The 72089-nt window shown below is 32.9% G+C and overlaps 5 protein-coding genes and 1 non-coding gene across 9 annotated transcripts in view; 1 reads left to right on the top strand and 5 right to left on the bottom strand.

Annotated features, from left to right (window-relative positions):
- The window catches only part of LOC130799473 (uncharacterized), an 11522-nt gene extending 8117 nt beyond the window's left edge, over positions 1–3405 (bottom strand). The window contains exon 1 of the mRNA XM_057662577.1: positions 2978–3405. Within this exon, the coding sequence (XP_057518560.1) occupies positions 2978–3287 (310 nt within the window). The 5' untranslated portion in view covers positions 3288–3405. The remainder of the gene's footprint in view (positions 1–2977) is intronic.
- A 20869-nt stretch (positions 3406–24274) lies between these two features.
- Positions 24275–26131, bottom strand: LOC130799770 (xyloglucan 6-xylosyltransferase 2-like). Its single transcript, XM_057663002.1, has one exon. It carries the CDS (start codon positions 25875–25877, stop codon positions 24525–24527), a length of 1353 nt encoding a protein of 450 aa, XP_057518985.1. The 5' UTR covers positions 25878–26131; the 3' UTR covers positions 24275–24524.
- Positions 26132–30803: 4672 nt separating this feature from the next.
- On the bottom strand, positions 30804–30876 carry TRNAA-AGC (transfer RNA alanine (anticodon AGC)). Its single transcript has one exon. It is a non-coding gene; the product is annotated as a tRNA-Ala (tRNA).
- A 2530-nt stretch (positions 30877–33406) lies between these two features.
- LOC130799825 (2-alkenal reductase (NADP(+)-dependent)-like) lies at positions 33407–37796 on the bottom strand. The gene is made up of 6 exons (XM_057663072.1): positions 37287–37796; positions 36405–36588; positions 35755–35921; positions 34899–34981; positions 34306–34432; positions 33407–33811 (listed from the first exon to the last, which is right to left on the bottom strand). Exons 1-6 carry the CDS (start codon positions 37527–37529, stop codon positions 33563–33565), a joined length of 1053 nt encoding a protein of 350 aa, XP_057519055.1. The 5' UTR covers positions 37530–37796; the 3' UTR covers positions 33407–33562.
- Positions 37797–45185: 7389 nt separating this feature from the next.
- Positions 45186–56486, bottom strand: LOC130799671 (hsp70 nucleotide exchange factor FES1-like). Of its 4 annotated transcripts, none has more exons than XM_057662850.1 (9): positions 56202–56486; positions 55146–55392; positions 52848–52939; positions 48120–48270; positions 46937–47064; positions 46543–46701; positions 46141–46326; positions 45799–46005; positions 45186–45701 (listed from the first exon to the last, which is right to left on the bottom strand). In XM_057662850.1, the coding sequence occupies exons 2-9, from the start codon at positions 55378–55380 to the stop codon at positions 45693–45695; spliced, it is 1167 nt and encodes a 388-aa protein (XP_057518833.1). In that variant the 5' UTR covers positions 55381–55392; positions 56202–56486; the 3' UTR covers positions 45186–45692. The 4 variants fall into 4 exon arrangements, with proteins under 4 accessions (XP_057518833.1, XP_057518832.1, XP_057518829.1 ...); XM_057662849.1 differs by having other exon boundaries at positions 56250–56486; XM_057662846.1 differs by having other exon boundaries at positions 45186–46005; positions 56250–56486.
- Positions 56487–64244: 7758 nt separating this feature from the next.
- Positions 64245–72089, top strand: part of LOC130800108 (uncharacterized) — an 8854-nt gene continuing 1009 nt past the window's right edge. The window contains exons 1-4 of the mRNA XM_057663459.1: positions 64245–65714; positions 69693–69729; positions 70230–70466; positions 70710–70757. Coding sequence (XP_057519442.1) covers positions 65389–65714; positions 69693–69729; positions 70230–70466; positions 70710–70757 — 648 coding nt within the window. The 5' untranslated portion in view covers positions 64245–65388. The remainder of the gene's footprint in view (positions 65715–69692; positions 69730–70229; positions 70467–70709; positions 70758–72089) is intronic.

Raw genomic sequence — 72089 nt, 5'->3', positions numbered from 1 at the left:
TCCCTAGGCCTCATGTAATGAAAAAATTCATTAGTGATTAATCGGATTTCATTTCATTTCATTCAATTTCTAGTGCATAGCTGAGATTATCTCCTCTTTCATCCTTGTTTGTTTGTGTGTGTTCATTATTCAATCAACTGGAACAAAAGAGCATGGAACGCTCCTGAGCAATAGATTGTGGAACAACTATTGTGTAACCTTCAATCTTAGGGAGTGAAACTCCAAGGTGAAGGCGTGGGAACATCCTAAAGGTGAGTGAAGCCGGAGAAGGGAGACCCACAGGTTGGCCTCAGAACCAAGAATTGGTTTCTTGGGTTGTTTTTGGTGATTGTGAGTGTGTTGAAGAGTCAAGCAATCTGTCTCCAAGTGAAGGGGCTGATTGTATGCAAGGTTGGGAATCCGAAAGACACAAACTTGGTGCAAATTGGTATCAGAGCGTAAGTGACGAGAGGGCACAAGACACCATAGTTGAAGAAGAACGAGAAAAAATCTCAAAGGAGTTTCAGAGAAGACTGAGTTCTCAGCGCACACGAAAATTGGTAAAATCGTTCCAAACTTTGTATTCAGATTACATGCAATTGTTAATCTGAATAAAGGTGATTTCTAATTAGTCATTGTGATAGTTTTCATCATTCAATTCAATTTCTAATTGATACAATCGAAGTTTTTAAAATCTAGGAAAAACATATTCTGACGTTTTTGATTTCTGATTTTCAATTTTCTGATTAAATTGGTTTACATTGGTTTGTTTGTTTGTTGTTTACATTTTGTTTTGCATCATTCAATTACATTACTATACATTTGCATTGTTAATAAAGCATTACACGATTTTGATTTCAGAAATAGAAGTTCGTATTCTTGCGTTCTCTGGGATAACATTGATTGGCTTTTGTCTGCGAATCTTGAATCAATACAATTTGTTGTTCATTTGTAAATCTTTATTCCTTCTATGCTATAATCTTTGTGTTGATCTTGCATTTGACTATTTGTTTATTATATTTGCTAATGTGCACTGTTTGTTATCTCTGTCATAATCTGCTGTGATATTTCTTGATTTGATTGTGCTTTGTGAGCTGGTACCTAGTTGTTGAGACTTAGAGCCTTTGAGTCTTATTTGTGTGTGCTTGTGTGCTGGTACATAGCTGTGAGTTGTACATTGATATTGTCACGCAGTCGAAAAAAGCAATTTAAATATTTTTAAGTTTTGGGTGTCTTGAGTCAACTTTAAGTCTTTTCGGGCATGCTATCATATTAAGGATGAGTTGTACATTGATAGGATCTTGAGTCAACTTTGACTCGGCTTTAAGTGATAAATCAAAGGGTTCTTGACTGCATTTAACGCCAACATGGCTATTCAGATGGCCACAAGAATCTCGGCTTCTACAAGTTGTTTTTCGTGCAGGGTTTTTTCTTGATGGTTTATTGTAAGCGTATTAAGATAAATGTTATAAATATAGCTTAACTAGTATAAAACCCCGTGTAATATACGAAATTCTTAATATAAAGATATAAATAATTTTCAGAAACATGTAATAATAAATATATTATATACTAAAGATGAAGTAATAAATAATAATTGTTAAAATAGGGTGATATGACATTTTTATATGTGTAATAAATTTAAATAGTTTGTTGATAAGTAAAATAAATAACAGGTTGATTAATTTTATGTCACTTAAGCCAATATCAACCAAAAAAATTCTTTCGTCTAGCGTGGCTCCAAAAGAATGACATGTGTGATTTTTTGGTTTTTTATTAAATTGTATAATGATTAGTTGAAATAATTTTTATAACTAAATCAGTCTAAATCTTAATAAATTATTTAATATCATCTAAATATTTCTTTATTTTGTTTTTAAATTTCTTTAACAGTAATTTATTAAAAGCTATATGACTAATACTTTGTTCCCTAATTTATAATTTTAAATTTGTTAATATTGATTGATTGTCAAATCTTTTATTGATGTAAACTGATCAGCTGTTTAATTTAGTTAGTTTAAATACTTCAATAGAAAAATTACAAATAGCAAGTGCTCTAGAAATTTGACACTTGGCTTTTTACAGCTTTTTAATAGATGTCATGATGATTATAATGATATTTAATTTAGTTAGTTTAAATACTCCAATAGAAAACTTTCACATGGCAAGTGTTCTAGAAATTTGACACTTGGCTTTTTACAGCTTTTTTAATAGATGTTATAATAATTATGATGATATTTAATTTAGTTAGTTTAAATACTTCAATAGAAAAATTTCACATGGCAAGTGTTCTAGAAATTTGACATTTGGCTTTTCATAGCTTTTTTAATAAATGTTATGATTATGATGATTATGATACGATTACACATTAGATTAGTTATATACTTATGTTATTACTTCCTAAAATCTCTACTCCTCTCGAATTGTAATCCCGAAATACTCTAACCCTCTCTTCTTGTCCAAAGCACAAACCACCAGCGGCTGAACCACATTGATTCCTTTGTGTTACTTTATTGTTAATTAGTTTTGCACTATTGATTCCTTAGTTATACACAATGGTTAGTTCTTGAACTAGGGTTTCTGATTTGCAATTTTCTCCAACTCTATTGAAGACTCTAATTATTGATCCTACATCTAAATTAGATGATCTAAACCACTAAAATCATCTTGCAAACAACAAAAAACTTTGAACTTCTGAGTACGTATAACAAGTAACCCAGCAATGAAATTTCTCCTGCAATGTAATGACCAAAGTTTCATTAATTTCATCAATATGTTTCGATTTTAAATCTTAATTTTTCTCAATTCGGAACCAAAACCCAGAACAGTTAACAATCAAAAAACCCTAAAGAATCACAGACTAAAAGCTTCAAAGTCAACACTAAAATCAAAACCGTTATGGAATCATCCGTGCTTTAAAACGATCAACAAGTACCTAATATTATAAATCCTTCATAAAATAAGTAACATTTCACAAAAGTACAAAAACGAATGATACCTGATTCTGAAGCAGGGGAGGCATAAATGGAATCATTATGAACCATGCGAAGTAAATATGGAGTATCCATATGCCTTAATCTTGAGCCATTAAACTCAAATCTAGTGCTTTCATAATCCACTTTCTTAATGTCGCAGTATTTAACCATCACCCATTGAAGAGGAAGATGGATCCCAATCTTAAAAAAGGTATCATTTTCGCCTTCTAAACCGATGACCTTCACTGTAATTTTCATTTTGTCTTCATTACTCATGAGATAATCTTCATCTTCATCGTCAATCGCAATTGGTGTTCTCGAAGCCCGATCCATTGTTCTTCAATAACTTTCCTTTTTCTTCAAAGTAAGGTGACGGGCTTTTGCTTTTGTGAGTGCAATAATATATGACGATTGACGAATCTATCGTCAAGAGTCTTGACATTCCTACAATTTGGCTTTTGGTTTTGTGTGTCGGTAATACTTCTTCTTATTCGGTCTAAGTGTCCCGTTTTCATTTAGGGTCAAGTCATCCTAAATATTTAATTTTTATTTTTTATTATGTAAGTTTATCATTATGCCTTTACTTGACTTATCATATTTACATTTATCCTCTAATTAAACTCAACTAATTTACCCCTCTTTTATCCTAAATAATCAATTAAACCAACCTAATCTAAACACTCCTTAATCATTCCCTCCAATTTTAATCCTAATCCTACCTACCTCTTGCCATCCCCTCCCATTATTTCTTCGTGTTCTTCTTTGTCCATTTGTTTCCTCCATTGCTAACTGCTCCTTAGAACTCTAGATTTGGGTTTGTGTTCTTCTCTGTTCTCTGATTTCCTTCTTCGTGTTCCTCTGGTTTCTTATTCTTCTCCTTCTTCTCTCTGTTGCGTTTGTCTTTGTTTTACCTTGCTCCATCTTCGTGGAAAACCCTAAATGTGTCATTAACTCACCTCTGAAGAGTCTTAACTCCCCTGATTTTTCCCCTTTCAAAATCCCCAAATCGCCTCTATCAAACCCTAAGTATTATGATGATGAGTCTTTTGACTCATATGACGATGAATGCTCATCAGTTGAGACAGATCCAAAGTGGGCCAGAGAACTAGACTCTGAGGTGAACCCATTTACACCCCTGAGTCTCAACTTTATCATGATCGTGATTGATGTTGTTCTCTCTAACACTGATTGTGAGGATGAAGATTGGCTTGACAAACTTTGGCCATTTTCGAGTATGTTTCTGTTCCAGTGGTTGTGTTCTAGCAGATTATGATTTTTGTGTTTTAGGGTTTTTCGATGCATTTGTTTCAGTTGCTCAATGATCTTCAAGTGAGAGCAACTTTTTTTGCCACTAAAAAAAACGAACAAAAATTAGGGGTTTGGATTGTTTTCCTTAACTTCAAGCGCAAACATATTCATTTTTTGCTCAATTAGATTCTTGAAATACGTCTTTACACTTCACTACTCATGTCAAAATTTTAAATTTTTTTTATTGTCATTGCTAATCTTGAACAAAAATCTGCATTATAAAATTTTCTCCAAGACTAAAAATGTTCTTACTCTAAATATAAAATGTAAATCTAATACCTTATCAACAAGGGTAAATATTTGAATGAAAACAAAATAAAATTACATTCGTGATGCAATAACTTATCTATAAAGTGCACTGTGCATCATTCATCTAATTTCCCATGGTTAATAGAAGTACAAGTTACCACTGGTCAAAACTCAAACAAAAGATAGCCACCCTATGAAGTAAAGGTTTGGGCAAGAATCTGACCTAGTGATTTACTATAAAAACCAACGTAAAATCCTATGAAGATACACCTTCAATATGAAATATGATTAGACCCATTATAATTATTGTCTACCTATGCATGAAATTATGTTAAAAAAAAGGTAAACAATGAAAATGAGGGTGAATGTTGAAGGATATGGAATCGATCTATAAACATGTAACGGCCCGTTTGGTTGATGGTAATAAAGTAATGAGAATGAAATGTTGTGATGGTAATAGTAATGAAGGAATGGATATGAGAATTGGTAATGAAGATTTTTTTTGTTTGGTGTGCATGACTAAAGAATGATAATGGAAGATAATATTCCATTGATTGCATTTGGTTGTTAGTAATAAAAAATGGTAATGACTCTTAATTCAATTATTGTATATTTGTATCTAAAACCATTATTGTATCTAAATTATTTTATGGTTTGAGAGAGTGAGGGGAAAACAGGGAAAATCTATGCTTAAGAGAGAAAGGAAGAAATGACTGAGAAAAAATTTTCAGCTCGAAACAACATTACCTTATTTTATTACCACAGTAATATTTCATTACCATTACAGCCTAATACCAGGTTGTTTGATAGTAATAAAAATAGCTCTTTTTGGTAATTTCATTACCTTATTTTATTATAATCCATTACCATTGAAGGCATTCAAACAACCAAATTTTTTATTACTTAATTTTATTACCATTACCGCCCTCTAATACCATGTACCAAACGGACCGACTTTTTTTTTAATTATTTAGAATTAATTTAAGTTATTGATTTTGTGCCTCAAGGCTACAATTTGGACCATCGGTTTGCCTTAATATACTAATGTTTACTTAATAAATTAAAAAAATTCTTGGAAATTCTACGTAGTAATCCTAATGTTTTAGGTTTTCTACGTGGCAACCAAAATTTTTAAAAAATTCACGCGTTAACCCTGAGGTTTATCAATTTCTTCCACCGTGACCTTCTTGCACAGAATACGTTAGCGAACGTTAAATTCGAAATTTAAAAGCTGTTGTACGCATATTTATACGACTTACAAATTCAAATTCCATCAGTTTCAAACTTTTTTCCCCAAAACATAAATTTTACTATCTTTCATCCAAATCACATAACCTTAATTTGGGGAAAGATGTGATTTGGATTAAAGATGGTAGAGTTAGGATTTATGTTTTGGGAAAAAAGGTTGAAAATAATGAAATATGAAATGGTGAGTCGTATAAATAGATGTACAACAATATTTTTAGCTTCAAAATTAACGTTTGCGATCTAGGTCATTTTTTTCATTGGTGCTTTGATTCGTGACCTGAGATCTTGAACAAGAAGTTAACTATTTTTGTTAAATTTTGATGAAATTATACACAACTAAATTTTGATAAAATTAGTTTTTTGAAAAAAATTAGTTTACATCCCTTCGCCAAACCCCCATCCCAGTTCCTTTTTCTTCTCTGCCCAAAACCCTAAAACAAATTAAAGCTGATTTAAAGTTTCTTCTTCTTTTCATTTTCTCCTCCCAACCACATTTTCTTCCATGGATGACTCTGCATAAACTAAAAATTTTCGAAGATGTTGAAATCAAATAAAAGAAGAATGAAACTTTGTACTTCCTCGAATAGAGATCAATGAGGAAGAACATCTTTGAAGTTCAAAACTCAACCAAAAAATCCACTTTAAATTGTAGAAGAAAGAGTAAATTGTTCAAAAGAAACAAAAGTTTAATCAATTCGATCTGAAGTTCGAAAATGGAGATGAATAAGGGAGAGTGGTTGTCAATAATGGAGAAAAATAAGGAAGATCAATTGATTAACTAGATCCATCTTCTTATTCATATCGTCTCATACAATGACTAATTTTATGATTCATGATATGCGACTACTCGTCGCGAGTTTCTAAAATGCTGAGTTTCATGAATCATGAATACACCCCAACGTACATGACCCTTTCCACTCGTTGCCACAACGAGATTTCACGAATACAACCCAAAACACACCATCCATTTCACCCTCACATCTTTAATCATTTTAAACATTTCTCACATCTTTAATCATTTTAAACGCCACCATACAACCCCAAGCATTAGGGTATAATTCGGGCACAGAAACATTCAAAGAATCTAACACTTCCCTGAAAAAGGGATGAAGAGGAAACCTAAGTCCTAACTCGAAAGAGGGAAAATATACATCTATACAATGTGGAGGGGGAAACCTAACGGTGTCATAGTTTCCCGGAGTAATAATGTTGATATCATCCTTCAAACCCCATTTCAGAGAGATGGCGTCTTGTTGTTTTTCCAAGTCCCTCTTAGTTTGAAGGTCAATGAAATAATTGAGGGGCTCGCCGTCCGGAATATAAAATGGAAGAGGCACCGGCACCGCGCTTTCCCTTCCAGAAGACTCAGTCGCTTCCTTGATCTTTTTCATATCTACATACAATAACCCTTCTAGGTCAGGATTTATTCGCGGCAAGTAATTTGGGAAGAAAGCGATGCTCACTTCTCATGGAGCCGATTTCATTATCTCCGGAGTATATATAGCGGATACAGATGACTCGTCCCCGGTCTTTATTGATTCGCAATGAGGGGTGATTCTCACTGAACTGCTATAATCCGAGTCATTTATTAGCAATCCCTCCTTATTAAAACGTCTATGTACTACCAAAGAGAATTCCGTCGGGTTAGCAGAGTTAATGTCCAAGTTAGCTATTGTCTCATGAGTAGCCGGGACATCCATGTTAACGATAGTCATAAAGTAGTAGGCGAAACTTGTAAAAATAAAGACTAGATTCATGAACTAATTCAAAACCCTAAGCTAACATTCAAGAACACGAAGAACAATTTGAAGAACAGTTTGAAGAAATTCAACAATTTGAGGGAAAAATTGAATACCTTGTTGAATAAATTTGAAGATTTGTCAGAAACTCGATGAAGTTCTGTCAGAACCCTGGAAGATCTTCGAGAATTTTGTCAAAAGTTTGAAGGGTGGTTGATGATTGTCAGAGTTTATCTCTCTACCTTCTCTCACTAATAACTTAAGAAATGAAGGAAATATTAAAGGTTAGGTGAGAGGGAACAGTTCCAAAATCCCTTTTTATTGCAGCAATAAATCCTCAACTTCACACCTAAACACTCTTACAACGAGAAGTGTAATCCAAAACTAAAACCGGGAAGTCGACAAGTCGGACTCCCAGCTAGAGGGGAGATGGAAAATCTTTCTAAGTACCTAGCCATGTGGAAGCACCCGCAGAGTCGATAAGTCGGACCCTATATGTGACGAACTTTCTTGCAATTTTTCTAAGTTATGAAAATTTCACAACTAGTCCATGCAGATATTATTTATTCCGCGACACTGTTCTATATAGCTGAGTTCACTTGCCTTGGTGTTGCCTACAATTCTTATAAGGCATGAAACAATTATTGTGGAAGATGTCCGTGTCATCAATAAGTCGGACCCTCAATGAGAAGAGGAATATCAATAATTTTTCTAAGTACCTAGACACTTGAATGTGTCCAGGGAGTCGATAAGTCGGAACCCCAAGGAGTGTGAAGATTGATAAATTTTTTCTAAGTTATCAAACTTCCTCGCAAAGCCGTAGGGTCGATAAGTCCGACCCTAATTTAGATCCCAAAAGTTAAAAATGTTGGGAAAAATCTAAGTATAAGGACTGCTCAATATACCGTCCGACTTATGAATGTGGTGGATCATCTGCCGCCTCATCCATGATAGCCGCGAAAAACCATGAGGCCGCATTATCCTCCTTATCGATACAAACCGTCGTATGACCAACTTCCAATTTTTCAAAGTATGGAAGGTGTCCGCATGGTCGATAAGTCGGACTCCCAAGGGCCCCCAATAATCTTGTAAACATTCTAAATATGGAAGGATTTTCGTATTGTCCGTATGGTTGAAGACGCGGACCCTTACATTCGTTCCGCGGCATAAAAAATATGAGACTCGTTAAAGGAGAAATTTTTCAAAGTATTTGCTCATTCCGCGTCATAGAAAGATAAGGGGCTTGTTGAGACGAGTAAAATTATTCTTATTTTTATCATTTCGTGATATCGATGAGTCGGACCCCTTAGGTCCCCCAGGGAAGATTAAAAATCTAAATATAAATCCAAGCCGCGTCATCAACCGCTCATGTGATTTACTATTCAAACTTCAAGGCTTAGGTGGGTCAAATAATTCGTGCCGCGGCATATTATCCTCCTACGACTCCACGGTAAGTAGTACTGTTAAAAAAATAATAATAATGAAATAAAATAATAAAAAATAAAATAAAATAAAATCAAAATTATTGTGATTTTATCCACATAGTAGACAAGTCGGACCCCCCTTGGGGGCGATCTTGTTCCAAAAAATTCTAAGTATTGGAACTTCCGCGGCATTAGAGTATCGTAGACTAGGCTGGAAGTGCCAAAATATAACAAGCACACGCGAGATGATATATGTTGGTGACGCTGTCTCAGTTGGTTAGAGTGCCATTGCCATGTTTCGTTGGTCGCGGGATCAAACCTTCACACCTACATTTTTTGCTGTCGGGTGATATAGACAGCTGAGTGTCACGCATGGCTCATAACCCCCACACAAGACAGAGGCACGAAACTTGGTATCCGGGTGTCTTACATCAAAAGGAGGTTATAGAGACTTCCGGAATCATCAAGAAGGTTCCGGAGAACTCTAGAAGGTTCCAGAGAACTCTTGAAGGAGCCTTGTAAATATCTAGTGTCTAGAATTCTCTAGGCAACTCTTGTACATACTTTAGAGTATCTTAACACTTGTAATTATGTAGAATTCTCTAGAAAAATGTAATCTAGATCCCTCCATTTGAGGAGGTTAGAATGTTCTAGAAGTAGGACAAGTAGTAAGGGGTGTTGCCTATAAATACCCCAAGGCATTCATTTGTACACAACAACTTGAGAGTTCACTTGAAAAGCTTTCCTTGTGCAATACATAAACCTCACTTACATTTCCCAACTCTTGTGTTCCTACTTACTTCACATCTTCTCAAAGTCTTAGCCAAATCCACACAAACACACCAACTACATCATTTAGCAATACACCTTTGGGGTTTGCCTGACTTGTCTTACGACGGGAGTGTAAGCAAGTGGCACACGTAAGACTAGGGAAAGAGTCGACACGTGACATGAGGCTACCTCACAGCACGCTACAAGCTGTGGCCCAAAATACTTGCAAAATGTCATGGTAACATCCTAGTACCTTAAAATTTCCGCAGCCTTAGATATAATATGATCCGAAATGGAAGGGAGGAAACCATCATGTTGTCCGCGAGGTAGACAAGTCGGACCCCCTTATGTGGGTCAAATTCTAAAAATATTCTAAGTCATTGAGTATTCTCGGCATAGGAGTAGTTTAGCTGAAGCCATCAAAATATAATAAATCTGCGGGAAATATTGCATGAGTAAACAGCTGTCTCAGCTGGTCCCAAGTGCCACACACAGCATTGGAAGTCGCGAGATTGAACCTTCTTGCTAACATTTTTGCTGCTGCACGATATAGATGGCTGGGGCTATCCCACGACATGCTACAAGCCGCGGCTCTATTCACTTTGCTCGCTTTCTTCTTGGACTTTGTGCGTTTCATACGGTTATTTTGAAAATGTCACAACTTTTTCGTTACAACTCGGAATTTGACATGTGAACAGTCGATTCGAAGCTTACGAGCCCAATTTTCAAAATCCCTCAAAAGGTCTGTCAGATTGTGGATATAATTGTCTCCTTGGGGATTCTAGTGTCTTCCATATCTGTATTTCTTCGTAAATTCGGTTTTGATGGACAATTATTTTTTCCGCATAAAGGAAGATGTTTCCAATCGTTGGGGCTATTTTCTCACATCATCCTTCATGCGTGGGGCTACATGTCATGGTAACATTTATTTAATTTATTTATTTATTTAAATTATTTATGTCATATTACCTTAATACCCTTTGACCTTTTGTGTTGACCTTGACTTTCGGTCAATGGGCTTTTTCTGGATTCCCCAGCCTCCTCGTTTGGCCCATGAGCTTATAACCTCCAAATACCTTAACTTCCCTCTAGTAAATAACTTCCAAATGACCTAAATTTCTTCAGATAACTACCCCTCACTCCTCACTATCATGCTTCCCCTTCTTGAATGCTGGTAACCGCCCACCACTATCCATGATAACCAACCTCCTCCAAGAATTAACTTTCTTTTTCACCATCATAAATAGAGTCAACCCGCAGTAGGGAAAGCATCATCTGATAATAGTCTTTCAAAAATCCTTACGACCCTCTAGACTAGAATTACAAAGCAACTTCCATCCTTACACTTATATTCCTATATCTCATCACTCGTTCATTAATCTATAATCTCCGTTTTGACTTGAGCGTCAGAGGGGTTTTCCGGAAGATCACCCCGGACAAGGCTAACGTGTTGTGTTGCAGGAGTTCAAGTCACTTCCATTCCAAAAATTGTTGCTCCCCGATAACATTTCTTTCTCAGGTATTCAAAGTGTCTCGCACTTCCACGTTTCATAACCGAAACAAGCATAAATGCATTTTATGTAACACTAATAAAGCTAGCCAATTAAATATAGGGGGAACACAAATAAAACATAACTAATATTTAAAATATTGTATCTACATTAAAAAAAAAAACCCAAATTTGAATCTAAAAAGTTCAAATAGCATTTAATCTAAAGCGGAATTTTTTTTTAATAATCTACGAAAATGATATAAATACACAAATTTAACAAATTTGATCCAAATAAATCAATGACTCTTTCTTTTGTTTAGATTGTCTAAGATTTGAGTTTCTTGTTGTTTGGTGCAGCAATGGAGATTAGGGATAGTCATGGGTCTAGGACCCTTTCTTTATGTGCATTTATTGTGGTTTCAGAAATTCTCTCGGCTTTCCAAATCGGTCTTGCGGCTTTTGGAAACACCTATCCCGGTATGAAGAACTGGCTATGTTTAATCGTGATTAGCTTGTGCTTTCTTTATTTTTAAGGTCATTATCAGTTGGTTAATCTTTTCAGGGGGTGACTGATCCTATGCTATACATAGGAATGCTTTTCAGTATGTTTGCTTGGCATGTTGAAGATCATTATCTATATAGGTAGAGATCTATCATATATGATCTGTGCTATTTCCCCCCTTTTGAAGATTTCAGTATTGTTGCCAAATATTTATAATTCCTAGGTTTCAGATTATTATGAACTTAAAGTAAAATGGCTGTCATTTGCACAAGTAACACGTGATGTTTGCTACCAAGGACCATTCGAAAATAACCTCTTTGTTAGTTTTATCATTAACAAGAATAATGTTGCATATATTCGATCCTTTCAAACCCCACCCTAGGTGGTAGCCACTTAATGCTATTGGGATAATGGGGTAATGGAATGTTTTAATGAAATGTTGTTTACCTACCAGAGCTTTCTTATTATAGTTTCGGCTTTATTTGTAGATGTAATTTAGTTTATTACTTTGCAATGATGTTCTATTGGAGTATTTTTTATTTATTTAATGGAAAATTGTCAAAACTACCTAATAATATCTTATTTGTCAAAAGCTATCAATTGTTTATTTTTCCAAATACTACTCAATGAAATATCGTCTTTATCAAAGACTACTACACAACGGTTTTCATCCATTGACCAAACTGTGTCTTTGACCGTTAATTTTTTTTGTCAAAGACTATCTTTAAAGTTGATATTTGACACAGAAAATTTTATAGAGGTAGTTTGTGACAAAATTTTGATGGGAAATGGATGAAAACTGTTATCTTGTAGTTTTTCACAAAGAAAACTTGACAATTTTTCTATTAGTTAGTTTTTGACTATTTTTAAGTAAGTAGTTTTTGATAATTTTCACTTTATTTTTTAATTATTTGTTTGTTTCGAATGATTGGAGACATTTCATTTAAAGTTTAACCTTAATTTTTACAAGTATTTCTTTTCCCTAAAGGGATAAACTGTTGTTTGTATACGTGCGCGGTGTACTTGCACTTGGTATTTTTTTCTAGTGTAGTAGTTTGTATGTGTCCATTCTCTATCGAACCCAAGTTTTACAATATTTTTGTGGATCATGTTAGACTTGGAAGCATAATGTGGTAATGGCTGTGATTGCAGTAATGGAACAGTGATGCGATAATAAGTGATGTAATTATCATAATGCCAAGTATCAACCGATAGCATGACATATCACAAAATGGCCCAAAACAGGGTTTTTTTGCACCTTTACAACGCATTAAATGCGATGAGATATGATGCGGCGTTGTTTTGACACTATGCTTGGTAGAATGATTTGTTAATCACGTGCGCTTATTATAATGTGATGTTGCGCTTGATGTTTTAATTGGAAACTTCTTTAATTTTACAAAAATTAGGTTGCTTGCACCCAATTATGTCTAGGTAGGAGTCTAGATGTGAACCACTTTATTGCATTGGGGTAATGGTAAGTTGTTTGTGACTTGTAAGCTATTGTGTTTGATGTTAATTTGATGTATTTTCGCCTGCTATCGAATTTTCACTTCTGGATTTCTTTGCTGTTTTGTGTCAACTCTAGGTTATTCTATGTTTTTTCTCAATATCAATTTTCCTTGGTGAATTTATTGTGGGTTGTTGTAATATACTCCCTCCTATTCAGGATAGGTGTCCCATTTGACTTTTCACGGATTTTAAAAAAAGTCAAAATGGGACCCTAAGGGTAGGAGAGAGAGTAGTATTATGGGTTTTTAATTGTAAGGATTAAGGAATTAATGATTCCCACCAATTTCAAGCACTTTCTAGCCCAATTTAAAAGCTGATTTTTTTGGCACCAAAAGTTTGAAATTTTTTTTCAGTACAACGCCAAAATTACATCGATCATCTAATTAAGTCCCGAATTACATAATTAAGTCCTACGTTTACAATAATTTTTGGAAATTACATAAATTTCTCAAGAGTACTAAAAATTAAATACATCAGTTACGGTATCTCAGAGAGCCTTCTCAATTCTTCAACAGCTTCGGTGTAGTTGCAGTCGTTAGTGATCATGTGAGTGCGAATTTTTTTGCGATCATTGACTTCAGATTTTTCAAATTACCAAAAAAATGCATTAATAATTTCTTAAATAGCCTCCAAATTATAAACAACCAAATTTTCAAAAAGAAAAAATTCATCACATTACCCAAATTAATTTGAAACCCCAAATTAAAATGTCCAAAAATAAGAAATTCAGAAGGAAATCAGAAACTGCCGCCAAGGCAAGATTTAATATTGATGTCTGCCGCCAGTAATTCAACCAAAATTTCAAAGCACATAACACAAATTGAGAAAACAGAAATAAAATGGGTATAAGGCGCCAAAATTGAAATGTGAAACAGAAATATGAACTCAATCATTACATGAAAAAACAGAAAGTATAAATAGACAATGACAATGGTCATTTATTACACATTCATCTAAAACAATGGAATGCAGAAGTTGCTGTCTGCATTAAATAAGAAGGGCAAACCAGTGCTAGGCACAATCAATGCACTTGCGATTGAGTTTCAAGTGTGTAGGAAAACAATCACACGTTTGTGGAATGATGTCAAGAAGCAGATGACAAACAACACCACAGTGATTAACCTCAACAGTAAGAGAGGGGGTAGAGAAGCAGCAAACAAAATAAAATTCGATGAAGAAAAATTTAAGGCCATTAAAGATGAACTCAAGGGTACTCAGCATTCAGTAGCAAAGCAGATGGACGTGTCACAATCAACGGTGTGTAGGTGGAAGAGGAACAAAGTCATAAGAAGGCACACAAACACAATCATTGGCTATGCAGGGGGGGATTGATCAAGGGGATTTGAATGTAGAATTATCAGAAAACAGCAACAACCAATCTCAACGAATTTCAGCAGGAGCAACAGAAATCATCATATGAGCAACAGAACAGCAACCAACAAAATTTTTGGGGACACATAGGAAAGCAACAACAGCACAGAAGATCAGCCAACACAACCTTAACCAACACAGCAACATATTTCAAATGTAAATTCCTTTTGACTTTGGACATATTTTTGGGATCTTTAACATGGGATGTTTCAGATGCAAACAACAAAAATTTTATGTTGTTTTCAATGAAACATTTTTATTCAAATATACATTAATGAAAAAATTGGTTGTTTTAGTACTCTCGTGTAAACTTATTTTTTTTTTTTGAAATCATTGAGTAGAAAATCGAACATCTTTGTGAATTAAACGTTGGAAAACAATACAAACCCCCGTTGTTCGATTTTATGGTGGCTAAAAATGCTCTCACTTTCAGATCACAGAGCAATGAAATAAAATGCATACAAAAACGTTTAAATTAAAAATCATCATCAGTCAAAATGAACATGCACCAACACGAACAGAAACTCACTTGAGAAAGGACTTAGCTTATCAAGCCAATCTTCTTCTTCACAATCAGTATTCGAAAAAACAGCATCAATGGAAGAATATTCACGATCAGGATACATATCAGGCTCAGGTGTGTAAATGGGTTCACCTTCAGAGTCAAGTTCTCTTCCCCACTTAGGATCAGTCTCAACAGAAGTTGAGTCATCATAGTAATCAAAAGACTCTTCCTCAAACGACTTCAGTCTAGATCTAGGGTTTCCATCATCGAACCCCTCAAAGTCTATCTTAGAAGGCGATTTGTAAGGAGATTTGGGGATTCTCAGAAGTAAAGAAGTACGCAAGTTAGGGTTTTTCATGGATGAGTTGATTGTCGAGTTGGAATTCTTCATGGGGGATTGCCATGAGAACAACACGAAAGAAATTAAGGAATAAGGTGAAGCTTCAACCCAGATCTAGGGTTATCAAAGAACAACACAAAAGAAATTAAGGAAGATGGTGAAGCTTCAATCCAGATTTAGGGTTTTCAGAGAACAACAAGAAAGAAGATAAGTAAGAAGGTGAAGCTTCAACCCAGGGTTATCAGAAAACGACAAGAAGAATGAGGATGAGTAGGGTTTTAGGTTTAAAAAGGGAGAGAGTGTTTAACTGGGTGGGTATTAATTAGGATTTAAGTATGTTGATTAATTATAAGGGAGGGAAAATTAGTATGGGTAATGGAGGGTATAATTGAAAATAGAATAAACTACTAAGGGCATAATAGTCAAAAATGCATACCAAAAATAGAAATGGGACAATTAAGGTGACTTGACCATAAAAGGAAATGGGACACCTAAGCTGAATAGGCTGGAGTATTACTTTTCTGAGATTTACGTACATCATGATCACCATACTTAAAGCGTAGTTGGTATCCATTTGCAGGGTTTAACTGTGGGGAAGCTGTTAATTTTGCGTTTGGGGATTGGTTTCCTTTTTGAGCAATGGCTAGTCGGCGTTACGCATTTCTTGATAGGGTCCCTCTACTGCTCCATGAGGAGCTTCTTTGTAAGGAAGCAATGATTCTTTACGAAAGTCCTGAACCCCAAGATCTGAATGTTGCAAGTAACTATTTGAGTTCCCATCTTTTGATCATGGCGTCTTTTGTACAACTTACGAGATTCCAGCATCGTTCTCGATGGTGTTTATTGAGATCAAGGTTGCGTTTAGCTGTTTCTATGGATGCTTATGGCACCATTTTATGCAGTGAGTGCAAACATGACTGTTATATTGTTTTTGTCAGTTGCAACTGTTCATTATCCCGTCTGCCTTCGTCAAGGTATGTTTATTAATCTGACTTTTTACTTGAATCTATATTAAGTATTAGAATTAGGAATGCCTTTTATGATTGGATTTTTTTTTTCTTTAGATTTGAGTTCATATGTTTTCCCTTGTGGTGGTGGTGGTGGTTGTACCCTGGTAATAAGCCCAGATCTTCCTGAACTCAAAGCTGCAGCGAAGAACTTTGAGCAGGATAAGGGATCGCTTCAACAGCCTAGAGGAAATGATGATTTGCTTTTGCTGACGACTATATTCGTAGTTGAAGAGGATGGATATTTTCCATTTTGTGAAATAGACATGGAGGTATATCCAGATGATAGTGCTGTAGGAAATCAGAAAATATTATAGGAAATCAGAATATATTAGGAAATCAGAATATTTTATATTTTAGGAATTATATTATTTAATCTTTATTTTTCCTACCTAAATTAGAAGGGTGATTAGTGTATATAAACCATACTTGTAATTCTTTAGAAATTAATAAGAAATGTATTCAGCCATAATCAATCCCTAAAAGTTTTTGCTGTTTTTCATGGTATCAGAGCCAAAGGTTCGTTTCGGGACGATACAGTTCCTTCGGCAACATCATTTACCTTTCTAACCCTTACCTGCAATGAAAGACGAAATACAAAACAAAAACCAAAACAACCAGCAGCTTATCTCAGTTGCAAAAATGGAGCAAATGTTCCAATATTTTCAACAACTTACCAAACAGAATAATCCCACAAGTGAAACACAATCATCTGACCTTCGAGTAGCCGAAAAATTAACATACCACAATTACATCAAATGGTGTAAACTCATTCAGATTGCAATTGAAGGTAGAGGACGTCTCAATCACATCATCGACGCCCCTCCGGAACTCACAACCTCAAATTACCTACAATGAAAACGAGACTCAGTCGTTTTATCATGGATTATAGCCAATATCGATTCAGATCTAGTGAATCAATTTCTTGATTACACTACGGCATGGGATCTCTGGAAAGGGATCGAGACTCTCCTAAGTAGTGGAAGGGACGAGTTACAGATATTTGACCTAAGCAGTAAAACAACAAGTCTCAAACAGAACAATAACTCATTGAAGTGTATTATGGAAAACTTAATACACTGTGGAAGGAAATCGATCGTCGGATGCCAAATCCAATGAAGTGTTTTGAGGACATCGCACAGTTTAATTCATTTATCCAGAGACAGAGGCTCTATCAATTCTTGGCTGGCATAAACGAAAATATGGACAAAGAAAGGCATGATTTACTAAATCAAGATCCTTTACCCACAATCGAAATGGCGTACGCCATGATCCATTGAGAACTAGTACGACGTGGTATCATGGGTGCCACCTCATCACTGGGAATGAATCCTTCAGAGATTGGTAAAGGACTTGAATCAAAGGCCGATCAGAAACCTCATTCTGGCATGATAATGGAGATCGGACTCACCTTAAGTGCACTCACTGTGAAGGTACAAAGCACACAAAAAAAGGATGTTTCAAGCTAATAGGGTACCCGAAATGGTGGGAAGAACATAAGCATCAAAGTGCCGCGACCAAGGCAACGGTTCCCCGTACCGGCGGCAAGGCTCACCTTGCTACTTATTTTTCCGGCAACTAGAAAACACCACAAGAGCCCACCTTCGACCTCCATAATCAGAAAAGTAATGCAAGTAGTAAGGGAAAACACACTAGCAGTCATGGGAGCAAAAAAGAGTCTAGAAAAGACTCTAATAATGGCGGAAAACAAAGAGAAAAAGAGAGGAACGGTTCAGGAGAGAGAGAGAGAGAGGAGAAGTGGATTATTACCCAAAATAACCCCTTTTATAGGGACAACAATGATGACCCTAAACTCACCCAAATAACCGGATCTTCCCACATCTCAACCCACCGAATCAATAACCCATTCCACCCCTAAATACCCATAAGGGATTACTATGTGAGCAAAAAAATTCGACGTGGATTATTGATTGTGGGGCGACTGACACAATGACATATGAACCAACTAATCTCATCTCTTTCACACACACTTTCACCATAAAATTCAGACTGCCAATGGTGATTTTGTTGATGTTACTAAGGCTGGACTGTTCGATATTTCCCCGTCTCTACATCTTAAAAATTGTCTTTTAATTCCTAAATTAACTCATAAACTTCTGTCTATTAGTCAGTTAACTAAGGAATTAACTTGTACTGTTCTCATGACATCTAATGGTTGTACTGTGCAGGATGCTCAAACAGGAGCGATCATTGGACGTGGTACTGAGAGAGGAGGATTATACTATGTGGATGAGGCGGGTCACGAAGGTCATACATTGCTTGCTCGTGGATGTCCTTATCACCAACTAAGGATATGGCTTAAACGTCTTGGACATCCATCAGTGGGTTATTTGAAACTTATTTTTCCATCACTTCATAGTTGTAATAATTTTTTGAACTGTGAATCTTGTGTGTTAGCTAAAAGTCACAAACATTCATATTCTCCTAGCTTATCCCGTACTCATAAACCTTTTGTGCTATTACATTCTGATGTGTGGGGCCCTGCTCCTGTTTTCAATTCTCATAGTTTTTCATATTTTGTTCTCTTTGTTGATGATTGCACTCGTATGAGTTGGCTGTATTTTTTAAAACACAAATTTGAAGTCTTTGATGTTTTTGTTACCTTCTGTAACATGATTGTTACCCAGTTTCACACTCAGCCTCAAATTCTTCGATCTAATAATGGGGGAGAATATGTCAATCTAAACATGAAACAATTTATTAATAATCATGGCCTTATACACCAAACTACATTTCCTGAAACCCCTCAACAAAATGGTGTTGTTGAGCGAAAAAATCGAACCCTTCTTGAAATTACTCGTTCCCTCATTTTTGAATCTCGGGTTCCTGCATTATATTGGCCAGAAGCTCTTGCCACTCCTACTTACTTAACCAATCACCTTCCTACCAAAGCCTTACACTTCCAGACTCCCCTTGAAACTCTCGAAACCCACCATGAGGTTCTCTTTTCACATTCTCTTCCTCCTCGGGTATTTGGATGTTGTATATGTTCATCTACCCACACGGACTCGTAACAAGCTTGAACCCCATGTTGTCAAATGTGTGTTTTTGGGATACGGAACCACACAAAAAGGATATAGATGCTTTGATCCCATATCCCATCGGATGTATGTGACTTTAGATTGTGAGTTCTTTGAGGATTCCTACTACTTTCCCCAGCTTCGATCTCATGGGGAGAACCATAGTGAGGATAAGCTGGTTCACATTTCCTAGTAGGATAGATCCAAAAGAGCAAGTAGGTTACACCACCGACACTGCCTCTGAAACGATTAATCACTCTTTTACTCCTCAGTTCACTCCAGCTCCTGAGCATCCTGACTCTCTTGAATCTCCTGAGGTAATTGGTGATACTTCTCATAATGTGATGATTGATAATGTTAATACTGAAGATGCATAGTCCAATGTTGAAACTGATAATAAACAAAGTGTTGAGTTGTCTAACAGGTATGAATTACCTCCGAGAAGTACAAGGGGTGTTCCCGGAAAGAGATATGATTTTGACTGTGAGGCAAAACGATCTCGATACCCTGTAGACTGGAACGATGTTGAATCCTAAGCTCAGACAGCATTAGCCTTTAACACTTCTCTGTACTGCAATAAAATACCGAGAAATGTGGAAGAGGCCCTTCAGGATCCTAAGTGGAAGAAAGCAATGGAGGAGGAAATATCAGCCCTTATGAAGTATGAGACTTGGAAAAAATGTGAGCTACCTAAAGGAAAAAAGGCAGTAGGATGCAAATGGATGTTTACTATCAAATACTATGCAGATGGAACCATTGAACATTACAAAGCTCGGGTGGTAGCAAAAAGGTACACTCAAACATATGGTGTAGACTATTCTGAGACATTCTCAATAGTAGCCAAGATTGATACCATCCGAGTTCTTTTCTCAATAGCAGCAAATAAAGATTAGCCCTTACATCAATTCGACATGAAAAATGCATTCTTACATAGTGAACTCAAAGAAGAAGTGTACATGAAACCTCCCCCAGGGTTCTCAGAAGCATACAGCCTAAAAGAAGGGTGTAGACTCAAAAAGGCTCTATATAGTCTCAAGCAATCTCCTCGTGCATGGTTTGAGAGGTTTACATCTGCTATGAAGAAGTTCGGGTACAAACAAAGTAATTCAGATCACACACTGTTTCTCAAGAAAAGAAAAGATCGGATTACATGCTTAATCATTTATGTGGATGATATGGTGATCACAGGTAATGATGCAGATGAGATACGGAAATTAAAGGGAAAACTGTCAGGTGAATTTGATATGAAAGACTTAGGAAGCCTAAAATACTTTCTTGGCATTGAGGTTTTACGATCAAAGAAGGGAATTTTCATTAGCCAACGAAAGTACATCCTAGATCTCTTGGCAGAGACTGGCATGCTTGACTGCAAGCCTGCAGACACACCCATCGCAGCAAACCATGGGTTGCAGATAGTTGAAGGAGAGAAACCAACAGATCATGATCGTTATAGGAGAGTGGTAGGAAAACTCATTTATCTTTCTCATACTAGACCTGATATTGCATATGCAGTAGGTGTAGTCAGCAAATTCATGCACAAACCACAAGTCCAACACATGACTGCCATAATGAGCATATTAAGGTATCTGAAGGGTACAAGATGCAGAGGACTCCTATTTGGTAAAAATGATAATTTGGATCTCCTAGCCTATACAGATGCAGATTGGGCTGGTGATAGAGATGACAGAAAGTCAACATCAGGGTATTTCAACCTTGTCGGGGGAAATTTAGTCACTTGGAAAAGCAAGAAACAAAAGGTAGTAGCACTGTCTAGTGCGGAAGCAGAGTTTCGGGAAATTGCGAAGGGTGTCACTGAAGTACTATGGATAAGAAAGCTTCTAGGAGAATTAACCTTTCCACAGAATGGGCCGTGTAATTTTTTTGTGATAATAAAGCAACCATCAGCATCTCCGGTAATCCAGTACAACATGATCGCATAAAACATGTGGAAATTGATCGACATTTCATCGAAGAGAAACTCGAGAAAGGGATTATCAATCTCCCATTTGTTCGTTCAAAAGAACAACTTGCAGGAATCCTCACCATATTTTTTTTATTTGGAGTAAATCCCTTATGGGCAAGAGGGAGAGAGAAAGACTTGATTTTTTTGTAGATGGTGAGAATCGAATCTGGAGAGAAAAGCCTTCCACCACTAGGCTATCGCATGATTTTCCTCTCACCATATCTTTGGCCTTTGATATGCCTTCCATGGTATAGCAAAAATGGGCAAAGTTAATCTTGTTTCAATGCTGCTTAGGAAAATTGCTGTTGCGGAAGTTTGCAGGCTCATCCATATCTTGATTTATTTGGTTTTATTGTAGTACATTTTCATCCATCTAATATTTGCGATAAACTTTTTTTTTTTTTTTTTATTTCAGGGGTTCAAGAGGCTGAAAAAAATTCAGCCAGAAGGAAGATTTGGCCATATAATTCCTGTTAGCTATTGTGAATCCAATACGAAAATTGATGTTCAATTCCAAAAAAGCAAGGCCAGTGCTCCGAGAGATAGTTGTTCAAAGGAGGATCCATAGTTCATATATCCATTAAAGTAAAACTGACAGCTGTTGATGGACCAAGTATCAATCCAAAGAGCAGCAGATTCAATCAGGAGATTGTTAAGAAATAAGAACGCGAGGGAACCGCCTTCCAAAGAGATACGGCCTAAACGCCTAAAAGTGAAGGGCCCGTCATTTATGGGATCAGAGAGCACGCTAGATTTAACACTTGAGCCAACGACCAAAAACTGGTGATAAATTACCTCAGCTCATTTGGCTTCTGAAAACTTTGCTAATTCTGATTAATTTTGATTGAGGGTCTTAACTACATTGAAAAGTTACTACAGAATTTGATTTTTGGACGCAACAGAAAGAATTAACCATTTGCCTACAAGACTTGAAAATTCTTTTGTGCAGGCCTTAAATTGGGACAAAGTGCATACTTGTTCAATTCAATAATGATGAGTTCAATTCAATAGAATACTTGTTTTGTTGGTTGATAAATGGGCTGCATCATCAAGAAAAAATATGTAATGCTTATTATCCTCTTTTGTCTGATTTGGCTAGTAAATAGGAGTATTTTTTTCATCTATTTTCCTTTGTTATTATTTAGCACCTATCCCTAACAACGATAAATTTGCATATATATGACGCTCAAAACTCCGTCTAAATGGAGATCTATATATTGTTCCTTTCTATTCTAATTTATCTTTCGGATTGATCCATTATTGATGCCATTACATATTCAATTTCACTTTTTTTGTAATATGCCTTTTTTTGATATCAGTAGATTAAAGCAGAAGTAATCAGCTAATCAAATTCATACTTATAAAATTGAAATTGATGATAAATATGTTCAACACCCATTCTTGCCTGGAATTTGGACAACACCATTTGCAAAAATTTGAAGTAAATAAGTAATTCTTAAAATAAGTGTCTTTGTGTCCGAGTCTGAGATTAGAACTAGTTCGCTGTTGCTAATAGTGAACAAGAGATGAACATGCTAATAGTCAAAAGCAATTTACCACGAACTTGTTCGCTGTTAGCAAAGTAAAAGAAATGAGAATTTTAGATCAAAAAAGTGATTTAGAACTTTCTCTTTCACTCTTGTCTTAAGGGTTCAATTATCAACATCTATAAGAAGCATTAATTTCCTCTTTTTCTTACATGTAGGAATTCTCTAGCATATCGCGAATAGAAAAACCCAGCCCTAATTGAAATCGCCGAAAATTGGTTCTGAACTGGTTCGAATTGAGTACCCACTTAGGTTCTGAAAATTTGCCTAACCAACCTGCAAAATCACTGTCAGAACCCAAACTGCGAACCGGTTCCCCAAATCGTACAATTTACCCGCCCCACTCGATTCCATAGATCCACCTTTGAACCCGTAACTCAAAACCGTACGGTTCCCCCAACCCAAAGATTAGTTGGGTGGTCGCTTGTTTGGAACCACCCAACTAATCGTTGGGATTCTCATTTTGTGACAAGGAAATTAAAGGATGCTTTACTTTAGTCAACAATATGTAAGAGCAATTAATCGTCAGCATCAAGAACAAAAGGAAAGCAATCAGTATTGAGTTAATATACTCCTACAAATCAATGTAACTTACCCAAATCATCATAATCATCATACCCGATATCTTCTACTTATAGAAAGTTATAATTACGATCTGAAGAGGGTAAGAAAATGACGGACTATACCTTTTTCAAAGGAAAAAATACTAACAGAAAAAATCTCTTAATTGATCTTCCATATGATTAAGAGAACTGATCAACTCCTAATCGTTTTAGCAAAATAGTTTTCTAGCAAATACGAAGCCACAAGAGCAAATCAGGAAGCCAAGCATACTCATTAGTCTGTTATGCAGACTATAAACATACTCCAAATTCAACTAAAACAACCAACTTGCATAATTCTCCATCAGTGACATAAACATCACAATCATCATAGTTGGAAAACCTAATTTACATGATCTTGCATCAGAAACAACCCAATAAGCAAAATTTGTACAACATTCAATTTCCCGGATGCCCATAAGTAGCTCCCATTTAGATTCATTACTCAAAAATCTTCATTTGCTTCACGTACCCGAGTCTGATCCTTGATGTTTGGACATTGTTATGCCACTTTGACAGTTCATTTTAGACATAAAATCGAATATTTAAACGTATCCAACACTTGAACATGTATCAGTATCAGACATTAGTACTCGAGTCCAAGTAACATTGGTTCAAAGGGTCAGATGTACACAACCGTATCAAGCTATGAACATGTAACTGAGTGTGAGAACACATACAAAAGGAAAACAATCAAAATTGAGTTAATATAATCCTCTGAATCTATATAACTTAATCAATACAAACAGAAACAATTGGATCCTTGATCGAACATTTGTTTACAGGCAATATCAAACTACCACAAAGAAGTACCAACATATCAATCCAAATTAAGTCACATAAACAAATACTATCTATGAAAAAACAAAAATTTTGAAAAGAACAAAAATAATAATGTCATTGTATCCATTTTCAATTCATCAAGCTTCTATACTATTAATATCAATTATCAAGATTGTACCTTGACAGCTTTAAAAGATGGATGAAGCAATCCAAGTTCATCTTTAACCTCAAGTGGATTACTAGTTTCATTCCTAGTTTTGACTACCCTTCTACTAGCCAAAGACTTATGAGAAAACCCATACATTTGCAAAACTTGATTATCCCCAAAATTATAAGCCCTATCCATTTGTTTCAAGCACCTTTCAATTGGGTAATCCCCAAATTTTGCACAAGGTTTACACCCCACAAAATGGGTAACTAAAGGCCAACGATGATCACCAAAACCCGGATGATAATTCTCAATCATTTCCTCATACCTATCCACCAAAATCCCCCAATAACCATGTAAATAGTAATGATTCTCTAAGTAAACCTTATCACCCCATTGCTCCCTTTGAGTAGCCAATATATACACCATTGCAGATTGATCATCAGCCTCGAAAACGGGCCGTCCTTTAAGCTCCCTAGTCAAGATCTTCCCTGCTTCTTCTCGAACTTTCCCTTTAGGACCCATTGGTGCCCAAGTATCAAGCAAATCCAATGCCCATTGGTTGTTCCTCAACAAAAAACTACCAGTATTCAACCCAATCCAATTCTTTTGATCATAAACCATTTCATTCCAACCATGCATAACCATATTATAATCCTTATACCTCTCCCATGGAACCTCAAAAACCATATCAGTAAACATAGCATCACTATCCATCCACCATAAAAACTCAATTTCTGGGTGGGATAACAATAATTTCCTAATCAAAGGCAATTTAGCCCAAAATCCAGCCATTTCCGCATCCAAAAGAGCTAAATTATAAAAAATCTCAATCCCATGAATCCGACAATAATCAATCTTATTCTTAATCGATTTCAACAAGTAATGATCACCGACAGGATTCTCACACGGTTTTGGGGATGAACCCGTAACTAACAACACTCTCGGCTTATTGGGTTGTATAAAATTAGGGAAATCAGGATTATTTTTCAACCAATTGCTTCTTTGTTCATCCCAATCAGAGATCTTAGGACCCAAACTGTAGGGTATATTAGGATCCTTCTTCTCTGGTGGCTCATCATCAACAAGGATCTTGGTAATGTCGAAGGAATCATAGCTATTAGAGTTACCATTATCGACATTTTCTTTAGTTTCTTCAAGAATACGGCGAGTATGATGGTGGGTAGTGGCGGCGGAGAAGGACGATTGAAGAAGATGAAAATCTGTTTCAGGGGTACCAAAATCACCAGCACCAAGCATAGAACGAATCATTACAAGGGTTAAAAGAAGGCAAAGGATAGTTACTTTAATTTTGTGGAATGTTCGTTGGATCTGGGCAACACGATGTTGCCCTAAACACCAAGTTAACATTGTTATTGTGGGTTTTATGCAGAATTGGATCTGAGGATAAGGTTAAGGTGAAGATTAAGGTGTCGGTGGTTATGGAGAAGGAAGAAGAGAGTAGAGATTGAAGAATGGTTGTTAATGGAGTAGTTTTAATGGGGTTTAAAATGTTAATGGAATGAATCTTGCAAGAAATTACGATGTTAAAGACAAGATCTGTCGAGATGGTGTGGACGTGTGGAGTTGTCTGTGGACTGTATCGCAATTTCATGTGATCCCATTTTGGTTTTAATATTTATTTATTAATTAATGATTCCTTGAAGTAGTAATGGTCAATTAAAGCACCTCCATCCTCAAATGAGTTCATTAACCATTTAGTGATGGGACTTGGGATGATTGGATAAGGTAAAACTTCACCCCTTTTTAACTATCATTTTTTATTTTTTATTGTTTTTCTTTTACTTTTACTTTGAAAAAAATTATCATAAAAATATAATTCTTTAATATTTTTTTTACAATAATAACAAAAATGAATAATATTAACTTTAAAATGAGTTTTCCATCAATATTATTTTTAGTCATAACCTCTAAAATAGACTGTTTCAACAGAAAAAAGATATATTAAATTTAAATTTTAAAAAAAATTTCACCCCTCTCCTTCTCTCACACCTGTACACCATCCCAACTAGGGATGCAGGCGGGGTGGGGATGGATCCCGGTTTGATGGGTCATGGGGCGGGTACGAGTATAAAATTCATACCTACCACGGGGATGGGGATGGGGATGGGTTTTAGGTGATACCCACCCCATCCCTTCCCCGCCCCGCCTCAAGATATGTACAAATTTTGAGACTTTGGATATTTGTTGGAGACTTTGGTTATGTGTTTGTTTGAGACTTTGGATATATGTTTATTTGAGACTTTGCATATGTAATTGTTTGAGATTTTGAATGTGTGTTTGTTTGAGACTTTGGAGTTTGGATATGTATTATGGGTTTTAAGGCCCAAATGATTGAATATAAATATGTGGCACAGATGGGTATTAAGCGGGGATTTGATGGGTGGTAGGGCGGGAAAATGGGTATTAGACGGGGATGGATACCCAGATGGGTGGTGGGGCGGGGATGGTTTTAGGTACAAGCCCATCGGGGAGGGGACGGAGAAAAAAATTATACCCGCCGCGGGGATGGGAACGGGGATGGGTATTGCATTAACAGATGGGGATGGGGATGGGAATTCCAATCCCCGCCCCGCCCCGCCCCGTTTGCATCCCTAATCTCAACCCCACCGTCTCCACCATTTCCCCTACCCCAGCCCTACCACAACCAACACATCCACCAACATCTAAATACGCAGCAACCACCACCACCACCCACAAATTGTAACTCTCCCGACTGTCACCGTCCTTTTTCATGGTCGCCACCAACACACCAGCCAACCATCATCGTAAATCGCAGCCTCGTGGCTTCCAATCACAAAACCCCCTTTCCCCAATGGCCGCCAATTGCAAAACCTCCCTCCCCTTGGCCGTCAATTATGGATGTGGGTAGGGATGGATTTCTAGATGGTGAATTTCTGCGTTCATGGATTTTTGGGTGGAAGGGGTGGGTTTATGGGTGGCAGGTTCATGGGTTTCTGGGTGGTAGAGGCGGGTTCATAGATATCTAGGTGGTAAGGGGTGGCTTTTATGGGCTTTTGAGTTTTTGGGGTCGAGTTGGTAGGGGTGTGGTGGGAGGGTGGTAGAGGTTGTGGTGGTGGAGTTGGTGGAGGGTGGTGAGGGATAATGTTTTTTTTTTTTTCCTTTTTTGACAATTGACCTACAATTGGAGGTCAATAACTAGTCAAAAGATGCTAGATAGAAATATCTCTCAAAGGTTGTATTATTCAATATTAATCAGTAAATGCTATTATTTTAGGAAAATTGTTGAAAAATTATATTATTCTGAGTAATTTTTTTCTACTTTTATTCATGTCTGATGTCAGATTTAAACTTAAGATTAATTGGGTTCATAACTATTCAATATTCGTTTGAAGACTAAAATACGTTAGAATGATGGAGAGAAAACATACTTAATTCATTTTATAAAAAAACAATTGTAATGCTCAATAATGTGGGAATCTACTACACAATAAAATTTCGGGAGTGAGTAAGAACTCAGATAAGAAACATTAATCAAAGAGAATCAAATTAAGTTCATGTTACGATGATCTATTACTTAGCCTACTCACATACTAAGAAGCTTGATTAAAAAGTATAGGGAAAGAAAGAAAGAATCTCACATGGTTATCATTGATATGGAGAAGACTTATGATAGCTTACCATAAATCATTATATGGGATAGTGTCAAGGATACCATTGAGGAATTTCGAGGCAATACAAGATATTTATGGTGAGTCACAACTAGCATTCATTCACTTATGGGGTAACTAAGCCTTTTTCGATAGATGTGAATTTGCATTATGGATCGACCATAAGCCCTTTCTTATTTGATATAACACTAAATGAGTTATCCAATCTATTTGCAAAAGTGTTCCTTAGCGCATGCTATTTTCTATATGATGTTATGCTTGTAGGAGAAACTAAAGAAAAAGTCAATGAGAGGTTAAGGGATTGGCAGGTGACTCTAAAAAGAAAAGAGTTGCAAATAAGTCCCTCTAAACAAAATACTAAGATGCAATTTGAGTTGGAGATAATAAGTGGGAGAATCTCATGTGACTGTTGGAGAAGAAGTTGTTGTGTAAATGATCATATTTAAATATTTAAGATCAATAATTCATGGAGAGTGGCTACTAAGATGTTTTGTGATATGAGATTTCTGACTAGATTTAAAGGTAAATACTACTAATTTGCAGTCTAGTCTTCTTTGTTATACGGGATATAGTGTTGGCTAGTTAAGAGGATATATGAGTATAGATGTAAGTAGATAGTTTTCTAGGTAAATGGGGATGGATAAGAATATAAGGAACATGTTTTGAGAGAGATAGAAAGGATTTTGCTTATTTCTTCTAATATTTGTGAAAGCGGATTGAGATGGTTATGGCTTATGCAAAGTAAGACCATTGACACATCTGTGAGAAGGGTGAAAAACATCACATTTTATGGAAGAAAAGTCGTAATGGTTGAAATAAGAAAATATAGGAGGACAAATTTAGGAATGAAATGAGCGAATTACACCTCCCAAAGGACTTGAATAGGAATAAAACTAGTAAGAGATGCTAAAATAGTTTCCTATGCCATAAGTATGTACTTATCTTTTCCATAGTATGATTATTATTTGTGCCTTTATAATTATTATTTATTTCTTTTGTCTGTGTTATTTATCTTAATATGTGTCTTGTCTTGCTTTTTGTCATGCCTATATTATTATCTGGGTCTTTGTTTTGATATGCATGTCTTTCCTGGGTCAAGGGTCTTAATGACCGCAACTTCTTTACCTCATTTGATAAATATATGGTCTTGTGTCTTTCAACCCTCCTCAAAATCTAATTACAGCTTCTATAAGCGAAATATATCGAGTATGTTGATGATAATGATGATCAAGTGGGTTAAAAATATTCAAAGTCAATATCATAATCAAAAGCAATGTTAAAGTATTGCATTTAGTAGTGTGCAATAGGCCCTGCTTAGCTCATAAGAATTTTTTAATGATTAAATTGATATATACCTGTTTAAATTTATTATTATTAATTAAAAGTGAATTAGATGGTTAAAACAAAATTATATTGATTGGAAAAAAAAATTTTTACAGATTGAATATGATTTTTACTAAATTTATCATTATAGAACTGATTATAACTCTTTTTTTTTTACTTATTTTTAATGATTGAAACTAATCTTTGATACTTTTCCAATTATAACCGAAAATCAAACATTTTCATAAATGTAATAGTAGTATAATAATAATATTGTTATGAAGTATGTTTTACATTCCTAATTCTCAATATTGAGCCTAAGTGTTCTATATGGAGCAATTCTATAGAGTTTGTTTCTTGTCTCCTGTGTAACACATATTCTCTACATAATTTGTTTATTGAATTTGTGATTTGTTTAAAATAGCTCAAAACTGGCTTAAGACTTGACCACAGTTTGATTTTCATAATTTACAATTTATGAGAAGATTAGTAACTTGTATGACACTCGTCATCACTTATATTATGAGCTGGTAATGCAATGGCTTAGCTTAAAGCTCCACGTGGGTCATTGACTCATATTCAGCGGAATCAACAAAGAATCAAGAATAGTAGATGTTCTAGTTTGAAGAAGGTAGCTTGTGTATGTCTTAATGTTCTCGTATACCAAAACTTGTAACTTGGAATCATCACCAAAATTAATACTCTCAACTAAGGTGTTTTTATTATAGGTTTCTAAACTTGTAACTTTGGCTATATAATTAGCTATAAAAATACTTTGTCGTCAGTTTGCGGTAAAATTAACTTTGTCCTTCAGATATTGCATATATTTAAAGTTATTAAAAAATATATTGACCTATTTTTTATGTATATTTATTAAAAAATATATACCAATTATCCAAATACACTCAAATGGGTATTTCAGTTAGTTATGAGTCATTTACCATAAGATTTCTAGTTTGAACCAAGAGAGAATGTTTGCCTTCTTCCTTTGTCTCTTGGGCTTCTTAGAGAGGTTGAAAATGTCACCTTCTGATCATCTGGGTTGAAAAGGTTAACTTTTGACTGATTAACTTGTTATAGGTTTTTTGCCAGCTAGGATCACATATTGATTGATAGTTTGTTCTCTTCGACTTAAAAAAAAAATAGCAAATTATAAAAATTAAATCCATCCAATACGTTTTCTCTATTGTGGCAATCTAGTAGAAACTCTCTTTTTTTATTCTTTATGTAATTTGGCTGGGTAGAATGAAGAAAAAATAGTTTCCAAGAACAATCCTCAAAATGTGATTAACTACAGAAAAACAAAAATTCAATAAAAAAATGGAGATGCGGGGTATCGATCCCCGTACCTCTCGCATGCTAAGCGAGCGCTCTACCATCTGAGCTACATCCCCATGTCTGTCATTAATTTCACTTGTACTTAATCTCCTTTTTCTAAAACAAAATATTTTATGTTTCTCGTTCTGTTACTGGCCTAGGTTGCACTAAAACGGACACGGACACGACACGGGTACGGGAAAACGCTAACTTAAAAATGGCGGACACGGGGACACGTAAATGGTAATATAATAAATATATCAAATTAAAGATAATTTTACAATCTTTCATTTGATATTTGTAAATAAACACTTTAAAAATATAAAACTCACATAACATTTAAATAAGTACCAAATAAACAACAAGAGTATTTAAATATTTGGGAAAAAATAAGAGTTATGAAAAGAAGCAGCCTTGAAATAGCATTTCAGAAGGTATGGGCTACTAGCTCTTCCCAGTTCCCACTAGCCAATTAGCCTGGCAGCAGCCAGCAATGGCATTGGCAGCAAACCTCAAAAACAAGATTAAATAAAAACAACACACGTGTCCTTGCCGTGTCCGTCGCGTGTCCTTGCCGTGTCCACGTGTCCGAAAAATATTAAAATATTGGACACTTCATTTGGCGTGTCGGACACGGATTTTCGCGTGTCCGTCGCGTGTCCGTGTCCGACACGTGTCCGACACGGGACACGCCAGTGAGGTGCCGTGTCCGTGTTTCCTAGTTACTGGCACAGCCTATGTATGATTTATATTATTTTAACCCATTCTTTATAAACAAAATTCATACTTGAGACCGTCTTTTATAAAAACGGCTCTCAAAAGTCCAGTTCAAATCTAATTATATTAATTTAAAATATAACTTTTAATTTATAAATTAAAATATAGTTAAATATAATTTTATTTGGTTCGTGTTAATGCAAATTTTTTTAATATCACTTTTTTTTTTATTTTCAATTATAAAAAATTAGAAAAGCTAAAAATTAAATAAATGTATTGATGCCAAACTAAATAAAACACGTAGAAAGGGATGACGTTAAATTTTTTTAAAACTTATTTTATCATGTATTTTTTACATAATCTTATACTATTAACAGATTTTTCCACTTACACCCATTTTTTCATAAACTTTTTGATATTGCAATTTTCACCCAGTCTCTCAAACTTCAACAGTTCAACAGAAAATTTTTTATCAGAAGTACTAAATTTTCTTTTTTTTATTTTTTTATTTTTATCATTACATGTCTTAATTTTTGCTAACCATGGATGGTTTGCCCCCTAAAATATACCACCATTGCATAAATTCGATTTCCATTTAATGTCATGATAAAAGCCTAATAATAATCATCTTATGATATTCGGGTAATAAAATGTTGTAATATATTAATTTTTACATAATTATGATGCACATCACGATAATAAAAATATTTTGGGTCGAAGGTTCCAATATTAATGGGTCTCATAATAATTGAAAGTGTTAAAGCAAATTCTCTTCCAATGGAAATTCTAACTACAAAGAATGATAAAAATTGCAAAATGTAAAAAAACAATCAAACACACCAAAAATTGAAAGGTGGGAAAATCCTAATATCAGATTGATATTAGACTATAATCCCACCCAATAAATGAAGACAATTATATTGATTAGTTCTTGATTACACAGACTAATCAATTCTAACAATAGAGATGAAAAACTATAGAGATTACAAAAATAATTGAAAATTTTCAATTTACTCAAGAATCCTAATTTGTGACTCTCTTTCTATTTATATCAAATTCACTTGTGTTTCTCTCTGATTACAATGTGATACTCACACCTTTATTGTTGACTAAGTGAGTATTTATACTAAACAACAAGTGGAAAAAAGGTCTCCAAAGAAACCATGAAGCAGTGGCTTTATAATCAGAATGTCGTGAAGCATTTGAAGCCAAGAACAGCAAGCTGCTCGACTCCCTGTAGATTGCTCGACCAAGTCGCGCCAAATACCTCCAATCGAGCGACCAGCAGGTTTGGTCTAGCCATATTACTCGAGCAGCCCGTGAAACATTCTGACCTTGAGTCCCTTTATGTGCAGCACCAAACAACCTTTTATACCAAGCACATAAATTGAGATTATGAGCCACACCATAACAGGACGAAAGTCCAATTTGGTCAAGCCTAAGTAAAAGATATTCTATGAGAACTTATTAAAGTTCAAATTTTGATTACATATTAGTTCGTTTCACCGATTGTCAATTTGTAACAAAAATTTGTTTAATTTTATTATCTGTATTTTGAATACCCTATAGAATCCAAATGAGGTAGTCTTTTATGAGTCATAAAAAATCACTATAGATTTTTCTAAATTCACTTTAAAGAATTCTAGTTTTATAATATTCATTGTCCAATTTGTCATATGACTTAAATAGCGGATGAGCTTTTTCAAGTGTTGCTCTCGGGTTAGTAACTTTTGTTCTTTTTATAGGTTAATCGAAGGTCTTCAACCATCTTCAATTGAACTTCTACCTCAAGAAATTAAATCAGGCAAACATTTACTTGGACACGTGAACACTTCTACAAGAATATAATAAACATTACTTTTACCTAACATATTACAAATTGTAGCTAAATTTTCAAAAACAGCAACCAATATAATTATACTTATATCACAAAAGGTGTTTTAGAGTATACAACCAAATCAAACATTTGTGACATAAAAATAAAAAAGTGAACTCTTACTCACACTCAAACTCAAAATGACATATAAATACGTAACTAAGCCTTATTTAAACTTCAATAACCACTTTTCCAATATTTGAACTTGTAAAAAGGGAAGCCAAGCTCTCTGGAAAACTCTCAATGCCTTTGTTGATCTTGAGTTTTGAGGTTATTTTCTTGTCCTTCAAGTAACCACCCATTTCTGTTATAAAGTCTACAAACCGATTCATATATGAACGTAACATGAAACCTTGCATATGAACTTCTTTTCCTACCATATTCAACAGATTCCTCACTCCTTCCCTTTCTGTCCAAACCTGTTCAATTTATTTTAAGTCATTTAATTAATAATTCGAAAAAAAGACAATTATATGAAGTTACTAACATTATGTGTGTTTTATGGTAAGAGATGGCTAATACATCAATGAGAATAATATAGAGGCACGCAAGGTAGGCTAATTAGATGAGACTTTGGTTTGCTAGTAATAACCTAATAGTGTAGTTACGACATGTGTATTCTTCTGACATCAAAGAAATAGGTCACAATAAAAGACTACTAGTGCACTTGCTCGAACGAGCGTATGGCTACTCGTTCGAGCAAACACTGCTGCCAACTATTTGCCTTGTTTCAGCATGCTTCCTTGTACTAGTGTGGTTCCTACTCGATTCCTTGATCTTCCTACACATGTCTTAGCATCATTGAAGCCTTGCTCCTCAAGGTGTACAACATCTAATCGTTGTGTGTACCATGAAAATTCTCCATGATCAATTCTAAGTTATAATATTTGGTGAACTATATGAACATACATACCTTATTGTATTGAGATATCATTCCACAAAGAGGAATACGTGCAAATCCATTAACATGATTAAGAACTGCCTCAAGAGTTTTGCCTCCAACATTCTCGAAGTATATGTCAATTCCATTTGGGAAGTACCTAAAATTTATATAAATATTAAATTTAAATTAAGAAAAGCCCAATAAAAGTGAAAATATATTAATTTAGAATTTATCTTTTTATACTGAATAAAGTTGAATGAACTAATTAAATAAAACGGAATTGAAAATGTATTTAACAGATAAGAATGAAAGTGATATGATAAACTAAGTTAAAATTGACTTATTTAAAACTTAGTTTAAGAAAATTGACATTTAAAAATGTTTCTATAAGTAAATTTAATTGATTAAAAAAAATCAAAATATGACAAACTTATTAGACAATTTTTCGATAATAATAACTTCATTTATCTGTTTAAGTTTGCTGCATCATGCTTAAAGTTGTAATAATATATTGCTTCTAAATTGGCAAATTTAACGAGATAGAGTAAGTATACGACACACCCATAACATACAAATACAATTAAGGCTACTCAGATGTTCAAATTGTGTAATTTTCAAATTACTTGGTTAAAGCAGCATCAAGATCAGGTTCTTTCTTGTAATTGATAACTTCATCATATCCAAATTCCTCTTTCAATAGCTTCACCTATAAAAAAATCATATAAATAAACTAGCTAATTGTATAGACCAAAATCCATAAAAATAGGAGGGATGATGCTATAATATGCTCAATTGCCTTCTAGGTTATAGCATTCAATGATAAAAGTTTCTTCACTCAAACTTATTTTTAAAAGGTAAGAACAATTCCGGTATCTCGCATCAGGAGAACAAATCATACTCGATACCCTCAACGAGGGAGTAAAGAGGAAAGCGTGCAGTCAAGAAAATCCCCAACTGATATCTGCGCTCGATAAGGGTTGAACCTCAAACCTTCTACTCTACATATAGATGCTCTATTTATTCGGCCATAAACTTTTGGTACTCAAACTTATTTTTAGTGCAGTTTAATTCAGTTGAATTGGATTATATTTCACTTTTCACATTTTCATTGTACTCTACTCAGTTCCAATGAGTTGAGGAACACATGTCATCATGATAACTTTTAAAAGTAGATAATAATAATAATAATTACTTTTGTTTTGAATTACTTGCACCTTTAAATGGTGGCACAAGAATTAAGAAAAATCGCTTTAAATTTACTTTTGTTTATTTTAATGGTAGGTGAAAAAGTAACGATGTGATATAAGTGAGATTAAAGCAGGGGTAAAATAGAGAGTTATTAAATTATTTTGTTGCCAAAGATGGAAAGAGTGTAAGTTTTATGAAACAAATAAAAAAAAGTAATAAATACAAGTATTATAGAAGGAAGTATGTCAATTCAATAATATAAAAAAAAAAAAAGATAAGTTTAAAATCTACCTTGTCATCAGATCCACAACTTCCAACAACATAACAACCTTTAAGTTTAGCTAATTGACCAGCAACCATACCAACACCACCAGCAGCTGCAGAAATAAACACATTTTCTCCCTCTTTTGCCTTTCCTATTACTTCAATTCCTATCCATGCCGCAAATCCTGGTACTCCTGCACTTCATTCCCTTTCCTTCTATATTAATTGATGGCTTCTTCAATCAAATTCGTCAAGTTTTCTACATTTCGTTATCTTAATGTCATTCATGGACTCCCACGTAGGGTGGGGTTCACATATAGGATGGCATTTGAGGGTCAAATATACGCAATTTTACCCTTATTAGTAATGAGTTAGGATTCTCTCCATTACTTAAAATGTAATGGAGGGTCCATATGAATAAGAAGCACTAATAAAGAGATTGTTTCTGATTAATCATTACTGACAAACTCCAAATGCAGCTCTACATGAACAAAAAGTGCATATGATATGACTTTTTTATTGGCTTATGGCTTATAATCGACCTATATTTGTCTAATACATAATCAGTAATATCTCTATAAACAATTGACTTGTATCTTCTGCTGGTCGCTTGAAAAATCAGTGTTTAATATTGATTTGAAAAAAAGTTAAGTATGAAATTAAATAAATAATCATACCAAGCACAGAGAGATAATCCACAGGGTCAACCCCAAAAGCAGGATCAACCTTGATAGCCACAGCTTTGGTGGGTACAATGCTATACTCTGCAATTGGCATTTCTGGGCATATCACTATATCCCCCTCCTTATATTTCTCGCTCTTTGATCTTATTATCTTCCCTGCACCGTATGATCCAATTGCCTACATTTTTTTCATTATACCAAAAATATTATTACATACATTTGTGATTGTTATTTAAGTGAAATTCAACTAAATTGATCTGAAATAAGTCTTACATGTCTTTAACGGTCCGATTAGTAGTTGGTAACAAATGACGAAAGGATAATGAAAATCTGTGTAGTTTTAGTGGGAAAAACTTTTATATGATTAAATTTTCATTACCATTAGATTAGAATGACATGATACATTCCATCAATATTTATGATATAAAGAACATTACTACCATTTATTTAGTTTTAATAACCAAACGAGTCATAAGTATACCAAAATTGAGAATCGAATTTTATCTCAGTCGAAACAAGTACTGCTTTCTCCGAGTAAGATCTTAGGTTTAAATCTCCCCCGAGTCTCTCCCCTCAACTCAGCCTACCCAAACTAAATATAAAAAAAAAATCAAAAAATACCAAATAATTATCTAGTAATTTCTCCACTTTAAAATATTTGCATTATTTGACTTTTCATTTAGTTTAATATACTAATTTAATTCTTAATTTATAAGATCTAATGTTTTAACTTATAGAACAAAAATTAATAAAAAATAACAAAGAAATAGTGCGATATTTCTAATGTTCGCAAGTAATTTAAAACGAAAAAGTATTAGACTGGAAAAGAAAATCCTAAATGGAGCAAAGTGACTTATATTTAATGGAAAATGTAACCTGGTTGATGGGAAATTGGGAAACATTAAGACCATCTTCAGCAATACCAGTCATTCTGGAGCGTAGATATGGATCAACAGAGATCCAAAGGCTCTGAATAGCTACATGATCATCAGGGATTGAATCAAGATCTAATGATAAAGTAACAGTTCTGATCTTAAGATGATCAGACGATGGTAAACCATCTCTAGCGTAACCTGCCATGTAACATTCCTTGCTTTCTACCTTCTCAATTCCCTCCATCTTTCTCTCTTTTTATCTCTCCTTTGACTTTTCTTTCTCTTTCTCTCTCACAAACACACACCAATTATATACATCTATCAATCTATACTTATAACTAAAACAAAAAACACTAACATTATCTGACTCCTAAACTTATGAGACGTCACCTTGTGGAGTAAAGTTTTCCCTTTAATATTAGATGGTGATGTCATCTTAATATATATTGATTAATCCTAATGAATACATTAGCATAATAATCAATACATTAAATTTGATGAATTTTTTCAATAATGCCTGAATCTATACATTTGAATTTTGACAAAGTGAATTAGAATCAACAAAAACAAGCTATTAACAAAGTGAATTGGAATTACAATGGCTATTTGAATTTTGACCTTTTATTTTTACATTGCAAAATAAAATAATGTAGGACATAATAATAAATCTATACATTTTATACTAATAAATATTATCATAAAAATAATAAATCTATACATTTTATACTAATAAAGATTATCATTTTCACATTGCAAAGTAAAATAATGTAGAAGTAGGACATAAAAATGAATCAAATATTAGCTATTATATGCAATTATTAATTTATTGAAAATCAATAACCAATATTTTACAATTCATTTTCTTTATTTTTTAAAATTACAAAAAAAAATCGTGCATCGCACACGATTATCTAGTATATTACTATATAGATATCAATAAATTTTTATAAGACTGTCTCACCATTAGACGAATTCATATAATTAACATATTTTTCTAATTGATTATTTTAAAATCGTAAGTAATTACTTAAATGTTATAAGTCACCATCATCATACACATTGTATACCGTTTATAGGAAAACTATGATCAGGGTCGAGAAGGGAAAGAAGATGGCAGCTCATATACGTAAAGGAGAGTGCGGTCAAAGAGTCCCTCGACTCAAGATAGATCTTCAAAAAGAATGAAAATCTGCAGCTATACTTAAAGGTTTATAAGTAATTGCTCTAAAAAAACAAAAAGTTATATTTTAAAATTGTAAGTGATTACTTTGTTATTAAAAATAAATAATCACTTTAAGACAATACGTATACATTAGACCAGCATAATAAATATAATATCACCTTAAAATCCTCTCATTTGAGAATTTGTGTATTGATATTGATAATGACAGCAAGGAAAGAGCAAAAATTGATAAATTCTATGAAGACCCTGTACAATTAAAATTATAATATATTTTTCTAACAATCTTGTATTTTTAAACATCTATAGTATACTAAGTAATTTAATATGTCAGGACCCTGTGCGATCGAACATGTTGAATATGCTCAGAACCTCCCATAAATAACATACCCATATTTCCTTGGAATTCTGATTCTTTAACTTGATTTTGTATAATAATCATAAATTATTTTATTAATTTTGAGTCGTAAACTATAGTTAAAAATCTTTAAATATTAAATTATTCATATATCACATACAAAAATGTAAGTCTAACTATATAAAATTGAATATTTAGTTCATTCTATACTAATATATTAAATTTTTCCTCCAAGTATTGAAGGATAAATATCAACGTTGCTTTCATATATGTGAACGAAGTATAAAGTTGAGGCATCACATCATTGCCTCTCAATAAAATTGGACCACGTAAAACTGGTGAACACCTCTTTTTGTGAATGTTCCATCAAGAAAATATATACGACAATAAGATTAGATGAAATCAGTATTCATAGACACAATCACACAAACTACCGGGAAAGACCTTACAAATTACCAAGCATATACGGGCTGATTTATTTTCAGTTTTGAGCTAAAAGCGATTAATTTTGACTTTAAAGTTATTAATTTAATTTAATAAAATATATGACATTAATGGCCTTTTGTTATCATTTAGAATGTATAATGGTTATTGAAAATTAATAAATTAATTAAATCAAATAAATAAATTAAATAAATAATTAATTGGAAATATTTCAAAATTACAAAGTTACTAATTTGAGGAAAGTTTTTTTCACAGATCGCGAAAAGGCTCGTGGGTCGCGAGTTTTCAAGGCAAAGTTACTGTTTTGGAAAAAACACAATTTGTGGGCCGCGACTTTCGTCACTGGTCGCGTGTTCGCAGGTCGCAAAGTTTTTCACTAGTCACGAGTCTCTGGTTTTTGCAATGTTCGTTTTATTCGATTTTGTCAGTTATAATATAATTACCTACGATTAATATGGTTATATTAACCAGATTATTGGGATGGATTGATTGAAAGACGACATCGGTTCGTGAATCGATGTTGCGTTTCATGGAGTAACATGTTACTTCGTGAAATGGTGTAAGCTCTTCTATAAATATAGAAGGCTTGTGTTTATTATTGATGCATGTAATTTCTGATTTTCTTATCCTCTCTAACACTTTACATAGAAAACTTGCAATCTTCGAATGTAATTTTTTGTATCTCCTTCCATTTAAGTTTTTCTTACATCGTTTTATATTCCTTGTGCTAGGAATTTAGTGAAATTCTTTGTATTTCAAAACATATTTTCGGTTTAGATTTCCAAGCACTGTAGTGGGGAGAAAATGATGTTTTAGGAAGAGAGTCTCGCCTAGAATTTATATCAAGTCACATACAAAATCTTCTTGTTACTTTATTCGGGTTTATAGATCGGTATCTTGGAGTTCTTGATGGTGTACATAAGCAAGGATCTTGATTGCCATATGTAATTTGTAATCTACTACATTTATGTAACTTTATTTTATAAGTTTAATTGATAAAATTAAAGTAATATTTTACAACACCGTTTAGTAGGTAGTAATAAACGGTGGTAATGGAAATGAAAAACTCGTGTAATTTTAGTTAAAAAATCTTTTGCTTACCTTGATGAACATGCTTGTCTAACTCCAATCATCTCATTTTCTTCATAAAATTCATTCCAATGCATTATCATTGGGAGATGTAGCAGGAGCGGCACTCTCGATACATAATTAACATTAATAAATATACTTAAGATAAATAATGCGGAAGTGTAAAACGCCGAACTGCTAAAAACCATTTGAACTAAAATCGTTCAAAACATAAGTAAAAAAAATATCTTACAACTAAGAAAATATAAAATAAGGTTTACTTAAATACGATAAAAAAACATAAGTACAATATAGTCATCAAGTAAAATCATTGAAGCTAAGTCCTCGATAGAATAATTAAAGTTGCGGCCTGGATCGAAACCTAAGCTAAATTTTCCTGCAAAATACTGTCATCCATAATGCGGATGACAGCCGATTAAATCGGTCAGCGATAAAGCCGAGTACAATTTTTTCAACAAGCTTATGATGCGATAGTTAAATCATGCTTACAAAATAATCATCAAGCACAATATAGAAGGTTATTACTCATTATTGACCTTTACTAAGCCATTAAGTTACATTCTCAATACTTGCAGAAGTTCATTACTGCTACTAAATACTTGGTAACCTTAATGCTTATTTAATCAAATTCAATTAAGCCTCATAGCTTTACCATCATAGCACATCACAAGATCACAACAATAATGACAACTGATATATGTAAGGGTCTGGTTAGGTGAGGACCGTAGTCCTAAACCCTAACTGTGGTGGGAGTCGTCACTCCTCTCAATACTGTTATGCTCGAGACTTCACAGGATGGGTTTTTCTCGAACCCCCTGTCTGACACCGCATTTTACGTGCCGGCTAACACGGACGCCGGGATTTTACATGCCGGTCCATGGTTCGACGTTACCTTACTATCAGAGTCATACAATCAATATCATGCAATATCAAACAAGACTCTAAACCGAAATAGTTTACATTCTTATAAGTCAAACTGGCACTAGTCAAAATTTTGACAATTCTACCCTTTTAATAGAAACAAATTACTAGTATCTAATAAATTAAAATTAATTAAATAACAAATTTTCGTAGCTATACTAAGATTCCTAAGGCTAAACTAAGTCTTTATTATGTCATAAATAATCATAACAGTCAAGGGTAATATTTCTAAGTACTTAGTAACATATTTTATCAAATAACCAGTAAAATAGTAAAACGGATCTATCATCACTATAAAAATAACATGATCCGACAAGTTATTAAGGGTCCAAAATCTATATGAAATGAGTTTTCAAGAAAAACAATGCTAAGCATTTTAACAAATTTGTTTGACTATTTTACCGATAAACCGATTAATAATTCTTTATAATTACTTGAGTCCAACAAAAAAAAAGTTATCAAAACACCAAAATGATATGGAATCATTTTAAACACGTAAGTTTATTTAACTAGTAAAATTCATATATATCTATATTATCATATTAATCAAAATTTTCCATATATATGACTTTTTCTCGAGTGTCCCAAAAGTATTATTGTTTTGACGAAAATATCACTAAACTGGATATAACTTTAATATTACCATGTAAAGTTTAAATGACTAAAATAAAATCATGTTGATCATGCTTTTATATTATCGAGTAACCATAAATAAATATCACATAATGAGAGAGTTAAGAAAATGTGTACCATTTTCCTCCGAAGGTGGTGCTAAACCAAGTAAGTCAATAATAATAGGAAAATAAGAACTTAAAGAAATAAGCTCCAAAAGAGAAAGTCTTCAAGGCTCCAAGCTTCAAAGAAGTAGATCTTCAATTACCCAAAATAAAATGATATCCAAGCTCCAAAATATAATACTTGACTTTTCAAAAGTGGATGATTATTGACTTAAGAAGTGATAAGATCAAGCTCCAACTTCATTTGATTCTTCAACAAATAAAAAGGGTATAAAGTTAGTAAGATGTTAATGAAGTGAAGATATAAGAAAGAATGGTAGAAAGATTTGATGATGGGGGTGCAAGTGATCTCATGGCTAAGGAGGGGTATTTATAATGGGTTTTGGGCAACTTTTTTAGTTCATAAGATTGTATGAAAAAGAAGGTTAACTTGTGTAAGTGATTTAGAGTGTGTAAGTGAATGTGTAAGAGTTGGAGTGTGTAAGTGGATGTGTAAGAGTTTGGAGTATAGAAGAAAGTCAACTTGTGTAAGGAAATGGTGATAGCTTGTGTAAGTGATGAACATTATGGATTGATGTAGAAAGGATTTTGGTTCATCAAATTTTTGTTCTAGTTTATACTAGTGAAATGTTTTAGATTAATGGGAAAGTATGATTAAGGTTTGATTATGAAAATATGATAGTTTACTTAGAAAATTTTAGTTAAAACTATACTTAAAAATAATAAGAAAAATATAGTTAATTTTTAGGTATAAAATAATTAAATCAAAGTTGTAAAGTTAAAATGATAAGTAGTAAAGTTAGTTTAAGGAAACGAAATTGAAACGTAACGTTTTAATAAAACCGTAAATATAATATTAAAATTTTACTTTTCTATAAAATAATAAAATAATATTTTAGTGCTTATAAAGAAATTTAAGAATATATATATTTTTTTAATTTTAATATTTGGAAGAAATTACAAAATCGGAATAAGGTTTAGGGATTAAAGGTGATTTGAATTAGATAACCAAAGGATTAGGAATTCGAAAAGAAATTTCGGAATAATTAATTGGAAGATTAAGATTAAGAAATTTGAGCATGTTACAGGAGATGTAGTATTAGGTGGTAATCAAAATTTGTAAACAAAAAAAAATTTTTGTGATCAAAGTTTCAATTTAATGGAATGATATGAAACTTTTGATGAAGTTTTACACTATAAATCATTTCCATTACCACCATTAAGTACCACTAACCAAACGGGTTGTAAATGGATTAATTATAACATTTATAAAGTAACTAATTCTGACCTTAAGTGATTAATTCTGACTGTACAATGAACTGTTGTATATAAAGTGATCCGTTATAACATTAGAGGGAACAACTTTAACTTGATAGTTAACAAGTTTAAGAATAATCATTTACAAAATTAAAGTGATCAATTTAAAACTTATAGTGCTAAATTATAAATCATCACATGTATAGTGATCAATTATAACTTATAATCTTAAGCAAGTTCTAAAGAGATTAATTATAATCTTAAAATGGTTAATTCTAACCTTCAAGTAATAAATTATAGAATATTATTAATAACTTTTTAAAGATATCAATTTTGACTTTAAATATATCATTTATGACCTTAAATTGATCAATTTAGTGATCGTGTATTATAAAAAAATTAAAATTAAACTGATTAGGGTATTCTTATATAAGTAATCTCACCATAAGACGTTCTCTGGCAAGACTTGTTGATTCATAAACCATAATATAATGTAATTAATACAACTTATATCAAGATCCAGCTCGGTAATTGTCTAGAACCACACAACTTGAAAAATTTGAAAAAAATAAGATTTTTTAATAACTTTAATAAAAAAAAAAGCTTCGGCTAAACTTTATTCCCAAAATAAGCGTCTTTGGCTCAAAGCTAGGCTCGGTATGTAATCGTTGTTACTAACAGCGAGTATAAAAAAATGGTCAAAATTTTAGTCAAGCTATATGTCGCTGTTACTAATAGCGAAATAAGACTTTGACTGGTCAATGGTCAAGTCGCTGTTAGTAACAGCGACTTTAGGCGACCCTAAATACAGCAGCCTTCTTCCTCCTTCGTTATTTCACCCGTTTTTGTATCAGAGACCTAACCCACGGAATATTTGTATGATGTTTTTATATATTAAACATTAGTAACGTTTTGTATATATTGAATATTTATAACATGTAGACTTTTGTGTATATTTTGTAATATATATGTAGATGTGTATATATGATTATCGTATTATCACATGTGTTATTATGAATAAAATGATGTTAATTACTCAAAGTTTTCGGCGATGAATCCCGCCAAGAATTAGGTATGAATTAAATCAAAAACAAACAGACACTTATGTTCAAATAAAGAAAATGCTCTCGAAACTTAAACACAATTTCATTCTTGTTCAACGAATCCATATCAAATTACCTTCAAAATCGAATAACTAGAACAAGAATGATGGAGTTTGGATACAATGAAGTAGGGAAATGATGGAGTTATTTATAGAACATAATAACAACGGTTATTTTCAACTTCATAACGGCTAGTTTAAATCATACAAAAAAGTCAATAAAAGTCAAACCAGGTCCAACCTAACAGCGACTTGACCATTGACCAGTCAAAGCCTTATTTTGCTGTCAGTAACAGCGACATATAGCTTGACTAATATTTTGACTATTTCTTTATACTCGCTGTTAGTAACAGCGATTACATACCGAGTCTAGCTTTAGGGCCAAAAACGTTTATTTTGGGAATAAAGTTTGGCCGAAGCTTATTTTTTGATTAAAGTTATTAAAAAATCTTATTTTTTTCAAAATTTCACACAACTTGTGGGTTCAGTACGTTAGGTAAAGCTCAAAAGAAAAAATGGGATATCTACACGTGATAACAAAAACACGAATGTACTTTGTAGTACTAAGTATGTTGTAAGATATGATTCCAATTCCACCACCAAGTCCTAATTAAATGGATATAATTTTAGGGGTTTCACATTACTTTTATTTAAATCGATATGAATATATGTACACATATACAATACGAGGTGGATACCAAGTAGGTGGTAGATATGAGTACTCAACGCCCTATATCCGCTAGCGGCTGGCACACCACAATAGTTGTAGATATATAATATTATATTACCATTTTCAGACAAAATATGACCAATTTAAACTCGAGAAATAAAACTGCGTTAATCTTAGTATATATACTCCATATAGTTAGTATATTACATTATTTTAGAATCAATGCATTCAACAAACACATTACCTAAACATAAATTTAGCTTCAAATAAAACAAGTTCAACTAATGATATATACATCAAACACAGCATTCTAACCGTTAATCCTTTAAACTTACAGAAACCTAAAAATACAAAGACGGACTTCCTTCGGACAAAACATCGGAGCTTCGAGATATATATGCTTTTGTGCAGTTCAACTGGTTTGTCTTTCACATGAGTATGTATAATAAAGTTAACCCAAAACAATTCAATGAAATCTACCTGAAAATGTCGAAACTTGTTGAATCGTGATCCCTAAATAATCCTCCTACATTGCAAGGTTTGAAGAGCTTTCAATGGCTTTCCCCAACGTCTTCTAAGCACTGTTGTTGTAGATCAAATTACAAAGAAAATGGAACAGGTGTTGGCTGAAGTCATGTCATGTGGGAACTTATAATCCCTGCATGTTTATCAAACGAAAATTTAATATGAAAGACGATGCTACAAGTAAAAGGGCTCGAGTTTTCTCATAAAGAAAAAGTAGCCATGTGATATACATTCTCAAGCTTCTTGTAAAAAATCAGCTCCACTTCTCGGCGGAGTATTTCAACATCCATCGCGTACTCTCTTTGATCTTCCTCCTCCATCAACTGTCGCAGTTGCATTCTCATTTTTTCTAATGCATTGTCCAAAGCACATGAATCTTTAAATGTCGAAGCATCGGTTGTTCGAAGTTGTAGTAAAATCTTTATTGTAGCAAGTGACTGTAAGAAACAACATGATGTTCAATCAACAGCAAATGCATATTTTTCTCGAGACATTCAAAATCCAACACAACCTCAATAGAAGGATGCGTAAAAAAATAATGATTCACGAAGAAAAAGATTCGAATGTGATACCTTTTCCTGGAGTTCAAGGTCATCTGATAGGGCTAGATCAACTATTGCCTTCAGAAAACTATGATCACTGAAAAAGGGAAGCTCTGATTTATCGGTGTTTTCTAGTTGACATTCCGCTAGATCACCGACAAGAGATACACATTTCCGGCGAAGTCTAATGTCAAAGGTTGAGTTGCTCAATATATCCTGCAGAAAACAAATATGCAATTGTCAGGCACTCTTGAACCCTCATCACCTTCCAACTTTTTTTCCACATTAACCATCTTCTGGCTCACCCGCTCAAATTATTCTTAAAGTGCGGGCTAAAGACAAGGTGAAAACTATTCTGGAAAAGGAGCATTTTTTCAGTTTTTTCTCATGATCTTTTGGTTTTTGAAGTTGTAAAGAAGTATCCAAAGTTACCTTAAGCATCAAATCTCCAGCTTCGGCATAAAAAATTTTCTGGCCATCAAAATTGTTTCTGATTAAGGCAGAAACTGCGTACAATGCTTTGGTGGCCTCTTCTACAACATCAGATCTCACCATCTTCATGAGCTTTGCCAGTGTACGAAGTTCCAACACCTAAAAGACAACATCTAAAATTATCATCAGATAAACATACGAGTACAGCTTTAACCCACCATTAATAAGATTCATAATACATTGTCATCATTGATCGGTGAATCTATATCTAAATCATTAAATCTTAAGCAAGACCCGATAAAATTAAGATACTACATATGTGACATGCATAGAGCAATAGAACAACGGCCTACAATAAAATTATTCAGCTACTGGTAAAAACTGATTCTCTGACCTGATTCTGAACAACCGGGTTGTTTTGACTAGCTTTTCCAATAACCCAAGCAGCAAGTTTCCTTACATCTAGATCAAGATTGTCAAGCTGGCTTATAACAGCAGCAACACCTCCAAGTTTGTTCAAATCTGTTGAGCATTGAGATTAATCAAAGAAACAAAAAGTGTCTAGAAGGTTCAATTGCAATTTTTGGTAAAGTAAATGTAATATTTTCCAGTATCAAATAAAAGAGTTTTTTGTTTTCAATAAATATTGCAGACCTTAAGAAAGACAAGAGTACTTATATCATCGATAGCATAAGAACATACAATTGACGCTGACAGATTGCTATGAACAGAGCAAGGCATTCCATCAAGAACGCACACAAAGGGAAAAAGGGCAACCAGAAATAGAGAAATATTTTTATTGAATGAATGTTTTAGTTCTGTTATTTTGTAAATATATTCCAAAGTTTGTTATAGTGACTGGAGTATTTATTATTGTAGAACATTTGTTATTTCTAGCAAAGGAATGGAAGCTCATATATATATATATATATATATATATATATATATATATATATATATATGTGTGTGTGTGTGTGTGTGCGAACACATAATTAGAGATATTAAGGATTGAATTAGTACATTGGATTGCATGAAAAGTCAAATGTTGCAAGTATTTTGGAACGAAGGAAGTATATAATAAAGGTGAGGGACTCATGCTTGTATTCATTAAGTGTTCACACACGTTATTGAGTTTTCAGCCACTCAAATAGCTCACATTTGAAACGCTACCTAACACAATATTTCAGCCTTTTAGCACATATTCTGTCTGTTACTCATTCCTGATTTTGCCATTTTTCCACTATCTACTTCTATTAATCAAATGGAACTGAAGACAGCTTAAAAATTGGCTTTTTTCTCATATGAGAGAACAGAGAAGTATTGGGATACAAAATGAGACACGAAATGAAAGGTCCCTTATCTGGGGCCGAGAGTCATAAGAATAGGTTTTCTATCAGCAGTCTAAACTTTCAATTAACTTCACTTTTCAAAGACTGAAAGTAAAAAAGGTAATTGAAACAAATTTTTCCTCATCTCTACAGCATCAATGATTACTTAAAAAGTTATAATAATCTAAGCTACATCAAGAAATTATCAAATTTATGTCCGTGTATACAATGAGGGTAATCAGGACGTACCATTAGCATTATCTATAGGTTCAACAAGTACCAAAAGTTCTTCCAGAGCACGAAGACGATCTTCTAAAGAGATTGAAATATTATTCAAGTCATCTATTGCAACCTTCATCAACTCTGCATCTGAAGGCATTCTTAACTTTTCCATTAAATCCTGGACAAAAAATAATAGAAATGTTAACTATAATGAGGAACCAAATGATTAAGTGGATTGCCACAAGAAAAGATATAATTAGGAATTGATAGGAAAGAACTCCATCATTTTCAAGTTTATAGTCAAGTCAAAGTCTCAAACCTAAAACACAACTCCTATTCAAACCAACCCCATTCTTCAATACTCCCCCTCAAGAGTCCCAGTCAATGAAAATCCCAAGCTCGAACATAAGAGGGTAAACTGTAGGTTTGGGAGTTGTGAGTTTTGAGACAACAAACTCAAAGAACATCATCACATGCTGATCATAAACCCCTATTCTATTCTCGTGGGGGAGTTTTCTACTCAATAACACGCTAAACCTCTTAAATCGATTTGTAGCAATAAGTATGCAATTGTTCTTCGGATTCTTTCCATACTCATTCCTTAACACTCCCCTCATGAGTTTTCCATCTGTATGTACATTATTTAGAACAATTAGCCATGGAATCATGAAACTAGACCTGTTACGCTCGGCACTACTAAAGAGTCTCACACTCAGATAAAGGAGCATTAGAATTTTGATAACTAGCTCAAAAACTTAATCACATCTTATAATCATGAACCATTATTCTAATCTCGTGGTGACGCTCCTACTCACCAACATGTTGCACTTAGACGAGAGTGTTGTGAAAAGTATGCAAGGGTTGAAGTTAGCTAATGTGAACCAAACTGTAAAGCATTATTTGATAGGTGAAACAGTATCAAAATGGCAAGAATTGTGAGTATGGCGTACTTGAAGAGAAAATGTAAATGGATCTTGTATTACTGCAAATCAAAGATTACAATAGAACATAGAAAATGTTATAGGACAAGCATTCAAGAGGCTTGTCACTTTCTCAGGAATGATTATGAACTCATCAATTTGTTTACAATATTTTTCAAATAATGTTCTCTAATCCTCCCCTTCTTTTTTAACAATTTTCTATAACTAAGTGGCTCATTGAAATACCTACAATGCCCTTGTACCCAGTATATCATACAACCGCACAAAAAATGTATTTGGGTGGGGGGGGGGGGGGATTTAAACATCATGATACAAGTCATAACTTGCAATGGCTTTAATACGTATATGGAGAACTTGGATATGGAACAAGGGATGAAGAAAGGACTATTTTAAATTTATTACTCTATGATTGATGGGAATTAATATGTTTAAAAAGACATAAGGCCAATTGGTGACTTACCAAAATCAAGCAAATGCTACCCAAATAGAGTTTATGTTGAGGAGGACATATAGTTTTCACTTCACTCTAAAAGCATACTAGGGGAATCTATAGTTAGCAGGGGCGCTTCTAGGCTTACTCAACAAGCCCAATCGCATAAGGCCCCGAAAAAGAAGGGGCCACAAATATTATTTAATGCATTATACATCATTATTTCTTGGTAGAGTAGGTGGTAAATGTTTTATATCCTAAATTGAAGGTTCGAAACCGATGACACATAATTTGGAAATTGGATCTCCAGTCTCATTATTTCACACGCATTTATTGCTCTCTCCCCAAGATTTTTTTCTTTTCCACTTGTTTCTTGTTTGATTCCCAATGACAACATTCATCTTCTTTTTTCATCTTTCAATTAAATTAATAAAACCATCTTAAAGATAACACAATTAGGCTGAATCAAAGCCCTCCTCATTTGTTTGAAAATGGTTCTGGTATACATAATGGGTCAAGTAGGCGACTAATACTACTGAATTAGTGAGCAGTACAATTGTACATAATGTGTCAAGTAGGCAATTAATACCTGCTACGGTTAAGGTTTAGAAACTTGCTAATGGTGAAGTTGTTATTGAAAAATTATAGTGGTTTTCATAAATTAGTTATTCACAAGTACATTATATTGTGATTTGTAATTATGCTTTGTTCTTTTTTGATTTGAGGTATGTTTGATGATGTGAAAATATTTTGTGAATAGATGGAAAACATCAGATTTTGTTTCTTTAAAGAGGAGTTATAAGTCATTCTTGATAAACAAGAAAATGCCGTTGAAAAAGACAACTAGGGCCAAATTAAGATTTTGCAAGGTATTTACTTTTAGCTTGTCAAAGTTGTAGACTTTGAGTTTGTTTTTCATCTTAAATGTTTAATATTCATACTACAGTTGCAATTTTCATACTATAGTTTCAAAAATGAAAATATTTTTGTTGTACCAAAGAATATGAATTAATCTTTTAGTTGTGCCTCTCTTGAGCTTTATGACAATGTCTAAGTTGAAAACAATCTATGTTTTTATTAAGATTGTTAATAAAGAGCCTAATTTTAAAAATAATTAAAAAAAATAAATTGGACCTCAAAAACTTTACCCTAAACAGCATAAACTTCTCATCCTTGATGTTCGCATAAAACCAAGCTAGAGAAAAGGTGAGAGGGAAGAATACAATGGTGGAGACTAAAGAAGTGAATGTAAAAAATTTTGTTTTAAAAATTCATTTATGTATGAAACTAGGCAACTTAAGTGGTTGCATACTATACTTGGGTGAATATGAATGATTATAGATTTCACGTGGCTTAGGAGACCTTGGATAAGTCAAATGGAAAGATTTTAATGAAGGAGAAAGAAATCTAGTGGAATTAAAAAGTGAATCTTGAATGAAAAGAAAAAATATTATCTAGCATTAAGAAAATGTAAAAATGACAAAAACATCTCCAACTCTAAGGATGCAAAGGCTAAAATAAAAAAAAGTTGTGTGAGTGTATGATAAGTAAGATAGAATAATCAAGAGGAGACATGTAAACAATAAGAATCTTAGTATAGTGAAAGTATGAAGAATAGAAATGAAAGAATCTTTGTGTAAGACTAAGAAACAAACCCATGATAGATGAAGGGTGTATTTTCACAATTTATCTTATAATCTAATGAAATTGAAAATATGTAAATGGAGACATTTATGTTATATCTACGAGAGAAGAAAAGAATATATGTACAGGATAAGTAAACAGCGGTTAGAGATTACATTAAGAACATGAAATCACATAAAGTAGTGGTTCGTCTAAATGGTATACCTATCAAAGTGTGGAGTTTTTTTTATGAAGATTGGGCGTAAATTGTTAAACAGACTTATGCCTATTGAAGGAGAAGCACATCAATAAAGTTCTATAAGAGGAAATCAAAAAAACATTACACAATAATGAAAAATAATTTACATATGTTTTTCATCAACATGGAGAAGACATATGACAGGGTATAAAAATCTGAAGTTGCAACAAAGAAGGGAATACCTCATAACTATAGAAATATTATTCAAAATATGTATCAAGAAGTGAAATCAGACATAAAGACTTGTTGAGGAGCAATAGAGTATCTCCTAATTATTATTGATTTACATTAAGGCGTTGCTTTGTCATTTCCAATTTGCAGCTAAGGCAACACACTTAATTCAAGACAAAGTGTCGCGGGGTATGTAATTTGCTTATAAAAAAAATTGAATTCTATTTACCTAAAGACTATAGAAGAGGTTACCACTAATTTGGAATTGTGGAGCCATGAGTTAGAAGCACATCAATAAAGTTCTGCATGGAATGTTTTTTCAGTACCAAAGAAATAAGTAGTAGGGTAAAATTAGGGGGTAAGGTTTACAATACAATTTACCTGATGTAGACCAATATGTAACAAAATAGGATTCATTACAGTTGGCTCAAGTAGAAAAGTGCAATCAAGGTTAGAGTTACTCTAAGGTTAAAGGGAAACTTTTATCAAACTATTTGACCAACATTATTATAAGGATCATAATGAAAACATAAGGGAATTGAAATGTTATTGCTATGATAATCGGCCCACATATAGTGAAATAAAAAATCATGAATGAAGTCATGAGCATTAAATAAAAGTTAATAGTTATAAATATTGAGATAAATCATAAAAAAGAAAATCATCCTTTATAGTTTGGGCATATGAGGCGAATGCCATCAATTGCCTTGTAAAAGGAGAAAACTAAGAAATTGAAAAGAGATAGAAAAAGGCCTACAATAAATTGGATTGAAGTAGTAAGGAAGAATATGAGTGATTTTGGCCTCTCAAGTCCATATGACAAGAAATATGAATGCATGGATTGGAGAATTCATCTAGACTATCAATGGGACTAGATTATTGGTTGTTAATGTTCTTATAGCCATAGAATTATGAATGTCTCTAGGTTTGCCCTCAAAAAATGGCACCACATGGAAACAATAAAGGAGATCAAAATTTGTAAAACAAAGCAACAAAGATCATGAACATGGGAATATATAGGAATGGCAATAATGCAACTAGTAGACATCTCAATTAGTCAAGTCAAGCAAAACACCACCTTGCACCTACTTCGGTCGGTGCACCTTACAATTTATCAATAAATAGGTACATGCTTTCAGAAAAAGAAAAATAAGTACAATAACAAATTTGACCAATATATATTGACACATTTTTTCATCAAAGATCGGTAACGGTGGTTTGGGAATGGTAAGACAAAAATAAGGTAAGCTTGATGTAGACCGCACTATAAAATGTTTTCTTAACCAAAGCCAGTATTGTTCATGGAATCTCATGCACTAGAAGTTATTCACCTGGATTTCAATTTGGCGCTGCTTTAGCTCATCATCGGATAGGCGTTGCATAGATTTAGCAGCATCCTTCAATTTAGCTGGATCAGAATGTCCTGTCACATCCATAAATCAAAAACAAAAGAAGTTACTATACAGACAAAGATGCAATAGAATAGAGCACCATATCATGTATATTCACACATCCATCAATGATTCAGATTATACTTAGCATGATAGGCAATAGCAGGTATTGTATTGGCATAGGTATCAAGTACCAAGATTACATTTAGGGATGCACTGAAACTGAAAAAATCATTCTAATTTGTGTGAAGTTGTGATGATGCTTTCTATAAAGGGTCAATCGAAAAAACCTCTTCATTATTAAAAGCAAAAGTTTGCGTACATCCAATCACATAAATCCTGCTTAGGTAGAAGGTCGGAAGCCTAGATGGGGCCACTTAATGGCATTGGGTTAACGGAATGTTGTAGAGATTTTCCATTTCTTCCCCTTCCGCTTAAGTAAAAAGGTATAAAACAAGTTATTAATCAAGATTAAACATTCCCAAATTAAAAGTAGTGGGTTCATCACAAAATAAAACAAGAGGGGATGGATATTCCATAAATATAAACAATTCGAGGCAAATTTTAGCATCAGACTAATCATTTTCAAAAGTTGGTCTCTCTTTTATGAACAATCCTACAAATCAAAACTATAGTAGATACAATCAATTTTCCAACCATTTTTCGCAATTTTCATAAGATGCCTCACAACTCCAGTCACACTAATAACGTTATTCCCAACAATATCTAGGACTTCTCCCATGGTCTTTACCACTAAATAGTAAGCTAAAGGAGATTAGGCAAGTTGATCAAGTCTTTTCTCTCTAAGTCTGAGTAACAAAGAAAATTGGAGCTCCATCTCCTAAATTCCAATCAAACTCAATTGCTGCAAATCAATTGTAAAGTTAGCAATCTAAAAGGCTCTCTAACAAAAAGTAAGGCACATGTATAGTACATACTTGTAATACCATGTAGACATGTATTGTAAGTGTGTAACTATCCATTAAATTTCACCAAAAAAACTATTTCAATTTTTTAAATTCGATTACATTTCAATGGTTGCTCAAAACTATAATCGTTAATGCAACCATGGTTAAAAGTAAGAATCCACAGTGACACTAAGTCTTCAGCAACAACAAAGTGTGGGCAACGATTATAGTCTAAAATTTAGAGTTTACGCTATTATCCAAGGAAGAAAAGAATTGCAATTGTATGAAAGTGATGAAAGAAAATGGAAACAAACTGAAAAGATCAATGGCTTCAGATCTCTACAATTTGTACGCTTTTTTAAAAAGTCAACATTAATGTTCGTCACTAAACCCCTAAAGAATGGTTTTTTGGTTTTGACTTGCATTCCTTCCCCAGTTTCCCCTAATTGACATCACATTACAGTAGTGGCAAAAGCTGTATTATACCGAGCACTACCAAAAAGCTCTCAAGCACAGGAAATGCTCATAAGTCACAACACAATGTCCAAATTCCAAAATCATACAAGCTTCCAGGTCCTTAGATTAGCCTAGTATACATTCTACTGATTAGTACTTTCATTTAGCTCGAACACAGAGCAAACCCCAATACCTGCTCAAGCATCAAGTGATTTTAAGTGCCCCAGGCCACAACACAACAGAAGTCAGCATTCAAATCCTCAAATCCACAAGTCCACAACATAGTTTGCCAGTGATGATTTGAAAGAAAAATCAGTGTCAGGAAACATGGAAAACAACATACCAAGTTCACTTAACAAGAAAGAAAATAAATATATAAAGTCCACAGATATCATCAATCATATTCTTTAGGTTTAAAACTCTTTGACTTCTTTTCAAAAAAAAAAAAAGAAAAAAAGAAAAAACACTAACTAAACTAAACTAGAATCACTTTGACTTAAATCTCCATAAGTTCACTTCAACTTTATTCAACACCCATAGTTCAACACTTCAATTAAATTAAACTAATACGGTACTAATAAGTTTCATCCAAGTCAACACTAAAAAGATAAATTCAATTCAATTCATTACTTACAAGCACTAATTCCCTCACATTTTAAACACTTTTGTAAACACCGTTCAATCCAACTCTAAAAAATTGACTTTAGCACTATTAGTTCAGCTAAGTTTAGCTTAGCACCAATAAGTCGATTTCAACAAAGCAAATTTCATCACAAGAGAACAAAACCCTAATAATATGTCACTTCACAATCCATCTTCTCATTGACCAATAAATGAGAGTATAAGTTAGAAGAAACAACAAAAAGAAAAATACCTATTGCCCATTGTAGCATCCCATCAAGGGAAGAAAAACCACCATCAAGCTCGTCATTATCATTCAAATCCACAGGTTCTTCGGAATGTGACTTCCCGAACAGGCCTCCTTCTTTACCAGTTGACCAAACTAACCCTGAAATTGACTTGTTAACCCGATCCTCACTTGCCCAAGCTATAGAAACTGATATAAGGAATGCTAGGAGCACAATAAGGCTCAACCTCAATACTCTCATTCTGTAGGAAATCTGAAAAGGGTATCATTGCAGAAACTTGTCAACCAAAGGAGATAGATTTATGGAAGAACAGGCAAATCAAAGAAGTATGTTTTACAAAACCCACTAAATCCACCACTGCATTTACTCAAAGTCACTTTCCCTATAGAGAAGGAACACAAACACACACGTCCATATACACAAAATTACCTCCTTATCACAATTTGTATATAAATATGAACAATACTGGTTCTCTACTCCATGTACCATACATCCAAAACTAACCATTTTGCAAACAATAATGAAAAATTCTACTAAAACAATTTTATTTTTTTTTTTTTGTAGTACAGGGTAGCTTCAGGGGGAGGGGAGGGTTAGGGAAGGAGGCAGCCAGGTCCAGAATCGAACCCAAATTTCTTCAAAGAAATTGGTACATGCTCCCACTCAAATAAGACACTCTTCTCTACTGAAACAAACAATTATCTTCTCACAATCATAGTGATCTGGGTTTTTCAAATCCAGGAATTCAAAGTTTTGCATATAAATTTTCAAATCTTTTTGTTCCAAAAGCAACCAAATCATACCATACAAAACAGACAATAAATTAAAAAACACAAATCTTTCTAACCCTCAATTCAGCAAAATCAAATCTGAAAGGGAACAAAACTTTCAACTTTGATAATAATTGCAACTACCCATTAGCTAAGAGCATATCAATAACCTAATAGCTAATTTTCAATAAATCTAAGATATAATAATTGGAAAATAAAATCAAAAACTGGGCAAGGAATAAAACAACATGAAATTGGGAGTTTCATAATTTTCAAATAATTGGAACATACTGATGAACAAACACAGAAAAAAGGAGATCGTTGGAGAGGATAATTGACCTTGATCGTGATGATGAATAAGATTGATAAACGGAGGATTTCTTGCAGTATTTATTTGTCAAATGAATTTATGGATGTAAGTGGAGGAGTTATTGTTTCAGTCAGCCAATGAAATGTAGGAGTATGTTACTCCATTTTTTCCTTTTCCGAGTAAGTATACTTGATGAAGTTTCGAGAAGAATTACGGGAGAATTGTTGGTTTGTTCGAAAATTTTGACAAAAACTGATCACGAGAAGAAAAAAAAAATATTTGAAACCGGTCCATTTGATCGTATATTCATTGATTATTTATTAATTGTGTTATCGTGACACGACTTTAATTGGATTAATTTAAACTATTTAAAAAAATAATCGATTTCTAAATCAGTTTTTATTGTTTCTTTTTGCTAATGGGCTGTTTATATCGTGATAAGACGGTCTCATATAAAACTTGTTGTGTATGTATTTTGTTTTGGATATATGTAGGTGTTGTTTTTGGTTACTTACATATAGAGTTTTTTTATGAAAGTTTTTTTAATTGGTTGAGAAAATAAATAAAGTAATTTTATTTATTCATTACTTCAATGATGAAGGATTGCAATAATGTTAATACGAATTGTGAAATATAGGGAGTAGCAAATTGATACGAATTGTGGAAGTAATTTTTTAAAAAGAATTATAGGAGTTTTGCTCACGTTTAAAATTTACATTCTTAGGTACGTTATTTGTTGTTTGCATTAGCTACATGATAAACTTGTTAGTTTGTTATCAGTAAACTAGTAGCTATTAGCGATGAACACAATTAAGATAGCTTTTTGCAAAACATTAATTTAAAAGTTCATTTTATTAACGTTTATAAAATATGGGCTCAAACGCTAAAAGTTACTGCAAAACACTATTTAAAGAAAACTGTTATTTATAATTAATTAGTGATTTGTCTTTACAAAACTTAGAAAGTACGTCAAACACATCTTTAATATATCTTATTTTCCACTAATGATCTGACTCTATATTGATATAGTATTGGACATATCTTGAAATTTCAACCATCAACTTAAGTTTTTGGTTGAAATTTTATTGGCATGATATCATAGCCAATGTGATGGAAGATCACAAGTTCTAATCTCATCTACTATATGACAAGTGAAAATATCTAGAAATGTTCATTGGGGTCACCAGGTAGTTGATTTACAACGGAGTCTTGTGTCCTTATTGGTTTTTACATAATTATAAATTTATTTTTTAAGTTTGATAAAATCAGGATCGGTTATAAGGCTGAGTAATTGTCAGATCGTCGATTCTATTCTTTGGCTTTTTCTCATTTGTTTTATTATTATTATTATTATTATTATTATTATTATTATTATTATTATTATTATTCTGACGCTGGCTTGCGTAGGTGGCTTCAACTTCACTCAGCTCTTTTCGTTATAGGAATTTTTCTTGTTTTCCCTCGAGTTGAGGGACTCATTGGTCACGCTCTCCTTTCTGGGTATGAGTTGCGACCGTCCTTCTCTCCCTAGACTCGATTCTTGGTTTTTCTATAAGCGGGATACATTGGGTATGATGATGATGATGATGGACATGATAGAATATATAAGATATATCATAGGGCTCATTAGCTTGAAGTTTTGACTGAGCTGGTTTCGTGATAAATAATAGTTGAAGTTCAACCGTCAACATCAACTTGAAGTTTTATTACACGTCTTTTCGATGCCATAATTTTGTTCCTCTAAAATTTCATTCAAATCAAATAAGGGTGTTAGATTGAGTAGAATGTCTTATTATTAGCTTAATTATGTACTTTTGTCAATTAATTAGACTATGGATATAATAAATCCATAGTATGTATCATAATTTAAGAAAAATAATTATAAAGCCCGTTTAAGGCTTTTAATGAGCCCCTTTTTAGCCCATTTTATTTTGTAAATAAAGGGCTAGTTTAAAGCATGGCCCATTAAAAGTCTAGTCCATTGAAAACCCATATATTAAAGAAAATTTGAAAAAAAAATGACATTATTTAACAACTTAATTTCAAAAATAAATTCTGTGAAAACTTATTTCCCAAAATAACCTTCCGTACATCCAAGCCTAGCCTCGGAAACTTTCGCTGTTACTAACAGCGACTTAAAAAAAAAATTATTTAATTTTTTTTTTAAGTCGCTGTTAGTAACAGCGACTTAATGCGTTTTAAGTTTTCAGCTCTCAGTTACTTCCTTATTCCAGCCGACGAGATTAAGGAGTTACCAGTTAACCTTAAAGTCGCTATTACTAACAGCGACTTTGGCCTTTTATTTTTTACCCGAGGCTAGGCTTGGATGTACGGAAGCTTATTTTGGAAAATAAGTTTTTCCGAAGCTTATTTTGGGAATTAAGTTGTTAATAGGCTTGGATGTATGGAGCGTGGCCCTGTTGCACATCTATAGTGGTGATGAATCTTCCACTTCTCCAATCTATCCTCTTGTACTATATCATCTTGTTCCTAGGAAACCAGCTATTACTTTTGCTCCAGGCTAATTGACAATAAATCCTAAACTTAAAAGAATATCATATATACATAGTTAGATACTATGACGATGTCTAGCAAGAAGAGTTCAAACCACGGGTCCCCCGTGCCGTTTCTGATTATTTTTTGGTTTTAGGTGAAATATAAAAAAAAGCCGTTATATAAGTAAAGTTTCGATTCTTTTTTTCTCCAACTATACACCATATAATTTTTTTTACATCACATTAATGTCAAAAAAGTTACAAATTTAAGATCATATAATAATAAGGTAGTTATGCACAAACTAAACTTTAATAATAAGGATTAAAAAATTTGGGCTCCTTTACAAGCTGGACCCTAAGCGGTTGCACCTCAAAACTACCCTCGGAAATGGCCCTGCGGGTCACCCTTTATACATTTCGGACAATGTTCCTTTAAATGCCATGGCAATTATAGTAGCACAAATTTTTGTGAGAGACGGTCTTGAGTCTCTTTGATAGACCATCTCAGATTGGTCGCCTCATAAAGGAAAGGAAAATTTGCTATTAGTGATCTAACCTTTTACTCATCCGTTGTAAATAATTCCACATTAGAATTATTTTTTAATAATCCAACACTTTCCTTTAGTTTACTATCAACATAACTTTTTATTTTATAATAATTCAACATTTGCTCTTAGATTGCTATCATCATACCCTATTAGTATGCTGACAAAAAACTAAGGGCAAAAGTTGGTTTATTAAAAATTAATCTAAAATTGGGATTATTTAAAGCAAATGAGTAAAAGGTTGGATTATTAATATCAATTTTTCCTAAAGGAAAATGTAGAGTAAAAATAGACATTGAGCTTGTTAAAAATGTTCAATAATCAAGTGAATATTTTATAAGTCATTTAACGTGATTAAGTAAGTACACAATGAGACGTTAATTTAGTGGACATTAAGTAACATTTATGTATTACTAGAGACCAATAAATGTCACTGGATCGTTATTTGATAATGGTACAAGCTTAATGTCACCAATCTTATTGGATCATATTGTATATGTGAGACTATTTTGTGTGTTTGAATCTATATTAGTCTAAGTTCGTGTAATCAATCTAATTGGACTAAATATTACTCATATTCCTCCATTTAATATAATGGTTATATGAGTTAGTGTAACCCCTGATTATTATGTTAGTTTAAATTGGACTTTTAAGAGAATATTTATTCTCTTAGTAAACGTCTAATTGAAAGGTTTCTAAAACCTATTTTTATTACTATATATGCACAAGATTATGATGAGTACATGATTATATATAAAAAGTTTTGGTGAGTTTGTGATGACTATCTTGTGGCGTCAAAAAAACAAAACAAGTAATATTTTCATTTTGGTTTAATATAATGTATTGTTAGTGTAAAAGATAGTGGCGTTAAATATAAGAGTTGTATACACATAAAATTAGTTTAAGAAAGGCTTTTAAACGACGCATTAGTATACGGGGTCATATGAGACATTGTTGGTGGACTACACTAGAGGAATTTTGTTTGTGGTTCTTGTCTCGTTATTATATTTTGCTAGTGGATTCACGCTATAAAGGTATAATTTCTCATCCCGATATTTATTGTTTCATCTCATGTCAATAATTGAGTCTTGGGAAGGTTTTAGTTTTTCCGCATGTTAAAAGTTAACATTGTAAAACCCTACAAAGCTGCGACTATTAATTTTTGACTTATTCTTTTGATAGGAGAAGATTTTAGTAAATAACGGTTATTTATGAAATTAACAAATCACCCTTATGTGGTATGATTTAATAAGGTGAGAGTTTTGTTATTTTAATTTATCTTTTTTATTTTGTTTATTTTATTATTATTCTTTCTGTCTTTTTTGTGGTGATTTATAAATCACGGTTATTAATTAGACATTTTTATTTCTGATAGACATTTTGGTGGGCTTTGACTGATGTCTAGTTAATTGGGCTCTCCTAGCCAATAACAAAACATTAGTAAGAACTAAGAACAAGTTGAAACTGAACATAACTTAAGTGAGGTGACAAAGAAACAAATACATTAGACTAAATATTAGAGAGGTGAAAAGAAAATGTTAGAAGAGTAAATCCTAAGTGTTAAATTTCGCTTAGATACAATTAACACGTTATTTTTTATCCAAGTGAATTTCATAAATTAACTTTGTTTGCTTTTGAACTTTAAAATTACATAAATAAAATGACATTAATTTTACTTGGTATCTTGCGCTAATATAAATCCAAAGTCTAGAGCACAAAGTCGTTTTATCAAATTTTTAATGCAAGACTTTCACGGTTTGAACACAATATCTTTTAGTCACAAGATAACACCTAAATCAATATAATTCCCTTTAAAATCAAAAGAATAACAAAAATTTACAAAAATTAATAGATTATTCAGTTTTCAATGTACTTTTTGTCGAAAATCATAAGTTTACTAGCTAGAGATTAAAGGTTTTTTCTTTCAACTATTCAATAAGGGTTAAGTTTGTAATAATCTAAAAATGACTAGCTACTTAGAGATTAATTAGAATTACTACAAAAACTTAATACTATATTAGACTGCTACTTTGATAATATAATTAATTACTCAACTATAGTATCAAATATACATCTATCTTATAATTTGAAGATCATGGTCTAAAAATATTTAAATTAATTTCATTATGTATAATAAAATAAATAATTTTTCAGATTTTTCAATACATAAATTTATGCAAAAAAAATCCAATAGAGTTTCGTTTGTAAATCAAATAATCTAAAAATTTTCTCTTGACTTAAACTTTACCTTGCAAGCTTAAAACCAACAATTTCAAAACAATCAGTACATATCTTAATAGATTTAATTTAAGTTATAGATGTACATAACTTTTATATAGTAGATTAATCACAAATAATACTATCAATTTAGGGAATATTTGTCTAGAATAATACCAATATTTGTCTGTAGTAGATTATTTGAAAAAAAAATGTAAATTAACGGCTAAACAAAAAGTCGATATTATTCTAGGAAAACATAACTATAAATTAGTACTATTCTTGCTTAATCACAAGTTTGTATTATTATAAGGAAATTAGCAAAAATTTGTATTATTCATGATATATTTATGTATAATAAAGAAGTATAACTATTGATTTAAATTCCTATTGAAAAAACACTAATTTTCCTTGAGAGATACTCCTATAGCATTACCTTAATCATTGATGTTAATGCACGTAATTAGTGAAACCAATAGTGAGACATTAATCATTTGATCAAAGAACCAAAATTAAGAGCACTTGAGAAATCAAATTATGCTACTTGTACTAATTTGTTTTGGTCTATAGCCTGCTTTCTTTCTTATATCAAATTTGCTTTATAGATATTTAATGAAAAAATCAAAAAAAAAAAATACTTCTAATAGATTAATAAGGAATGAGACGATAATGAAAAAGTAAATTAAAAACATTTATATGAAAATTAAAAAATAAATATAAATCATAACAAAAAATAAAAACAAGACAAACTTAATTAAAAAGAAAAGGAAGCAAATTTAATAGCTTTTCGTTATCTTTGTATAAGTACACAAATGTGAAGTCCAATCAACAATAATGAATTTGATTATATGGTCCATTTTATTTTTGAAGATTTTGATTTTTGAGAAAGTCTTGTTCGGACTTAATCTGGATTACATTATATAAGTTTGTATCAATTTTAAAAATAGCAAATACTTTTATTTGATAAGTAAAATAATTAAAAAATATTTACTATTATTAAATTATTCACTCTAAAATAGTTTGAACCAAATATATAAAAACTATATTTTATATTTTTAAAGGACATGATGAAATAGAAATAGTCTGCTCCCAATTTGTCCTACTCTTGAAGTTCACATGCCTCTCCTCATCCTTTGGTTTGGTACTCTCTGTCATCTGACAATAACAATGAAGTCATGAAACTCAGTTTAATACAGGTACTTCTATTTGTAATATTCAATTTTTTGTTATTATCATTTTATTTTAATAACTAATCTTACCGTTGCTGCACTTTATTTATTTTGTGAATTCAGAGGACATTGTGGTTGCTCAAAGCCTTTCATTTTTTTTTATAGTACCATCACTATTATTTATTAGAAGTATTAAAATTCACACTAAGGTTTTTTTTTTTTTTTTAATTATATGCATAAAATTAATCTTATTTTTTATGCATTTTAATTTTTGACCACTATTTATATTTTTTAGTTAATTCTCATACATTCAATCAGCTACTTTTTTATCTCATACACTTATTTTTCACACTTCTCAATAAGTATGAAATACGCCATAAATTTTAAACCTTATTAAATCAATTGAAAACAGCTGTAAAATTATGTCACACCTGAATGGATTAAGTTAATGTAATAATGTTATTATTTTTGTTAATTCTTCTACTATTAATGATATTGGCATGCTATTAAAAAACAGAAATTATCAATAAAGTTAAAAGTTACTAGTAATTATCAATAAAATTAAAAATTACTAGTAATTAGTATTTCAACTATACATTTATCCTTCCTTCAAAAATAAAAACTATACATTTATCCTCCACTTTTCAACATTTTTCATTTTATTGACGTATTATTTTAAAGAAAATTTGGTAACAACTATCTAATACTTTTTCTTTCAGAAACTATTAAATATATAATTTTTTTTGTTAAAAACAAGTCCTTAATAAAAAAAAACTTTCTTCTTGAAAGATTACCAGATAATGATTATCACTAATTGACCATTAAGTTTTTATTCATAAACTACATTTAAGAGATTTTCTTTGTGAATGACTACATAATAAATTACTCTTCAACCACATGAGTAATTGGTAAATAGTTTATTAAATTTTTTAGTTGATTTTTGGCTATTGATTGGTTAAAAAGTCAAAAAATAAAGTATTGGATAAATGATTTTTGACATTTAAAACAAATAAAAAGTTAATTTTGTAGTTTATTATGTTGACTTTTAACTTGTTAACCTACTTTTTCTTTAATAAACAATTAAATAAATAACAATCAAAATTAGTTATTGGTTTATTTTTTTTGGCTTGTTAATCATTCTAACTCTAATAAACAACAACTAAACACCCCCTTGATTATTTGCAGAGAACTTTAGCAATCAGCTTTTTAATTAGTTTTTTAATTGATTTTTTACTTTTTATTTTTAAATTGGTCAAACAATAAAAAAATACTTGATAAATATCTTTAAAATGAGTTGAAAACCTATGTTTTTTGAGTCAAAAACCAAAAAACCACTCATAGTAGCTTGTTTTACCGACTTTAGACTTTTAACATACATTTTTTCTAAAAAAAAATCAACAATCAATAAATAATCTTTACTCAAAAAATCGACTTAAAAAAAATTTCATTTTTAACCAATACTTCTATCTGGTCAAATTAAGCAATTTAGCCAACAACTTAATTGACAATCATTTGCCAAAAAAACCCGCCTTACTCTACTCCATTTATTTATTTGTTCCATTTTGCTCTTGGCTCTTGCTAAGTTGGTTTTACGTAATTACGCCTGCTTGAACTTCAGCTTCACTCTATTTCAAGTGAACTCACAAAAGCACTCTGCAGTCTGCACTCTGCACTCTGCACTCTGCACTCTGCACTCATCCATTGTCTCTCTCCAAACAAGACTTTACAAGTCCTTTTGGGGAATGATTGAGGTGATCTTACACAGATTTAGCTTATACCATAACTCATCTACCAAGCCCTCAAATAAATTAGCTCTATTATTCCTGTCTCTCAAGTCTCGAACTAAAGTTTCTTAATTTCTTTCATATACAATATTTTTAAATAAATCAAAGTTAATATCCTTATTTACTCATTTTCTCTGCTCATACATTTGTTATATTTTTGCTTTTATCAAACACTTTCATCAAATTTGACCACAACTCATCTCTCATTTTTATTTTTTATTTTCCTAAAAAGATCACTTTCACTTGAGTTTGTTACACTACAAGTCTACAACAAGTCAATATCATCAATTTCATGTTTTACCCATGAAATAATTGTTTTTTTGTCATTTACTTAAAACCATTTTCATCAAATTTCAAATTTTTTAACCAAAACCCAAATTAAGTTTCTGTTGTTGAAAAAAACCCATCTCATTTAATCCCCATTTTCATCAAATTTCAATTTCTTTTAACCAAAACCCAAATAAATTTCTATATTTTTTTTATTTTTTAAAAAAACATCTCATTTAAGCCCCATTTTTATCAAATTTCAATTTTTTTTAACCAAAACCCAAATAAAGTTTCTATTTTTGAAAAAAACCATCTCATTTAAACCCCATTTTCATCAAATTTCAATTTCTTTTAACCAAAACCCGAATAAAGTTTCTATTTTTGAAAAAAAAAAACAATCTTATTTAAGCCCCATTTTCATCAAATTTCAATATTTTAACCAAAACCCAATTAAAGTTTCTATTTTTGAAAAAAACCCATCTCATTTAAGCCCCATTTCCACCAACTTCCAACAACAAAAACTCCAAAACTTCTCTCTTTCTTGCTCTTGTCTCTGTTTTTCTCTGTTTTAACCAAAAAAAATCCAACTTACCCAGAAAAAATTCAGAACCCAAAAAAGCTGGTATCTTTACCACATTTTATCACTTCTACATGCATTCATGAGCTGGGTATTTTCTGATCTGCAACTAAAATGGGGTGTTCAATGTCAAATTTGGCTGCCAAATTGGCATTCTTTCCACCATCTCCATCAACTTATGAAGTGAAAAAGAGAGATTCTGATGGAAAATATATAGCAGTTTCAGAAGCAGGTGCAGTACCAATTCCTCAAGAAGATGATCCACTTTTGAATGTTCATGTAATTGAAACTAAAAGAGGAAATAAGATTGTAGCTTTTTACTTGAAAAATCCATATGCTAGGCTCACTGTTCTTTACTCTCATGGAAATGCTGCTGACCTTGGTCAACTCTATGATCTCTTTGTTCAACTTAAAATCAATCTCAGAGTCAACTTAATGGGGTCAGCTTTCTCTCATTAATTTTCTTTTTTTTTTGAAGAAGAATTTATTTGTTTCCTCTGTTTTATTTTATTTTATTTTTATTATGGCCTTATGGATATGTGGGGTTCTAAAGATCAACCCTTTTTCTTTTGGTGTTGTGCTTTTAATGTTTGGGGAATGTTTCATGAGTTGGGCTTTAAATGGGTTTTTTAATATTTTTATTTCTAAAATATGTTGGTGGGAAATTTCAATTTTGCATGATTTTAATTTTTATCCCATCTATAGTTGTAGCAAAGATTCAATGATCTTATCCTTGCTTGAAATGATATTTATATTCTAAGCTATTCGCATGTGAAACACACTTCATACATGAATGAATATAGTTCAACTAACACAAATTAGACAAAATCCGAATATGGGCATCTCAAAAGTAGCTTTTCTAAGTTAAATGTAAAGTTGAAGCACTTAATTTTACCTTTTGGTTTGATAGGATTATTTCCTTCCACTTTATATGTAAGAAGATAAACAGAAAAGTACTGTTTCACTTTGGCCATAGCTTGGGGGCTCACTTATTTGAGAAAATGACCTTTTACGGGGCCGATTCTTTAAGGGTACAAGAGCGCTTGTTCTCTGAACCTATTAAAAAAAAATTAGAAAAGTCGCCCTTTAGTATTTAATAAAGGGCCTATAATTTAGTAGTTATAATTATTGTTTCGTTCGGGGCCTCTAAAATTTTATGGTCGATCCTGCGACTTCTCTTCCTTTGTGATTTGTGAACTTGTAACTCACCTAGTCACCTTTCTTCCTCCCCAAAACAATAACTTGGAAAATAATGTCTAATAACTCACTTCGTCCCTTTAAATTTGGTACCGAAAGTGAAAATCTTCCTCACAAATGTCACTTATGATCCATAATTTCAAAGGGACATATTAGTAATAGTTTACAAAATGCTATGGGAAAAAGGCTTTTTCAATGTTTTTCTCTTTACTAATCTAGATTGTTAATTATTTTGGTTCTTGTGGTCACCACATAGTTAAACCCTTCTTTTGATGCAAATCATTTTAAAAAAAAAATTGTGTGTAAAGCCATGTATTTTTATAGTTTTCCATAGGGATAGTTGTGAGACAGAATCTGTCTTGGACGTCTGTGCCTATAGGATAATGTGGGTTTGTTGGGAATTTGACACTTTTTCCCGTTAAGATGGTGTATGATAACCTTATTTTTTGGTTGCCTCTAATGAACAACATTTACAAATTTAGATTAATGTGATAATCTTTTCTGAATTGTCTTCATTTCTCATTGGTTGGACAAAGCTTATTATAAGTGAAGAAATAATATGGATAGCATTTAGGCAGTAATGCACTCCAAAGTTCGGTGGGGTGAATAACCGAGATGTCAAGGTCTTGAACTTGAGTCTCAACGGCAAGTCAATAGGCCTTGACAATCAGAATCAACGACTTGAAACTGTAAATGCAGAATGTAAGCGACAGGTGATAAGAAATTCAGTTACAAATAGCCTAGTCTCCGCCTAGAGTTATCCGTATTTATTATTCTTGAGAATCCTAGATACAACCTAAAGAAGAATTTAGACCTTCTCTCTGTGTGAAGGTGTGAACGTAACACCTCGCTCAAATTTGGATTGAAAAATAAAAGTTTTTTGCTCAGATGTTTTGCATGAAAATGGTGTGAATATTGTGTGAACTTGGTGTGTTAGTTTCTGAGCTATAATGATCTTTCTATAGGTCATTTCCAACCACTAGAAATGTATTAAACACTCTCATAGACACACCATAAACCAACCGTTAAAGTTGGGATCATAAGCAATCATTAGAAATAAAACATGGGATAAAAGAGCATCAAATCCCCTTAATAATAGAGTTGTTAGGACTTAGGACGAATCAATCAGGATCATAAAGGGCACGAACACCAACGAGTATATAGTCGCCTCCCACGCCCTAGGTTGTACAATGCGACTAAGCAAACACACAAAACACAATTTTAGGCATAAAACATGTCCCAGGTATATATATATATATATATATATATATACACACACTTGAAGAGATGATACAAGCACAAAACTTATGAAGATTACAAGAAAGAACACCCTAATACGCCGACTATGAAATGAAATTACTAAACTTAAATCTACACTTGCACTTGAAAAATCACACGATCAAAGATCATTTGGACTTAAAGTCTTCGGAATCTTGATACTAAACTGAGGCACTTAGAAAGTTTTCCTAAAAGCGGATTCTCCCACACGGTGCTTGGGCTTTAAACTTGGAATACGCCTTTGAGATACAACAATTTACCCTTAATATAAGCACTATATATTAAAGCAATCTAAAGAACAAAAGATTATGTAGGAAGAAAACTCAAAAAAATAGTGATGGAGTTTGCAAGATTCTATCACTAAAATGCATGTAGAGAGAATGGGAGAAAATGGATAAGATAAACACAAAAATCAAACAATGGTTATGTGTGTGTAACTTGTTATCCATAGACCATAATGCAACCACCCATATAAATAATGGTGAATGCATGCTTCTAAAACTGCACATTTTGTAATAAAAGTGGTATATCATTAGCTTTCATGAAGGAACAAATCCTTCCATTGCATAGCATCCGAAAAAACTAACAAGAAAACGCAAAATAACACTTCTAGAAGCAAAGCGACGATTTGTTGCTTATGGAGCAACAAGTCGTCGCCAGAATAGCCGAGTCGGCTTTCTCTAGGCAACGAGTCAGATTTTTCCTCTGTCCAAAATTTGGTTTTCCAGAACACAAGTGATGAGTTGCTGCTTATAAACGATGAGTCGTCGTTTATGTTCAGATCTGTGCACTTCGTAGCTTTTGTTTTCTTTTCTTTGGACTTAAGTTTTACACTTATATTTTCCACTATTTTTATAGTACATGGTATGAACTTTATACACTTATTATACTCTAATTTCGTAGAGGTTCACACCTCGCTACCCCTTTAGTATCCAAATCTTCCATTTTTCTCTTACACATGCAATGCTTCAAACCAACATCAAGAAAACCTAATGGTTACTTAAAAAGTAAACTTCCATTATAAATTATTCATTTATTAATTCAACAAAACTATGCTATTCATAACAAAACTTTGTTATCAATTTTTTTTTGTTTTTTCCATATTAAATTACACATTTACCTTTCTGTTTCTCTTCTATACTCATTTTGTTTTAGGTTAAAGGCATTAAGTTCTTGCGACCTTGACATATGTTCCTTTAAATTTTCTACAAAACACAAATAGAATTAAGAGTTTTTTAGATGTTGCATAACAAATTGTGAGGGACGCATGGAATATTTGGTAGTTGAAATTGACCTCATATTAACTGTAGGTAAAATGCAAATTGTTGGTAACTTTACCATTGAAGTATAAGCTAATGAGTGCCTTTCTTCCATTTGCATAGGATGCAAGTTACAACCTATCATGTTGACCGAGGCTTACCAAGCTCTGATAAGGATAGTTTGCTAGAAGGAAAAAAAAATGTTTTGTAGGGTGTACTTGTAAACTTGCATGAGTTATCAAATAAAGAAAGTGATTCTCATCAATGTAAGAAGCTTGTAGCCAAGAAAGAGTAATGACGTAATGGACAAGGATAGGTTTTCTTTATGAAATCATTTTGTAAAGCTGTGTGCTAGCGTGCTATGTCAATTGCATAAGCGTACTAGGTTTTGATTTCATCTTACCTTTTTGTGGTAATAGTAAGGTCAACACTATTCATGACGAGCTTTGCTTGTATTAAATTTCTGAAAGTTAATGTTATACCCTTTTTAAGTTTAAGGTGTTCATACTCCATATCCTGTTAAATTATATTTCACTTCTTGATGTGATGACTAGGTTCAATAATTTGTCATAGATTTCAAATTGCAATTAAATTTACCCCTAAATATCATATATATTTGTTATAATGTCTTCCTTTCCAACATTTCTACTGCGTGTTTATTTATCCTGGTGTACAAATTCTCAGGTTTGATTATTCTGGATATGGTGCATCTACTGGTAAGGTACGCTGTCACATTATTAAGTATCTCTTCACCTATAGTTTTGATGCATGATAAACATTGCGGACTTGGCATTCCTATTAAAGAGCAATGCTACAAGTGTTTTCTTCTTGGTGGAAAACCCATTTTCACTAATAACTCACACGAAAACTAGGTACAACCCCATGTAAATCTTTGCTTGAAATTTGAATATTAAATTGGGCCTGAGAGAGTATTATGTTATTGCTATAAAATCTAGACACCCAATAAGTACTAGCAAAAGATTACATCGGTGCTTATACTGTTTATCAAATTATTTTCTTGCCTATGTGCCAAAGAAATTTTCACCATGAAACATCTTAGCTTCTCATTATGTTAGTTAAGTACATGATAAAGCTGCATATAGATCGGTATAATGACAAAGTTCCATTAGATTCTATGACTTTTCTTATAACATATATTAATTAAATAGATTTGAGGCTTGCTATGCTGATTACTTTTTTAACGTGTTTTCCCTTGTCCAGCCAAGTGAGGGCAATACATATGCAGATATAGAGGCTGTTTATCAGTTTCTTCAGACTGAATATGGAACTTGTCAAGAAGACTTAATTTTATACGGGCAGTCGGTTGGAAGTGGGCCCACACTACACCTGGCTTCAAAACTACGAAGGTTGAGGGGTGTGGTTTTGCACAGTGCCATCCTCTCTGGACTTCGTGTTCTATGCCATGTGAAGTTCACGTTCTGTGTAGATATCTATAGGGTGAGTGATTTCTATTCTTCTATCCATACTATTTGGAGTTTGTACGTGATCCACATTATTTGAAGGGTTTTATTTCATCTGACATGTATGACTTGGTGGATTAAGTGAGTAACAACACTAAGTCACACTAAGTAAAACCAACAAGGTGCAAATTGCAATTAGAAAATTACATGATTTGTGATGATTGAAGTTTGTGATTCCTTTCATTTACTATACTTAACCAAAATGATGATTTTAATGCAGAATATAAGAAAAATTCGGAAAGTAAAGTGTCCTGTGCTGGTGATACATGTAAGTTATCATACATCTGAATGCATTTTTGTCTATCTCTGGTAGGTAGTTCAACTCATTGTTAAAGTGTTCATTTGTTATCCACATGTGAGTTGTCCCATGGTCAATGTCCTCTTGAAAGCCACTTATAATTTGGATGCAATTCAACTATTCAGTTTGAGTTTGAATTTGACTGGTTTATATCATGATTGTGAGAAATTTGGCATTTGAATTTTGGTGCTCAAATCCGAACCGATTGAATGCAACAATATTACGTAAATCTCCAACAAACGCGATTCCCAAGGAGATGAGCGAATTATGTGATATTGGATTGTCGTCGTCCAAACAATTATATGTATCCCAGGAATAAGAACATATGCTTTCTCATGTTGACTTTCTCATGTTGAGATATACATGGTTATGCGCCCATGGTAATATAAGGATATAATAACAATTATAAATGAAATAATAGAGGTATATTGAATCGAGGGGTAAAAACGTTAGAAATTGTGGGAAAAGTACTCGATAATTTAGAGTAACTGCTCAACATTTTAATATGGTAGTTTGGTTCAAATCATTGGGTAACATGATGCATCAAAATCTTAGTCGGAAATGTATAATCTTCTGGGGTTGTGATCAGGGTTCTGACAGCCCCCGTGTATCCATGGGTGTTTCTTGAGATAGGAAACCAGACTACCCTCATGCATACCCCGGAAAAAGGATCCTTGTGTTATGGATACATTTCTTGCTGAGTTAGGATTAACGGGTGGCAACTGGTGCATTTTACGAGCCAGCAGCTACTAGTTTTGGATATGGTAAAAGACTTATTGTGATGAACATTGGTGTTAGACCATTTCTCTTGTAAAGCGACATGATTGTATCTGGGTGGTGTGCAGGCTAGATTACATTCCTATGCTTGCAAGCCTCATAATATTTTTTTACGAGGATAGTCCATTTACATAAGGATCATTGCCTTCGATTAGCAAGGGCAAAGCGGGCTATTGTCCAGGGCCCCAAATTTTTTAGGCCCAAAAACTTTTTTCATGTACAAGGTTGATATTAACTTAAATTAAAATTTAAATAATTCATGCTTTTTGCTAACTAATAAGAGTTAGGGCCGGCCATAAACTGCATCTGTAAAACAAGGACACTTGACGTATTGCACACATCTGGCCCGACTCCGGACAAGGTCATATAGCCAATGATTTTCTGCAAACTATAAACTGCATCTGTAAAACAAAGCTGGAAACTCACTCTTTGTTCTTTGATACTGAAAGTATACATTAATTCAAGTGTTACTTTCTGAGTTTCTCATGGTGATTTCTGCACTTTTGTCAAATTATGAATCATCCA

The sequence above is a fragment of the Amaranthus tricolor genome, chromosome 14, assembly GCF_026212465.1.
Source record: "Amaranthus tricolor cultivar Red isolate AtriRed21 chromosome 14, ASM2621246v1, whole genome shotgun sequence".
In the NCBI taxonomy this organism is placed as follows: domain Eukaryota; kingdom Viridiplantae; phylum Streptophyta; class Magnoliopsida; order Caryophyllales; family Amaranthaceae; genus Amaranthus; species Amaranthus tricolor.
This window is presented reverse-complemented; position numbering and strand designations above follow the sequence as displayed.

Coding starts and splice junctions, on each gene's coding strand:
- LOC130799770 (XM_057663002.1), bottom strand. CDS start 25,877: ATGTTAACTTGGTGTTTAGGGCAACATCGTGTTGCCCAGATCCAACGA.
- LOC130799825 (XM_057663072.1), bottom strand. CDS start 37,529: ATGGAGGGAATTGAGAAGGTAGAAAGCAAGGAATGTTACATGGCAGGT. Junction 36,589..37,286: donor CCCAATTTCCCATCAACCAG/GTTACATTTTCC, acceptor AAAAAAATGTAG/GCAATTGGATCATACGGTGC. Junction 35,922..36,404: donor GGATTATCTCTCTGTGCTTG/GTATGATTATTT, acceptor AATGAAGTGCAG/GAGTACCAGGATTTGCGGCA.
- LOC130799671 (XM_057662846.1), bottom strand. CDS start 55,380: ATGAGAGTATTGAGGTTGAGCCTTATTGTGCTCCTAGCATTCCTTATA. Junction 47,065..48,119: donor ACCTATAGATAATGCTAATG/GTACGTCCTGAT, acceptor AATGCTCAACAG/ATTTGAACAAACTTGGAGGT. Junction 46,006..46,140: donor ACCTTGAACTCCAGGAAAAG/GTATCACATTCG, acceptor TGTTTCTTACAG/TCACTTGCTACAATAAAGAT.